The 71,898-nt window shown below is 41.7% G+C and overlaps 4 protein-coding genes across 5 annotated transcripts in view; 2 read left to right on the top strand and 2 right to left on the bottom strand.

Moving 5' to 3' along the window:
* The window catches only part of dtn (transmembrane protein 132C dtn), a 72,411-nt gene extending 32,591 nt beyond the window's left edge, over nt 1–39,820 (top strand). Inside the window, exons 2-14 of one of the 2 annotated variants that reach the window (XM_089595848.1) lie at nt 27,676–28,109; nt 30,366–30,692; nt 31,401–31,741; nt 32,640–32,783; nt 33,108–33,414; nt 33,857–34,000; nt 34,217–34,711; nt 34,807–35,250; nt 35,333–35,744; nt 36,085–36,425; nt 36,978–37,192; nt 37,285–37,657; nt 37,730–39,820. In XM_089595848.1, coding sequence (XP_089451974.1) covers nt 27,676–28,109; nt 30,366–30,692; nt 31,401–31,741; nt 32,640–32,783; nt 33,108–33,414; nt 33,857–34,000; nt 34,217–34,711; nt 34,807–35,250; nt 35,333–35,744; nt 36,085–36,425; nt 36,978–37,192; nt 37,285–37,657; nt 37,730–38,038 — 4,286 coding nt within the window. In that variant the 3' untranslated portion in view covers nt 38,039–39,820. Of the gene's footprint in view, nt 1–27,675; nt 28,110–30,365; nt 30,693–31,400; nt 31,742–32,639; nt 32,784–33,107; nt 33,415–33,856; nt 34,001–34,216; nt 34,712–34,806; nt 35,251–35,332; nt 35,745–36,084; nt 36,426–36,974; nt 37,193–37,284; nt 37,658–37,729 lie in introns of both variants that reach the window. The other variant, XM_023389775.2, reaches the window with a different exon arrangement.
* Nucleotides 39,821–45,206: 5,386 nt separating this feature from the next.
* Nucleotides 45,207–46,739, bottom strand: LOC106641761 (mitochondrial ribosomal protein L16). Its single transcript, XM_014356276.2, has 6 exons — nt 46,380–46,739; nt 46,217–46,297; nt 45,972–46,138; nt 45,748–45,876; nt 45,568–45,678; nt 45,207–45,472 (listed from the first exon to the last, which is right to left on the bottom strand). The coding sequence occupies exons 1-6, from the start codon at nt 46,417–46,419 to the stop codon at nt 45,257–45,259; spliced, it is 744 nt and encodes a 247-aa protein (XP_014211762.2). The 5' UTR covers nt 46,420–46,739; the 3' UTR covers nt 45,207–45,256.
* A 1,597-nt stretch (nt 46,740–48,336) lies between these two features.
* On the top strand, nt 48,337–50,319 carry LOC106641762 (rRNA methyltransferase 3, mitochondrial). Its single transcript, XM_014356277.2, has 4 exons — nt 48,337–49,073; nt 49,149–49,387; nt 49,473–49,622; nt 49,694–50,319. Exons 1-4 carry the CDS (start codon nt 48,772–48,774, stop codon nt 50,272–50,274), a joined length of 1,272 nt encoding a protein of 423 aa, XP_014211763.2. The 5' UTR covers nt 48,337–48,771; the 3' UTR covers nt 50,275–50,319.
* A 10,370-nt stretch (nt 50,320–60,689) lies between these two features.
* On the bottom strand, nt 60,690–61,214 carry LOC149373708 (uncharacterized). The gene has a single exon (XM_089596089.1). It carries the CDS (start codon nt 61,212–61,214, stop codon nt 60,690–60,692), a length of 525 nt encoding a protein of 174 aa, XP_089452215.1.
* Between the last annotated feature and the right edge of the window lie 10,684 nt (nt 61,215–71,898).

Genomic DNA, 71,898 nt, shown 5'->3' with positions numbered 1-71,898 from the left:
TATTATGGATATAGGTTTTGTGAAAAATTGCGGTAAAAAACACATTAATTTTGTTTGGCCTTACTTACTTTCTAGAACTTAATACTAGGTGGATCTTAAAAACTAGGTAACAAGATGTCTTACTGACTAACGTATTGCTGTTCCTGGTCACCATGCAAAATATGATAGGGTAGTTTGTGCTTGATTGTAAAAGGTGCATTTTCTTTATTATAAAAGCTAAAATCTGCGAGGGCATCTGCCTTTTTGAATTGATTTTGATAAAAGTGTCTGGTTTGGTTACACACTGTTTCTTTGAGTGTTTTTATTTGGAGTAAATTTCTGATTTTTCTGTTACTCATTCTGGGTTCTGCGTTAATTATTTTTCTTAACACTTTGATTTGGATTACTTCTAGTGCACTATAGTTACTTTGGCATGTATTGCTCCACACTGGTGAGGCGTATAATAGAATAGGACGTATGATCATTTTATATAGTAATAGTTTATTTTTGACTGTCATTTTGCTCTTTTTATTTAACAAGTTATGTAGGAGTGCTGATGCTGCTAGTCCTTTTTTGCGGATATATTTTGGATGTGTTTCGTGAACGCAGACCTTTGTCTAGTATCACCCCTAGGTATTTGGTTTGCGAGGTAGGTTGAACTTTTGTTTCGTTCATATCTATACACATACCTTTATCGCGTAGTTTGTCTTTGCGCTTGCTAAGTATGATTAGTTCAGTTTTATTTGCGTTGACTTAAATTTTCCATTTTTCGAAGTATTTACGCATAATGGTTATATGCCTTTGTAGATATTCAATTGCTTTCTTTTTTGACCAATAGGAGGCCAGGATCGCTGTGTCATCAGCAAACAAGGCTAATTTTGTATTTGCGTGTTTTGGTAAACTATTGATGTAATATAGAAAGAGAATTGGACCTAGTATAGACCCCTGTGGGACTCCTGCATGTATATTTTGTGTACTAGATTTAAAGTTTTTAATTGAGACTGTAAAAGTGCGTTTTTTAAGGTAGGAGTAAAGTATCTTTGTTATATATAATGGCAAGCCGATTTTATTGAGTTTAAATATTAAGCCTTCGTGCCAAACAGTATCAAAAGCTTTTTCAATGTCTAGGAGGATCATGGCGGTTGATCTATTTAAATTATATAGTTGACTGAGATTTCATTGGTGATTCTAGCAAGCTGTTGTACTGTACTGTGATGGTGTTTGAATCCGAATTGTTCTTTTATTAAAATTTCATTTCGTTTTTCAAAGCTCTGGATTCTATATAGAATTATTGTTTCAAAAACTTTGCTGGGAGTGCACAGGAGGCTAATAGGTCTGTAATTTCGGGGGTAAATTTTTTTATTCCGGTTTTAGGGAAGGCTAGTATTCGCGTTTTTCCAGGCTTTCGGAAAATATGACTGCTTAAGGCAGCTGTTGAATATATATATGAGGCATACGATTGCTTTTATTTACCGGATCTTTTTTTTCGTCGTAAATGGCACCTTGTGGGCGTACACCTAACACCGTTCGATGAGAGTCCACCGAAGTATCACAAGAGTCATAACTGTAGTTTTTCACGACAACCCACAGAGAGGGATGTGCTTATTTTATAAAGTCTACTTCACGAGTCACTTAAAAATGTATATGTTTTTATTGTTGCAAACTTTCACGCAGTTCCACCTGTTTTAATTTACGGGAAGCCGCACAATCGCGGTGATAATCGCGTGGAAAGCTTCATAACTCAGTCCTAAGCCACGCGGACGAGAGATGAATGTACCCATAGTTTGACAGGTTCATTGAAAAGCCAACGGACGCGGCGACGTACCGAATGTGTATAAATCTCGGTTCTACAATCACAATCCGCGGCGATGATAATTAATGCTCCAGAAACACGCGATACATGCTCTGGTATACGTGCGGTATTGATAGGACGCGTATTGGCTGTCGAATTTATCGCACTGTGTAACAGTCGAGTCGAAAACTGGATCCCATGCGTTACCGATCGCCTGATCAATCCACCCCTGCTCGGGTCTTGAATTTTCAATTTCAAGTATACATCATGCACCGCTACGCGAACTCTCGATTATTATTCCTACCTGCAAACGTGTATTTTGCCCTATATGCGATGAATTCACGATCAATAACTTTGACAGAAAACCATGAAATGCGCGCTCACCAAATAAACGATAAAACAGCTGCTGCAGAGCTTTCAAGAGTATCGAAATTAATTTTCTCGAACGGAGAGTGTACACGGAGTAGTGCGCTCGGTTGGCCGCGCGAAAATGAATCCGACGTAACCGAGAGGCCCTACAGAGACGTTGACCCCCGCGGAGCGCCTCTGCCGAGGGGACTCTACGTTTTAACGGTCTATGAAGCAACGTGCACCACCGCGGATTCCCTCGGACCCGCCTCGCGGGTATTCTTTGGACGGACGATTTTTCGGCTCGACGCCCAGTGGGTTTAAAAAGTATTGCTCCCTACCAGTTGTTTGCACTGCTCGGAGCGTATCGCGTGCGCGCGGGCCGATCAAAGTTTTTCACGAGGAGGAGGGTGGAGGAGCTCGTCGTTTGACAGGAGAGAATTTCGAGATGAGTTTTCGAAGAGCGAGCACAAAGAGGCGGTGAACGGGGGGAGCGGGAGGGGGAAAAAAGTTGAAAGTTTCGCGAAATTTAATTTCGCATCGGCAGCTTCTCGGCACTCGATAGATAGAGAGAGATCCATATTCCCCTCGGGGGGAGCAGAGAGAGGAGAGAAAGTTTCGCGCGGTCTCGAACTTGTGTGCATTACAATATGCATATATAACGAGTTTTAATTGAAAAAGCTCGGCTTCTCGACCTCTTTTACATCATGTACCTTTATAACCCGTTCCAGTGCATTAATCGATTGTTCGAGTGGATTATTTTCCGGCTCGAGGTACCTCTAGAGATGACAGCTCGCGATAATCGAAGTATGCCCTCCTTCCTCCTCGCCCTCGAAGTTTCTCTCGATAGACTGCACCAGATATACATGATTTCTGTGGGGGTCAATATTGTACTATAATCAAACTACTTTTCGTATTAGTTTAAAAATAAATAAATAAATATATATAAAGATTAAGACATTAAGATTTCAAGAATTTGTAATATCTGCTCGATTGACTAACAATTTTCTCGTCTCTTTTTCTGTTGCAGGTAAGCTCACAGTGTTTCCACCCGCTGCAAACAATTTATGTGAGTCCGTGTACATTTATATGTATCATATGTGTATGTATGTATGTATAATACAGCACACAAAGAAGTCGACGAACAAGAACTGCCAAGAAAGAGCGGCACGGTGTGTTTTTTTTTAATTAAAGAAAGATACACTCGCAACGAGATTTCAAGTTGCGAGCGCTTCCGCCTCAAACCGGGGGGTGGGAGGAGGGGATTCATTAGCTGTCCGATGTTTTAAGCAAGCTCGTCGCGAAACTGGGTCCCGGGTAATTTTCAATTTTACAGCAGCTACGGGGCAAGTATTCAAAAGCCCATCGTGCGATTGCAAGCGCATAGACGGAGGGAAAGACGTTTTCGGCAGTCCCGGCTGGAGGTGGAAAATATGATTTCGCGTAAACCTCGGATTAGTCGCGGGGGGGGGGGTGTTGAATTTATCTTTGTAACGTAGTGTCATTAGCGTGATTGAAAATTGCGTATGAAAACGCGCGACCAAATTAAAGCGAGCTTTTTTCCTGGGAAGAGGTGAAGGAGAGAGGAAGCGGCAATTGAACTTTGTGCAAATTAACGAGCAGGGAGGGCGAATGTAATCATCGCGCGCGACTAACGCAACGGAGCTCCGACTGTACGCGATTATGAAACAAAATGTTTTTCGCTCGCCCCTCTTTTCCCACTTTGCTTCGTTATTAGGTATACCCGTGCAATTGGGGAAGCGAACATAAAGTCACGTTGGTATAGCGACATTTTGCCCCGATATTCGAACCAGTGCTTGTTTTGTTGGAGTCGACCTAATGTTGTTTGGATATCTGATTATCAGGTGTGGAGTAATACATTGTTGTTATTAGACTGGAATTTTTCGTACAAAATTAATTGAAGAACCTTTATTGTACACTGTAAAGGGAAATAACTATTTGACAGGCTTGTACGCGTCCCATGATGAATTTAATTTCTCAGCTAACAAGTTTAAAATTAGAAAATTAAATTCAAACTGCTACTTTGATGAAACGCGAAATCAAATTACCCGCAATCTACTTTGAACGTAATTGTTAAAAGCTACACGTAAAGTCGAACGTTTTTTTTTTACTTATAAAACACAAAGTAGATAATAATTTTTTTTTCTAAACAATAAATGTGAACAAACCTTATAGAGTTGTTTCTGAAAGCCCTATGAATGGTATTGTTTAGATTTTAAATCTCGGAAAATGCAAAAACGAAAAAAAAAAAATATTAAACGGTCCTTTTCAGGGCCACCGAGCATTTTCGGTCGTTCTATAAACACCACAAAATCACACAGAAAAAACCATGTTCTCTCCCCTTCGCTGGTGGATCAACGACGTCTAACCAGGGCCGAGATATTTGCAAACTCGTCTCATAACCAGTTAACCCTAGCCAAATAGGCTTCGATCGATTCTTTAATTAAACCACGACTCCGTCCGCTCGCATACTCAGATCAGATTCCATAACCCAACGTGCCCTTTTCGAGACCGAGCATTACATGACGCAAGGCATTTAACTATTAAAACGAATACGTCGTGACCCTCAATGTAAATGTACCACGAAGCGAGATATCGATTCGAGCCTCGGTATTTTTTTTTATTAATATGCTTCTAACATTGATACTTCAGCTCGTTAACTCTAATTATGCTTTTCTTCTTTATTTTTCTTAGTAGTTATAGGCGATTCTATTGCACCGCCAATTTTGAAATATTTATTTTGGATTGGGTTATTTAGAAATAATTGATTGGACGAGTGTACTTAATTGATAGGCAAACACATGCGAGTATATTCGTAGAAAGTGTGGTTTTAGCTTATTTCAATGAAATATCCTCTTTATATATATCCAGCTCAACTAATTGATAATTTACACGTATTACTTTTGCACTTTAACTTGTAGCCTTTTTTTTCTCGTGTCGCTGCTCGTAATGATTTTAAGTCACTGGTACAATGCAGCAGCTTTGACGACTAAAACTCGCAATCACACACATATATGTAAACTTTGTTTATTTTATCTCTCCGGTAAGAGGAAGAGTGCGTGTGGGTGGAAGCACACGCTCTTACGCCAGGATATATGGACGAAAAAAAAAAAAAAAAAAAAAAAAATGAAAGAGAAAAGGTGTCGGAGGCCGGCGAGCGTCAGAATCTGGGTCGATGCTGAAAGATTAAATTCCAGCATCAGCAGCTCCACCGACGTTTTCCCCGGAATAGTCTGCCCGTTCCCTTCTCCTCCCCTGCAGCAAGGAAAATCCTCCTCCCACAGATGTGTGCTTGTTGGAGAGAGTACCTACCTATGAGAGCGTTCAGAAAAGAAAAGTCATTTTCGCCTACGAAACACGCCTTGGTTTCGCAGCCGCGGCACACGTGACGCCCGGATCCACGGTACTATATACGTGTACACACGCATCGCCAGGCTCTTCCACTACGTGCTCGCCTCATCTTCTCCGTTGTTTCCTCTCCTTCCCTCCAGTGCCCATCCTTCCTCTCCCCGATTTGTTTTCCACCAAAGGTACAACTAAGCGCGCACGATCGAAGGCCTCGTCGAAGGTGCGGCTTTTTTTTTCTCTCCTCGCGCGTGATTTCTACTCCGCTCTCTCGCGCACGTGCGCCCTTGTTTCTTCCTCCCCCCGATTTCTTGATTTTTCGTTTTTACTTCCCCGCCTCGTCCCCGTTTGTTATACAGCAAATGTGTGCACATACAGGGCTCACAAGCGCGTCCCACAACTTCCGTTAAAGTGAGCTTTCTTTTTTTTTACGAGCGAAGCTTCAGGGACCAAAAAAAGTGTGTATCCCTTTTGTTCACGCGGGCGCTGGATATATCTTTTTATCCTCTTTTTGGCGTTTTTCTCTGTGTACGTTCGCATCCCTCAAAGAGCTAATCCCCGTTAAATACGCGTGTCGCTTTCATTCCCTCTGGCTCGTCGCTGCGTATCTCTCCCTCTCTATGTGTCATCCACCATACCTTTGTCGCGCTCGACCCAGAGACCATCAGATTTCTTTTTCTCCGGAGAACACCACCATCACCTGGAGCATCCTCGTTAACTGTTCTTGCGCGAGTCAGTCGTTTGTTGGCGCTTGTTAGGTATTCGTCAACTTTGAGGGTTTGCAGGACTATTCTACGACGGTCCTTTTCAGGGCTAAGGTGATGATCTACCGTGGCTTTTGACTTCCATCTCGGGCGCAGCCACTCTCCCAGGGTTAGGGCCAACTTATCTACTGTACGCGACCAAGAAGGAACTGCAAACACCCAACGGGAGAATCCGAGGAGAGACAACTCGCCAGTCTTCAAAGTCAGGTGTTAACCACTGCAACCAAGCCCCATACTATAGTGTATACCCTTTGGCAAAGTCTCTTCCGACTTTCCTCTACGACGTCTCGCAAGATGAGCGGAAACGAGCCAAAGTATTGGCCTGATCTTCGACTTTTTGAGAGAATGTATCATCGTATTCTTTGATTACTCGTTAAAGTTTCAACGGACCCGTGTACGGCGCCGTGCACCGAATATACACAGAGAGACGCGAATCAAATAAGCTCCAAGATACGTTGCGCTGCTAGGCAACGACGACACAGATATTGAGTTTGCTTTTAATTTTCCGCAGCTCTCTCGCGAGCACAGCGTCGGCGGCAGCCTCTTTACGTACTCGCGTAAGCAACACAACAAGGGTAGCTTGTTAAATGGAAGCAGTATATACTCGGTGGATGAGAAATGCGGGGTTTGCTGTTACAGATTTGGTGAAAAAAAGTGTGCACGAATCCATCGGCCATTTTTTTTTTTTTTTAGTAATTTTCGTAAAGTCTGTCTCTTTTTGCGATGAAAATATGGACGTACAAAGACTCTATTACCGCGAAAATGAGGTTTCGAGAATGTGGGTTATTCGATTATCATCATGTTTCACGTCACATTTTACGCGGTGATGTGATAAATGAGATATTTTTTTTTTTATACGTTGTATTACCAATATGTATATTCACCGGGGAGTATTACGTTTTAAATGAACTCGTTTTGTCACACGATAACCAAGTCGGTTCCCTACACGCACTTTTGCGAATGAACCAAATGATTATGGATGAGGTATGGAAATCGCGAAATTATCGAAAATACCAGTACGCGCTTTGAATGTTACATGCACCGTAATGCGTAAATCTCCGATGTTAAACCGAGCGTGTTTCGTATAAATGGCTCTTGGTGCAGATGTAGCGATTCAATATTTCGCCAGCTCCCCGGTTCCGGGGACAAGTTTCGAATTGAAAACCATACCTCTTTCTCTTACCACCCGCTCTGTGCACTGGGGGTACACCAACCCCTCGGATTTTCTCCCAAATTCATGTAATCTCGCGTGCGATTATCTCGCGCGCGAAAACAATTTACAATATAAAAACTACCATTGCTTTCATCCCCAACATCCGTATACTATCAGATTAAAGGATGTACTCGTTTTTTTTTTTTTTTTTAGTTGAAAATGTTGCCCTCTGTATTTAATCTAATGAAAACAAAGCCACTTAAAGCTTTAGAAACGATTGAGCAGTGAACTTTTCACTCGATTAAATTGAGAGAGAACCCACGCGAGTGTGCACCGAAAACCGTTCCAAGGAAACAGGAAATTGAGAACGCAAATCTAAAAGACGAGGTGTCCAATAACCCATGGGCATTGGTCGAAAAAAAAAAGAAAAGAAAAAATCGACGACTCGCTCGGTGTCCCGAAAAATCTTGTCGACTCCGCCCATCGCCTATATACACACACGCAAGCGGGACAAAGGGTGTCGAGAGAGCGCGACCGTAGCCGCGTGAGAACTTTGTGCGCTCGTATAATCGTATGTACGCCTACTCCGCGAGAAGCGGAAGAGCAGAGAGTTGGTGCACGAGAGAGGAGGAGGTACAATATAGGTACAAAAGATCACCGGGACACAGAGAGAGGCGAACGAAATATCGCGCGCACCGGATACGGGTGGGTGGCTCGATGGCGCGCGAGTGTGTATGTGCTTGTAAAAAAAACGTTGGTGATCGGACGGGGGTTGCTGCCACATACGTAGATATATACCTACAGAGGAGATCGACGCGCGCGACGGACGATGACTGGCTCTTGATTCCCATCGAGGACGTCTGACTGCGGTGGGTGATGTGTGCTTCGATACGTATAGCATGCGATAGCGATCGCCGCGGTGGTAATCAATGCCGATGGCTACATAAATATACGTATGGATCGTTGGCTTTCAATGGCCACGACGCGTGTGCGTGCAGTTTGCGAACATGGATTGTGGGACGCCTGGGGTTGGCTTTGGCACTATGCTCTTCCGAGTGTCTGTTGGCGAGAGGTAAGTAGATAGCGGAGCCCCCGCGTATACTTTGCGGATGGAAATTCCTTACTCTCGCGCTCATTTGACGAGTTATAATTTGTGACTTTTGTCCGTCGTGTTTTTCAAACAAACTTAACGCGTGCGCTATACAAATCAGCTGCGCTCGATGATGATCGTGGATGGTATTTTCGACGGAATTAAAGAAGTTAGAATGATGAAAAATACAAAAAAAATAAAAACTCGTTTAAATTAAGTTTTGATCCTCCATTCGTCTCATCCACGAGTTATTCGCGGCACCACTATAATTTTAATCGAATCGCTTCGCCCGTAGACTTTGGCAATCGAATAAGTTTTCCTCCAATATACCTTACTTCTTACGGTCTTTTTTTTTTTTTTTTTTGTTTGATGGAGCGGGGAGGGGAAAATCTTCATAGACTTGTTACGGCTGAAGTTGAATAAAATATCCGTGAAAATTCTTTAACCAGAAAAATTTTTGAGCCCCCTTCGTTTTCTTCCAAACGCCCTTGTGGAGGGGGGAAAAATTTTGTAAAATTCATATTCAACCTGCAGTTCCGAAGGTAATGGAAATATTGCTTACTTTAACTAGAATGTTTTTTTCATTCACTTTGAACGCCAGAAAACTCGAAAATCTCGTCAGCCCCTCGAATGGGCTCTCGAAATTCCCTCGCCCTAAGTACTCGAAAGATACTTTGAAAGAAGAGCATGTCAAAGAGCTAATGATGCCCCTTCGTGATACAAAAGTACGTCGCGCCTAGACACGTACATGAGGAAGATTTTCTACATCAAAAAAGGAAAGAGACAAAAAAGTGCTCGTGGCACGGTACGCACCAAGCACGAGTATAAAATATTCGTGTCAAGGCAGGAGATTGGCTTTGGTATCGATTAACGAGTTAGAAAAAGTAAGGTACGGTAGTTAGTACCCACGTCGCGCGAGCAAGCACAAGAGGGGATCGTAGATATAAAGCTATACGTGGTGTATATCTGTACACACACAGAATATAGGCCCCAAGAGGGAGGGAAAGAGAGTAACGGTGGGTGGCAGTGTGGCATGGATGTACCCATACACACACAGATATAGTAAAAGAGGAGCAAAACATATGTATACATTTGTGCTAAGGTATAGTGGAGCAGCCACCGCTGTCGGGTAATCGATCCTGTTGCCACCGCCACCGCCACCACCGCTGCTACCCTTATATCACCCCGAAAAGGAGTGTACACCAGCTAGCCAGACGTTGTGTGTTTCCTCTTCCCTCCTCCTTAATACGGGCAAGCTTTTCCTCCTCTTGCGGCATTATCTTCCGGCACTCGGTTTTGATACTTTTCTTTTATAATACCTCTTCGGACGCAAGCTCTGAAAAAGAGAAGAATTTTTTCGAGCTGACCAAACAAGATTTTTTATGTTGTTCGTAGGTGCATAAGCACGCAGTGAAGACATTAAATGGACTAATGCATGAGATGGAACGTGAGGAATCGGCTCATTTCTTGCCTTTAAAGGAATTAATCATGGGTGTTTCCCATCGTTAGTTCAATACTTATTACACTATTAATCGCGCTTCAACATTTTGAAAGTTCGTTGTACTTGACTTCGAGATAAAAATAAAAGTTGAAGTATCAGTGACATTTAGCGTTCCTGATTTCAAACTAAAACGTAACGTTTTAGTTTAGGCTGAAATACAACGGTCACAATACCGCTTGCGCGTAACGGTGATACTAGTGACCGTAATTTTTTTGTCAAAATGACTTTTAATGAATAAAAATACCTTGACCAATGCGACTGAAAAAATTCCTCATCAATTTAATTTGTGAGATTAACACGTATATTGCATACAAAAGTGGGCATGCGTAAATATATTAAGCTCATCGAATGACATGTCATATAGGAAATATACAGTATAAGGCTTTAATCAAGGCTGATTGTCAAACGAAGCTGTGAAATTTACAAAAAATTGTTTATAACAGCATCCGAGGTGTATGCTGTTGACACAAACAATCGGCCCGTTTCAGGACCATCGTTATTACGTCATAAGTGGAGTACTTCGTATAATTAGATTAAACAATCTTACTTTGAATCATAGCTACTCCGAACCAATCGGAACTAAGCTCTTGTGTAAATAAGGAGAGGGGGGTAGAAAAACGACTCGCTTATAAAAAAATTATTCCCCCACCAACTGACCAAGCTACGCTCCGATTGGTTCGGAGTAGCTGTTAGCCATTTCACGTGATTGGCTGTTGAACTGCTACTCCGAGCCAATCGGAGCGTAGCTTGGTCAGTTGGTGGGAGAATAATTTTGTTTAAGCGAGTCGTTTTTTCTACCCCCCTCTCCTTATTATCACAACAACTTAATTCCGATTGGTTCGGAGTAGCCACGATTCACAGTAAGATTGTTTAATCTAATTGTACGAAATACTACATGACGTAATAACGTTGTTGATCCTGAAACGGGCCGATAGTTTGTGTCACCAGCAAATTATACGATCATTTCCGACTTTAATTAAATCGTAGCTACTCCGAACCAATCAGAGTTAAGCTGTCGTGTGAATGAGTAGAGGGGGCAAAAAGTAACGCGTTATTTTTTGCCCCCTCTACTCATTCACTGAACAGCTTAACTCTGATTGGTTACGGAGTAGCTACGATTGAATCTAAACCGGGAATCATCGTAAAATTTGCGAACCAAGAACTAGTCGAAAAATGACATTCACTAGGATCTCGGATCGGTATCGTGACCGTCGTGTTTCAGCCAAAGCTAAAATGTCACTTTTTTGTTAGAAATCAGGAACGCTAGATGGCGCTGATTGTCAGTTCGACAGAATAAAGACAAGTGTTCATCAAAAACACGTAACCCTATCCCTGGAAGAGGCTAGGCTAGAAGGGGCCTTAAAATTTTTTTTTTTTTTTCAAAGCTGGTCGAGCCATGTTGCTTACGTTTTGTCTTATGCGTTAGTCAAAATCTAGTCAATATTCAATAACACAAAGTTTGCTTGGTCAGCTGAAAAAAAATTGTTGAAGAAGCTTACAGTTACTTGTTTCAATTAATTGCTGTTTAGTATCAGAAACATGGGGTTTTTCCGAAGATGTGAGTTTTATTCCATCCTCAAACTTCAATTTCCTGAAGATGTCGCTCTCACACATGCAAAGTAGCACGGATATCGTGTTTACACTCCGAGGGCAAATTGTATTAGCACCTATATCCTACAAGCTACCGTAAGACTACCGCTGCGGCGGAAGAACGATAGCAGCCTTAGCTCAGCGGGTATGATGCTGGTGCAGTTTGCGACCAGTTACGTGAAACTCGGTTAAAGTTAAATTAGCACGCCGAGCTGTTCTTTCTCATTTTAAAATGGGTGGTTGGTCGGAAAGTCATTTGCAGCTTGGTTTTTCCTTTTTTTTCCCTTTCATTTTGTCGCACTGCATTTTAATGGAGTTATCTAGATTAGCTTGCTATTGGCGCTTCTTTACCAAGCGCAGTAGTAGTTTTTTTCTTTTTCTAGTATCATATACTGAACACATGTCTGATAAATGTGCGAGAGTCCGTAGTAGGGAAACGTAAACGGACGAGGATGTTATCGGTAGATGCTTTGACGATAAACCACAATTTTAACAAACATTGCGAAAACCGAGTTTTTAATTCTCTTGATGACAACTGATTAAATAGATCCACTCCCTTTTACGTAAAAATTCCCACATACTTTGCACCTCGCTAGCTAGGCCTATCCCTAAAGTGAAATTCTCCACCCAGTTTTCAGATGGAAATTGAACCATCCGGAGCATAAATCACGGACGAGCCCGTAACGTTAATGTCGGCAAACAGATGATATATCCGAGTTCTCGAGCGTTGGGCAAATTCAACGTGTAATCGGCTCCTCGACGTGGCCATTGAGTTTGTAAATCGAGCGTACAAGCTCCACCCGGAATTTCCAAGGCGAGCATCGGCTCTCGAGCACACAGCCCTTTCGAGAGGGCTCGTCTCTCCTCGTCTGGTTTATGGGGGAATTTTCGGGTCTAAATTCACGTAATAAACGAGGCCGCTGTCCCGTCCCTGCCCGGTGTATACCTTGTCCTCCTCATCCTCTTGCCGCTCGCGCGCTTGATAATAGTTCAACCGTGTGCGCGTTCGTACAGTGAACGTCGAAATTCGATGCTCGTGCTCACGTGAAAATCGATACTTTTCGCTGGCTCTCTTTCCTTTCCGGATACATTTTGCAATATAATATATCGTATATGTGTAAGGGATGTTGCTGTTGCGGATCGCAGAGGAAAAACAAGTGTAAACATCCATCCCTCGATGTGGATCGTAGTCGATATATGCACCCACTTTGTTCCATAATAGATTTATACACCTATTTCAGAGGCGCATAGATAACGATTCCATTTCAAAAGGAGAAAAAAAAGTAGGTACACAATGAAAGCCATTAACTTGCAGTAAAGGGTAATAACAATATAACAATACACGCGCGTCATCCGTCGTTCACCTATGCACATGAATGTACACGTTGCAGAGACTAGAGGCACGGAGAATGTCCTCCACTTGAGAATAAAATATTATCATTGCCCGACAGAGGGGCATTAGTCGCGTGGCGCAGTTTTATATACATTGCATGCCCGAGCCTTTACAAAAGAGGTCCAATAAATTTCAGCCCGATAACACACTGACCCCTACCCTCCCCCCGTGCGCCAGCATTTTTCTTTCCCTACCCGGCTGCTCTCTTTTCTTTTTTTTTTTTTTTTTTTTTTCTTTTTACCTTGCTCTATAATGGGCACCCGCATATAAGGACGCGAAAAATTTTATCACGTTTTCAATCTGGCCGAGCTCTCCTCTGTGTTTTTATAGCCCTCCCTCTGTCCCCGAAGAAGTACAGCTTCCCGAAGAAAAGAACGAGCGATCCTCCCTCTTTTCTTCCGAACGAAACCATCGTCGTCGAAATGCCTCTTCCGCGAAATAATTCCAACGAATGGTCCCATTCGTCGGTGCGTGAATCATCCACGTCGGGATGGTCAATCAGTCCGAACAATATATATATCCTTGATGCTCTTCCGTCATCCCCTCGCTGCAGATGATACTCATGTAGGCCAAATTAATACCAATGAGCGTCCTTGACTGTACATGCGTATACAGTGCTCGATGGAACTGAAGAATGTAGGCAAACAGCTGTGACCTCCCGGAGTAATTAATGAATTGGAACAATTGCTCCATAGAGGTGATGGCGTGACGGCCCGACGGGCGTTTGCTCCGCGAATGGGCCCACGCGTCCATCCCTCCCTATGTTACTACTTAGCGAGTTGGGCCATTTTTCGTGAGTATCGCGTTGCAAAGAACATTTTACCATATTTCGTGTCCAAAACAAAGTACACCCGTGTGCGCGTATGCGTGCAACAATAAACAGTAACAGCTGCCGCGGCGCTGATGAATAATTCAGCTGTACCAGTAACAACGACGACAACCAAGTCGTCGCCCGTGCGCTCGATGTAAATATTTCCGTGTGCAGTTTTCTTTTGTCCTAAAAGCCCTGCAAGCGGGCGCATCGGCTAATTGTTCGCGATAAACTCGCAATAAGCTCCTCAAATGGAGCAGAGAGAGAGAGAGAGAAAACGAGCACGAGATGAGTTCTCTTTTTTTCGCTCGAAAAACTGCGCGTCCCGCTCTTCCGGCGCTTCGACGACAATGGCATTGTCATCTTCGCTCCGGTGGACAAACTGGACGAGTGCTTTCACATATATACCGAGGACAACACGCCACATCGACTTGTCAAACTCTGTAGACTAATTATATTTATACACATATAGGTAAAATATACACTAATGCACATATAATTTAGGATCCTCTCTCTCTCGTATTATAATTATAATTCAAAGCGGCTAGACTGCAAGGGCTAGTACTGCATCGTGTGTTCAGCAGCAGTGGTGGTCGCTAGAGGTAATTAACTGTATTTGGCGATGGAGCGCGCAGGTTTGTTTGTGTGCGCGCTCGAGGGCGCATGGTTTTGATATTACGTTACGGATGCAGTGTTTATATTTTAGTTGGGCTAATTTATGCGGCAGAGCTACCGTACGCGCGTATCCATATATACATGTTACAGCACACGTGGAGCAGCTTTTGGTGGGATATGATCGAGTGCTGGCTGCAGTGGACACCGCCTCCCCAGCTCTCTTTGGGCTCGAATCCGCGGTCGAATTTCCGGGGGTATATATACGTGGAGCGTGTGTCTGTGTGCTCACGTGCGCGTGGAATTCCACTTGTTCCGAGTGGATTTTCCATTAATTTGCAGATAATGAAAATTTCGGGTTCTGCGGTCCGGCTGTTGTTGATGCTTGCGCTCAGGAACGGTTGCCGCCACCCTCGCTGTTGCGAACAACCGATGGAAATTTCGCTCTCGGTCGGGAATAGTTGTAACGATGGTTTTTACGCTTTGGATTTATCTGCTCGATTATGCAGTTGAACTCATTTGATTTCTCATTCGCCACTCCAGATAAAAAACAATTTTCTTTTCACTCGCCCCTAAGTGTATATTACAACTTTCCAAGTTGTTTCATCTGTGCTCCTACTTCGTTATAATTAATTGATAATAATCTCGGTGATTATCTTTTAATAAAGCTAAAAGCTCGGATGCTCTCCAAACCCCCATTCCAATTTTTTTTTTTTTTTTTTTCCCTTTTTGAAACGTGTACAGGAACTTAAAACTTTGTTTAACGATGTTACTTTTGCGATAAAATCGGATGAAATCACCTAAAAGCTCTAATGCGATTGGCTTAGGAAATTTTACACCTTCAACACAATATTTGCTATGATTTTTCCTTAATTTTTAATGTTGATAAAGAGCAGCTGGAATCTTCAACCGACAACGGAAAGGAATTTAATATTTTTTCCTAGATAAGAAGCAGGAAAAAGTTTTTTCTCAAATAAACTCCGCATTAGCACTACAGAAGATTATATGTAGAGTTTCTGGTATTACGAATTACTACGTTATAAAAACCACTCATCTAAAAGTCTAGAATTCACCAAAAGTTATTTACAGAGATACGTTTTCAAATTAAAACGTTTGTTATGCGTCAAAAGCATTTTTAAAAGGACTCGAGTTGCGCATTTCCGTTTACTGTGTCATTAATTTCGAGTAACTGGTACCTCTGATAAAAGTACCTGTGCTATTTTCCCCACCGTATAAATACACGGCCAAGTGCTCATAAGGTCTAATGAATAATGAAAAAAGACAGGGAACCCCCACGAGTAACCTCTGTTTGTACAATAAAAAAAAAAAAAAAACTTTAGTTGCTCTATTTTCAAGTTAAAACTACTTTTATCGTAAACCATTTCCATCCAACTAGGCGTTTTTCGCCTGGTGTATACATAATGTAAACCCTAAACTGCTTTGGCACTAAAAGTAAGTACACAAGTTCCTAGTTCCCTTTAGCATAAATATTGACTATGCGTAAACTCATTCGCACGAGCTCCCGATGAAATAATTTTACGCCGTACATAATATAGCCTCTCTGCCAATTTGCCGCATCGCGACATAGCGCGGGAATTTTGGCTTTCACGTATAAGGAGTTCTAATTACCCTTCTCGACTCTCTCGAAAAGCGTGTCGAGTTTCAGTGCTGACTTTGACGCTTCTCCCTTGCTTTTACGCGCTGTTTTAGCCCTTGGTCGTCGAGAACTCGAGACTTTACGCAACGTTACACTGAAACCCTTACTCTTTCTCTATACTTATTAACCAAACAATTGTCTACTCAATGTACCGCTAATTTTTTCAAGATCTTTAATGAACCAAACAATTGAGTTCAATTTAAAATTGAGAAGAAAAAAAAAAAAATAAAATAATAAAGTATAAAAACTTGTTTAGCAAGTGCACAGAGGAAATGTTCAAGCTTGCAATTGCAGTTATGCGCATAAATATGCATACACGAGATGTGTACACAAGTGCTGAATTTCGCACGTATGGTCAAGTGTAATGGCTTGAGAACACAGAAGCTCTCGAGCAAACGACACTCGAAACTTGCTCTTTGTGTTCTTTTTCTCTTACTATGCAGCGGCAGCTGCAGTGGGAGGTCGACCCGGCAGCACTCGACGGGGAACGGGCGCAGTCGAATTACTCAACAGAAAAAGAAAAAAAAAAAAGTGCAAATCTCATTTTGCTTATCACTCGCCGACTGTACTTACTTAAGAAAAAAAAATGTTTGGTTTATCGAAGGAAAAAAAAAACCCTTCGAGTGGCGTGCCGATGAGGATTCTCCTCGAATATAATGCGATAACGAGCATGTGTATCGAATACTTTCAAGGCAGCATCACTCCAACGGTACAGTTGCAAAAAATAAACCAAAGCACGAATCCCGACCTGGAAAAGCTCCACATATATACGCGACTCCCAAGCCCGCGGCTTTTTCCCGTCTCGCTCCTTATTGCTTCGCTCTCGGAGCCTCTGACGCGTAATTTTTTCCCACAGCCATCAGAGCCGCTCGAAAACCGCATTAACTCGGAGTAGGTGTAGTACGGACCCGCCAAAAGCACTTCTCCCGCCCTGATGGCACACTCCTGCGTACACAACACCCGGGCGTGTATACACCTACCTATACCTGTCCTTTTGACGTGTTACATCCACCCGAGCAAACGGAACATGGTGCAATCATCGTCGCCCTCGTCACGCCAACGTCACCATCAGCAGCACAACCCCCCCTTCCTCTCGACCGAGATCCTTCACTGAGTGGGTGAGTGTCTGTTCCTTCCTTCCACGCTCGAATGGATCCGAAAAGTCTCGTATGATACGTTCAGGTAGGCGTGGAATATATATATACATAAGAAGCTCTAATGATGTACTCTGCACGAATACATGTAATGTAGGGTACAAATATACTTACACCCGCGCTCAAGCCCCGCCCGGAATAATCCTCTCACGTTCTTGTATAGGTGCTCTACTGTTCCTTTTTTTTTCTTCATTTCCTTCGCCTCCTTTGTGCTGCTGTGGCTGATTTTTTCTCGGACCGCTACCTCCTCTTTGAGACGTTTTTTTTCTCTCTCCCTCACTCGGAAAGATCAAGAGTAACAAAGTCCCTCGTTCGTCCCGTGGTTGCTACCGCGGCTGTCGCTTCGTCGAGGAAGACGTGCCCGCGTAGCTCGATCGCGGCTTTGACTATACTTTTATGCAATACTGCATAGCTTTTACAATATATACCAACGCGAGAGTTATGAAGGGCTGTTTTGTACTGACGCAGGGACTTTTTTTTTTCTTTTTAATCGATGATTAGTGTTTTACATGATTTGGGAAAGCCCACATCCGAGTGATATGTACATATTATATACGTGATGATTTTTCGTGTATCTTTCGGGAAACTTTTTCATTTAACCGAGTTATGCAAATGACTTGTTTTTCGGTAGTAATTGATGGATCACTTGAACGTTAGTGCTCCATTGGGTGTGTGATACATTATAAGCAGTTGTGAAAGTTGTTTTTTTTTTTCTTCTCACCTTGCAATCAACTACTTAAATCCGGGTGGAAGTGAGATCAACTCGAAATTCCACTCGATAACGTTACCTGTTGAGAAAATAAGTAAAACTATTTACTGCGCTTGAAACCTGATGTAGTACAATATTATGCACATTGTGTATCATTATTCGAGAGTCACGAGAGTGTGTGGCTCATTTTTCCGAAAAACCTTTTATTTGTTTAATCAATGAAAAATTAATTTTGTAGCTCTGTACCGCTAAAAAGCCTTTCGTTCATCCATTTTTGGATCAAACGTTGCACTTTGGTGCTCAAAAGCTCGTCTTGCTAAACGATTGTTCTTCCGCAATTTGTTGTAGCGAAAAAAGAAAACTTCGAAACTCGGCAGACACTTTTATTACACTACGCAAAACGTGTATGCAGGATGGAAATCATCACCAGGCTTCGCGGTCGGCAAACCTCTTTCGCGCGATTAACCCGCGGTAGTCTCAATTTTTCGTCCTTTTTTGGCCCAGGTACGTGACTCGGAACTGTTTTACAGTTAACTCATTTTAGTACGGAACTCCGTGGGGGGCTCTTCTCGCGTGTCTCCAAGTGTTATTAGATCCACTATCAGCATATGGCTCGTTGGACAATATCGCCGATATGCTTCGATTTTATTTAGGGTAATGTGAAAACGATACTTTGAAAATTGATTCCACGAGATAAATTGAATTAGTAAAACAAAAAAGTATTTCGAACTACACCACCCCAGTTTCAATAACATCGTTTGCATAGAACTGTAATTTGCATTTTTTTTCTCTTTCGGGATATGCTATTATAAACTGTTTTCGCCGGAACAGCTGAAACGTGTTTACAGTACTTTGCATTTAAAATAGTTCAAAAGCCACGTTGATGATTTGTTCATTGAAAATGTGTTTGACCTCGCGTTTTTCATGCTAACAGAGCATAAGCTCCTTTTCATCGTTTCTTTTTATTTTTAAAATATTTTCAGGTCATAGACGGCCAACGAGCTATTTTTCCATCTTATTTTTCAATTCTCTTTTTGGTCAAAGAAAATAACAATATAATAATAAAAAGTTTATCATTCCATCGCTTCTTCTTCTACTGCCCATACTAATGCTCTCCGTTTTATGCGTGTCCTTTTAGCATACATTGGTGCTCTTCGTTTTTTCGTGGTACAAAAATATTAACGCAAAAAAAGCTCTTTTCACAAATAATAGTAATAAAAAGAAATTTAATCAGTTGTTAGCTAATCATACAATTCTTTTCCCATACGTCAACCCAAATGTAGGTACATCCAACATATCTCTCGAATCATGATACATCACCGGCCGAATCCTTATACATGCGTGCAAATACGGTAAAACCATTTAGCAGTCATAGCACGTAGACGTAGGCATCCTGCAAGTAGGTAAATCAACACCAAAGCCCAGCAGAATCCTCGCGAAAGCTTTAATCTCAACTAGCGCCAACAAACTCTCCGTCTCCCGCAAATCCTAATCCTCCCGAGCCATATTAAAATCATAGCTCTGCCGGTGTGTCGCGTGCCAGCACCTCCGTATATACCACCCCCCTCCCCCTTAATCCCCGCACCCCTTTGCCATTTCACACGTCCACTGCGAGGTTTCCCTATATACTTAAAGGTATGGGTGCGATGCACATAGAGAGTGAGCCTCGATTTGAAAATTGAGTCGCGGACTTGGCGTGACGTATGGGAGTAACTTGTTATTACATTGCCTTGAAAAGCTAATCGGAGAAGCTTCGCGAACCCTATGTTATGTGTTATATATTCCCACGGGCACATCCCTGGTAGAAACGTTACTATGCATAAACTGGCTAGAAACTCGTCAATGCACATACGTAAATGGGCTTATAATATGTTGACGAGTTTCTAGCCAGTTTATGTAGTAACGTTTCTACCAGGGATGTTTCACCTGTGCGTATAACGCGCCGACCTTTGGGAACAAGACTCATCCATTCCGATGGGAGAGCTGCTGGCTCCTTGTTTTGTTTCGTTTCGTTACACAGGCACCGATACGCCTGCTCTTTGGAGTCGGCTGTTGTTTTCCAGAACGAATACAAATGCACTCCCCCTTTCCCTGTCTGAGTTTGCACAAATAAATCATTGATTTTCGACCCATATTTATCGGGACTCCTTCGAACGAGGGGGTATAGGTAACAGTTGGAGAGGTCCGTAAGTACATTGGTTTCGAGGATCGCGTAAATCACCGGTCCCGAGTCGCGGAGACGATAGCGTAGCTTGTAGGTATACGTATACATACAGGTCGGACAAGCTGATCAGCGAGAGATATAATTCAGCCTGGCGATCGTCTCCCGGGCTCTGATTTACATTTTGATCACTCGCGAGAGGAGCAAGGGGATGATGTTCGACCCCGAGCGCGCGTTCACGCGGACAGATTTGATCAGCCGATCGGCGGGGGGGTGATGATGAATTCTGTAGTGTTGACGAGGGGGACTGTGGACTTTGACTAAGCGTAGTATACGGCAAAATATGGTCGCGTTTATGGTGAGTCGGCTTCGATGGAAAAGGAAGTCAATATGGTTTAAAACTGTAAAATATTGATGCTTGCGCCTATCTAGTGTTCCATTAAGTGATATTTACATCTGTGCATCGAGTAGGGGAAATCGTGTAGTGTCAGCCGTATACAGTTTGTGCATTCACATGCACGTAAACGCGTTACTGCTGCCTTGTAAAACGCTACGAAAGTGCATTTGACACACATCGGATTAAAAAATAAAAATGAAACTCCGTGTTGATTTTAACGCTTACCTACACGTATGCACGTCACATAATATATATTTGCGTTGAAGCGATGTAGTGTTTTTTTTTTAATACAAAATAGTAAATCTATTTGCTTGATGCAAATGTTATTATAAGCTGTGCAATGTAAATTGCAATATAGCCGAGTGTATGACGTGCACACGGGGAAAAAGCTCGATGGAGCGTTCATCGGTTATTTTATACGTCGGTATATTTTAAGAATTTTTCGTACCTACCGTAATTTTTATCCTCGGCTTTGGTTATATGCTGTAAATAAAAAAACCCTGTTGCTTTCTTGGATCGACGATACAACTCCCTCCAAGCTTATTGTCACCCTTTTTTATGTTCGATAATATTTTTGGAACAACCCCGTACATTGTATTTTTTTTTTTTTTTCTTCTTCATCGAACAAATATTTCACCACCAAGGCAGCCTCACAGAGTTGCACCGTGTAGTAGCGGGCGCTTGGGTTTTTTGTCTACTCGGCTGAAATTATATATCGCACCGGAAGCCGATGGCGGAGAAGAATCCTCAGGCACGTTCTCGCCGAGCAGCTTAAAAGATTCTCGATGAGCACCGATAATCCTATTATAAAAGGGCGTCTTGCCCCCTCACCCCCCCCCCTCGTTTTTTTCACGGAATATATTAAACTTTGCTGACTACGCCGAGGGCAACTCCATCGAGGGGGTACGGTATAATGGAATCATGCCTCCTTTGAACTTTTTAACGTCGTTATCGAGCCACTGTATGTGTGTCAATTTGGGAACATAGTTTTATTTGTATCGAGCAATTTTTTACGCGAAATTTTTGTTCGACCGATAAAAAACAGAAAGGGTTATTGGCTTGATTTGTTTTATCCTCGAAAAAACGCGTCTTATATACCTACGTTTTGAGCTAGCAGAGGAAAAATGAAATTCCCTGAGTTCCACTGCGATTCTTTTTTATGTTAGCTCCCAACAACAAATAACCTCTCTACCTTCATCGAGTCAATAAAATTGATGTGTTTTCCTTTTTTGTTTGTTATAACCTTCCATGTGAGCGCAGATGGTTGAAAATATAACGTTATTTTTCCTGTGAAAAGCTAACTCGTGTTGCGTTTTTTTTTTCTCTCCAACGTCACTCAAAGATACCAGTTCCGTACCCCGAAACTTCGAAATTTCATGCGCAAACAAGCCAATTGAAATTGAAAACTCCACCACCCCCTGAGGACTGATTCAAAGTTAAAAATATTGAATGTCGATACATCTGGAAAAAAAAAAAAAAAAAAAAAAAAAAAACTTCTCTCTCGCACACACGTATCATTTTCCAATCCACTCAAAGAACGAAACGAAAGGGGAGAAAAAAAAATCCCAACAATCAACCCGAGTCCGTACGTATAGAGCGCATTCGAGAGCCGCTAAATTGCAAGCCACTCGTCGTATAATACACTACAGCTGAAAAATCTCTCTACGGCATAGCAATCCGGTCCCCGGTGTCGCGTATCAGCCGCAACAATGGTTGAAAAAACAAAGGAGACGCAAAAAAAGAGAGAGAGAGCTGGTATCTATGATACACACGATAAATACACACGCGCTCCTCCCCGTCCGCATATGCTTGGGTGTGCAGCAGATGCACCGACGAAATTCCAGCAGCTCTGGTTCTCCGCCAACTCCACCGTCGTCGAGCTCTCGGTGGTGACCACGTGTGCGTTGCACTCCCTCCTCGTGGGAGAGAGAAAAGCGTGAGAAAGTGGAGCAGGCTTCGGGGGAAACAAAGCTGCATCCGACGGCAGGTCAAGATCAGCTGATGCTCTGACGCCAACGGGTATACCGAAAGGGGATATCCCTCAGGGCTGAGAGCTTCGAGGCGGTGATTCCCTCCCGAGAGAGGCGCCCGCACGGAAAAGATGGGGAAAAAAAAAAAAAAAGAAAAAAGAAAAGAGCGCATCATCTCAGAGAGCAGAGGCTTTTCCTCCGGCAGCTGCCGGGCCAACGCTCTGATACCCGGTCTCTTTTTTCCTCTCTCGGCCACTGTAGATGTAGGTGGAGGGATCCCACTTGCCGAGGCGTTAATTCCGTCGACCAAGGCCCTACGGCCACTTGAAAGGATATCACCACAGCGCGAACCAGCTCTCCTCGACTGCTTTTAATACCTCCCTCTCCGTCCTGTAGTTCTGCCTACAGCGAGTACATTATTATATACGCTACCACCTCCTTCTTTGACTCGAGCCGCACACAAGTGCAGTTTTTTTTTTTTCTTTTTTCTTGGTACATACGTATTTCTCCATCTTTTTATTTTGTTTCGCGAGTATACTTACGCGGCAGCTGTCGTCTGTCGACTAATTGTCGCAACGACAGCCGCGTTTTTTGTGCGCCTCTCGTGTATACTTACAGTGTAACATACATACATACATACATATGTATACCGTTGAACCGGAGAAAAAGAAGAGAGCTATCTCTCTCTTTTGCGGTGGGCCCAAGTGTCTGGTTGGGCTCTCTGGGTTTTGTAAGCCCGCAGCACAAGTGACGACGACCACTGATGGGCTCTCGTGATACACGTGGTGTGTGTATACCTATGGGCATGTTATTATGCGGGATGACGATGGCGAGAGTGTGCCCCGCCTCTTGCGTGTCGTCCACTCAATTTGCACCGAGAGATACCTTGTCTTGCTCGCTTTGACGCTAGAGTTGGGACTTTTTTTGAAAAAAGTGTTTCTCTCTCTCTTATCTTCCCGTCACTCCGAATCAACGTCGTCCACTGGGTTAGCGAGGGAACATAAACTTTCGGCCTGCGTGTTTGAGCTTTGCCTCGTGCACAGGCTCAATTTTTTGAAGCACATGTGTTTATTTAACTCAATGGACAGAACGGTACTACCATTGAATTTTATCGATTATTCGTGAAATGCGATATTTTTGATATTGTGTACGGAAGAATTGTCGCAATTACGTTTGATTAATCTCATTGGTATTGGAAATTCAACGATGAACCCCTCAAACGTATATATATATATACACCTGCCCTATCGATTAATTATTTTACACAAATCTCCAGCAAATCTCTTGATTCCGAATAATTGATTTGTGTGAATGTATGCAAATGAACGATTTATCGATTGTATTTACTACAATATGTACAATAATGTATTTTTCACAAAAAAAAAAAAAAAAAAAAAAAAAAAAAAAATAACTTCATCGTACGATGCTTGCACGAAACCAGGGTAATTATTTCAATTTAGTCAACAAAATAATTTACAAGTGCAATTTCGATTTATTTTAAATCCATATTCGTTGATTGTGTATCCAAACACATTAGCCATTTCAATATTATGATGACGTATTGGGTAGTCGGGCGATCAATCTAATGGTCCTTAAAGTGCTCTCCAGGCTGATTTTGGGGTAAATGTTGTCATTGCGAATTTTCCAACGACAAACAACCTTTTCACAATTTTTATTTATTTTGTTTTTTTCTTATTTCAATTTAGTTAATAAAATAATTTACAAGTGCAATTTCGATTTATTTTATATCCATATTCGTTGATTGTGTATCCAAATACATTAGCCATTTCAATATTATGATGACGTATCGGGTAGTCGGGCGATCAATCTAATGGTCCTTAAAGTGCTCTCCAGGCTGATTTTGGGGTAAATGTTGTCATTGCGAATTTTCCAACGACAAACAACCTTTTCACAATTTTTATTTATTTTGTTTTTTTCTTATTTCAATTTAGTTAACAAAATAATTTACAAGTGCAATTTCGATTTATTTTATATCCATATTCGTTGATTGTGTATCCAAATACATTAGCCATTTCAATATTATGATGACGTATCGGGTAGTCGGGCGATCAATCTAATGGTCCTTAAAGTGCTCTCCAGGCTGATTTTGGGGTAAATGTTGTCATTGCGAATTTTCCAACGACAAACAACCTTTTCACAATTTTTATTTATTTTGTTTTTTTCTTATTTCAATTTAGTTAACAAAATAATTTACAAGTGCAATTTCGATTTATTTTATATCCATATTCGTTGATTGTGTATCCAAATACATTAGCCATTTCAATATTATGATGACGTATCGGGTAGTCGGGCGATCAATCTAATGGTCCTTAAAGTGCTCTCCAGGCTGATTTTGGGGTAAATGTTGTCATTGCGAATTTTCCAACGACAAACAACCTTTTCACAATTTTTATTTATTTTGTTTTTTTCTTACATCAACTCCACTATTTTTTGCCTCTTTTCAACAAGACCAAAAAGAGAAAAAAACCATCATTAATCCCACTGCATGCAGTACAAATTATCCATTCTTCTGTACGAACCCAGAAAGGCTCCATTCCTTCATTCGCCAATAAATCAAGCAGTTGCCAGAAAAATATGAGACGACAGAAAAAAAAAACAAAAAGAAAATTTGTATCGTCCTAATTTACCCAAGAAACGTAATCCCCCCTATCCACCGAGCCCCTCTTTCCTGCATTATACTTATACATTTTCCCATCGCCGACTGGCACGCCACCTCATTAGGGAGCCCATCCAGCGTGATTCGAGCTCGGATTGTTCGGCCATTTTCCGGGCAAGCGTCCAAAGCACTGCCATTCCTCTTTTGCCTCCCTTGAAAAACAAAATCCCTGGCGGATCAGCGCCCTCGTCCTCTTCATTTCCAACCTTTTTTTTCTATACATCCATCAACCTCCTTCCGCTGTACAACGCATGTACACCCAAAGAGCAGAACTACGACTATATAGGTATACCCATAAGAGAGTTCGTCGAGCCTTCCGGGTGCATCTTTTTTTTTTTTTTTTTTTTTTTTTTGTCTTACAACCACGATTTTTCCCTCTCCCTCGGCTCAACCCCGTTCTGCACTTGCACCGCGGGTACGTATACATATACCGCTCGACGAGAGTGCTCCTGCATCTCGAGTGGTTCTCGAGAGAAAAGGGGTGGGCTGTGGTGGTCTGGGGTGCAAGGGAACGAGGGATAGGGTAGTTGGTCGCGACGAGGGAAGAAACTTGCCCTACGCCCTATACACGAACGAGAGCGGGTGCACTGGTCCTGGGGCCCTTCTTGCTTCTTCTTGCCTCGGGCACATACGCGACACGCGCATTAGGGAACGCGCTAGACTAACAGTGTCCACATATACATATATACCTGTGTAGAGCGTCGAGCTCCTCGAAAGCTTGACCTCTCTCTACTTAACAGTCGAGATTCCGGTGACTCCGTTCTAGTGCACCGATGTTACGCTTCATGTAGATACATTGATACTGGGTGATGGGGTTGAAATGCAATTTATCGAAGGATTTTACGTATAACAGGGCTATGGCCGAACTTTGCTCGCTACCGTCTCATATGGGCTCTCGAAAGTTGTGCTTAAAAATCATGACTTCTCGACCGTTCGTTTGTTGTTAACACGTCGACCCCGAACCGAAGCTAAAAGTCAGTCTACGATTCCGTTGGATGCACCTCGCATACCTACTTTTACGAACAAACAAATTCCTCGTGTCCGAGAGTAGCGAGTGACGTGCAAATAAAATATAGTTTTTCCGACTGCGCGCCCGTAAATTTCATAACTGCGACGAATTGGATCCTCGTGTTGTTTTACCACCCGCGCACGAGCCATGTAGCGGAGGATACCGGGCATTTTTACCTCTCGACGGTGGCCGTAGCAGTTTGTCTTTGGCAAACGGCGGCTCGTACTGCAGGTACCATGGTACTCTCGGTCGTAATACGTACCTCTCACCGGTGCACGGGGTCAGCTCGTTCCTTATCCTTTTCTTTTTTCTCTCTTTCAATTTCATTTTATCACGAGCATTAGAGTCAATGCTCCGCTGAGAACCACGCGAGAGTCATTCGTTCACCCCGAAACGATGTGTCTTTCGAAAAAGAAGGAGAGCACATAATACCTGCGAGACGATCGAGTCGCTGAGAGAGGGAAAACGCATTCCCTTTAAACGTAGCGAGTTCCTCGGTTCCTTGCACTACTTACTTCTGTATGTACCCTCCGCTTGGAAGCCTTTTCCCGAAAAGTATTATTGAAGTCTCGGGTCTTTTGATCTCTCTCTCTCTCTCTCTCTCTAGCGTCCCTTTCCGAAGCCGTACAAGTCTGGCGTGAACAGTAGAAATGGCCCTCCTCCTCCTCTCTCTATTTACATATAGTCCCCGAAAGAGAGAGGCTGGCTCCGTACGAGCCCCGAATACCCTGCTCTTTCTCTCCGAGGCGTTTCAACCCTTGTGCGATTCGGTGGTGAGGTTTCGGTGCTCCTGTGCGTTTATATGCGAATGACATTTTGTGCACAGCCAAAGCCGGAAGTACAAAAGCATCACCGAGTGTACACAAATATAAGGCTTTGTAACTGTAGATATTCGTGCCCGCGCGGGTGAGCTTTCGGTTTTAATACGGTACAGGTTAACTGATGGGGAGTAGAGGTATTTGTTGACGTGGGTCTACATTACTTGTATTATCTCTCTGCTACCGAGATTTTTTTAACATGGTACGAAGGTTGAGACTTTAAGGCGCTTGAGTGATCGGTCCTTTTCAGGGCAACTGTTTTACTGTTATGATTGCTGTACAATACTTGATTTTGCAAAGTATTTCAGTTGATGGCATTTTAAGTAAGGTAATACCAAGTCAATTAAAAGTCAAAACATTAAATGTTTTTTTTTTTTTTTTTTTTCGTTGCAAAAAACACGAAAATTCCATATGCGCTTATGGAAAAATAAGTATTACTGTTGATAGTCGCGCATAGAAAAAAAAAAAAAAAAAACATTTGTTGTTTTGACTTTTAATTGAATTGGTTTTACCTTAATTAAAATACCATCAGCTGAAAGACGTTGCAAAATCAAGTATTGTATAGCAATCACAACAGTAAAACAGTTGCCCTGAAAAGGACCGGTCACTCAAATTTTCTAAAAGTAATACATTTGTCCTGCAAGATGTTCTTGTATATATTAAATGTACATCGACTGAAACAAAATCACCAAAAGTAAATCTTCCCTCCCGTTTATCGTTGCAGATGTGGCGGCGTCGGTCGAGGTGCACTTCGAGAGCAAGGAAGGTGGCTTCTTCCTGAAACAAGTACCCCGGCAGTTCTACATGTCGGGGGTGTCTCGCATGGACCTGGCTCCAAGCGGAGGTGCCACCACCTCGTCGTCCGCGTCGTCCTCGGCCTCCTCGTCGTCATCGGCCTCGTCCCAGGGCTCGTCGACGCTGTCGGTCGACAAGTTCACCGTCTTCCAGACGAGCGAGCCCGTCTCGGTGCGAGCGACTTACGGGCCCTTCAGCACCAAACAGACCGTGCCCGCGAGGTACATCGTGCCCGATCCCCTGGACGTGCTCCCCGTGCCCGACTTGGATCCCAAGAAGAACAACGCCAGCGGACTCGCCAACTCGGCCCTGCTCGAGGTCCAGGAGCTCGGCGCTCGGCACCTCGACATGTCGGCGCACATCGTGAGTTTACTCTTTTTTTTTTATTTTTATCATCGATACGACTCACGAAATTATAGAAAATGTTACTATCGATTCCTCTTTTTCGGAGCATATTACATTATTCTTCCCCCGAACGAGAGCGTTTTATCACGTACATTATCAAAAAACTCCCCGGTACAATATTACATTTTCCCTTTGAACTCTGCTCGCAACGTCATTTTTGAAATACGTTTTTGCTCGCGAAAGCGTTGCCCGTCATCTTTATTGGCAATAAAATTGACTCGACGTTAAATTAAGATTGATAATGTCACAGTGAATATTGATTAATTTTTTTTTTTTTTTTTTCACCCCTCAACAAAAAGAGTCTACATATTTCACTCAATTGAGTTTCCTCCACTGGTATATTTATAGCGATGATTAAAACTGATGCACGACCGCGCACAAGTTAAATTGACATCGACTCGCGTCCTACTTTTCCTCTCGGCGTTTCAATTTTATATTTTTGCCATCTTGGAATTGAGTCGAAATGTGGAGAAAAAAAACCTACTTTTGAAATTTCAAGGAATTTCCGTTACAGGGTTTTCTAAAAGCCCAATTGGACGGAAACAGTTTCAAAGCAACGCGAGCACATACTTACGCGTATTTCATCAAATGGAATTTCATAAAAAGGAGCGTTGACTCTTCGACATACTTTCCTGAATGTAAAAAGACGGAGCGCTCCCCGGGAGACGTACACCCATCGACGTAGCGTACAGCGACTTTTAGTTCAAAAGAGAGAACGTGTTTACGCACATTGAAATCCCATTTCGATCATCGTCGTATTGTACGAGCTTTTGTGCAAACGCGATTGGATATTTCGAAAAGCTCTTGAGTTCCCCGTTACGGTGCTCCAGTATTCGGAATCCAACGGTTGAGAGGTAGGACACGTCAAAGTACACGCGTGAATTAAAACTTTCATATCCCAGAAAATAACGAGGACGTCCTCCTCCCTTGGCTCGCAAACGCGCGGAGATTAAAATTCCAGCTCGAAAACCCGTAGTTGGTTCATTGAAAACGTGAAAAATTACTGGTGCTTAAACTTTTTTTTTACCTCCCAACTGCCGTCCGAGTGTCACCCCCAAGAGTAAGCTGCTCCAGGATATATCGGAAGACGTAATATGTCCCACCCGCCGGGGCACTGTAATTTCATAAGCGCTCCCGCGAGCTGGCAAAGAGTATACCCGACGAAAGATCAGCAGTAAAAGGCACGTTTGTCCGGAGGAAAAAAAAAATTCAACTGCCGGAGCTGTGCGGATGGGAACATTGGGTAAAAAAAAGAGGCCGTAACTTTTAATCGAAAGGCTTTCCTCTATATTCGAGTGAAAACTTTGGCAGGGCCATTTTTCAAAAAGGCTCTCCCTGGCAAACAAATTTCCTCCTCCCGTCCCAAACTCTCGATGATTTTTTTTCTTCTCACTCATTCAAAAGTCCCCTGCGTGAGCGACGCGAGAGAAAAAAAAAAAAATCATCCCAGAGCGAGAAAAAACTCGGCTCCCTCCGGAGACTCTTATTTAACGCGCGGCTCGCTCTCCCTTTCGCTTTACGCGTCCGAGCGACAGAGGACCACCTATACCTATACTTTGTTCGAGTGGCAATTTCATTCCCTGGTAATTTCGCGAGTGAGAGAGAGGGAGGAGGGGGCAATCTTGCTTTATGTAACTTTTAAGAGTGTCCGTAAACATTGTACAAAGTTGTATTTCACGTTAGGACGACGGTAGCTTAATCAGCCTCTTGCAGTACAGGGAGAAGGTGTATGTAGAGAAAAAGGAGAACATCGTCACGCTCGAGTGTACGCAAACAAATGTTAAATCTTAATTATACAGAGAATAAGGAAAAAGTAAACGTGTCACCCGATGTATACGCAAGTGGGGCGTTTGTTGCCGTCCCACGCAATAACCATAACGGAGCTGTATCCTTACTTTTTTGGGCCATTCTCATCGTCCGCGTGTACGTGTACGTATACCCATACTTCGTGCACACGTCGCAGTATAAGTTCACCTCCGTCGTTTTCCCACGTTCAATTTAAAGTTCGCGCACAGGAGAGTCATTAATCGCGAAAAGCCTCGGGGCCATACACGAGCCGGCCATGCTCTATACCCTTGACTAATATATACTTTTCGGTCCACAAGGCCGCGCGGTATCGCGTCCCTCTGGTGTCCCTGAAAAAGACTACTGGGAGCGAAAAAAAAAAAAAAAAAAAAAAAAATACGCTCATTCCCCTTGGTGTCCATGTTGCAGGTGAGCTCGGTGATAGCCCGCGACTCTCCGGTCCTACGAGTGTTGTTCCACGCGGGCAGCGAAGCCACGGGTCGCCGTCAACTGCTGCTCGGCCGTCACCAGCGAGTCTGCGTTCTGCTCCACGCGACCCCGACGCCCCAGCCGAGCAGCACCGGCAGCAGTCGGGCCACCGACCACGCGGACAATCTCCAGCAGGCCGGGCCCCTCACCGCCGCCTGCAGCCCCGACGGCCAGGATGGCGTCTGCCTCGCCCAGATCACCGTGCCGGCCAACTGGTGGCCGCCCCTGCCGCCCCCGGATTCAGCCGGTCGCGTCAAACCGGCCAAGGTGCGTATATAAATATACAATTAAAAACTAGGATCATTACAATTGTTATTTCTTCCAAGCGCGCTCCGTGCGGTGTTACACACGCTGTATAGTTTTGGGGTACTCGACCTTCTTATTTCCCGTCAAGCGCCAACTTTGCGGGATTCCATTTGGCGCGCTCGGTAATTAGGTCTCCGCTGCCGGCTCCTCCTCGGCTAGAATTTCAATTGACTTTGAGCGCGGGTTCCACCAGCCGCGATGTACACGCAGTGTAGGTATACTTGTGAGCGCTTGCAAGGAAATGTCATCGGTTGGCACGGACATTTTTTTAATGGCACAATCAACCGGAGCACAACCGCGAACGCTAAACTAAAAGATACGTAAAGGTATAGTTGCCGCTTGAAAAATGCACGGGTCGAATCGATACCCGCACCCGCGGAATATTTGTAGACCACAGGGGAATAGTACTATATGTAATGCGTTCATGCGTGCACCGCCGGCGGCTATATTTTCTGTCTCTCTATGTTTGCCTCTGATAAATTAAGCCGTACGGACGCGCTACCGAGACATTTTTCAAAAAAATTCACATTGGACATCCCCCATGGGATATCCGATGTGTATACCGGGGAACGAAGCTAGCATCGATGGCGCGCTTGGTTTTTGTATAATGATGATGATGATAAAAAAAAAAAAAAAAAAAAAAAAAAAACACCAACCATCGCTTTTCAGACTCTTCCGCGGGTCGTGCAGCTGGCGTACTCGGTGTTGGAGCCGCGTAGCGCCGACGAGGCCGGGCAGCAACAACAACCGGGGCACGGGGTACCGCTGGACTCGGCCTCGTACTGCCAGCCCAAGGTGCAGATCCAGCCGGTGACGCCCCTCGGCCAGGTGACCCTAGGCCCGAACCGCGCCACCTACAAGGAGCTCAAGACCGACGAGTACCTCACCCTCCTGGTGCCCCACGGGCCGCTCTACCCTCGCTCACGGCTCCACATACCTGTTTTCCTGCAGTCCCACTCGTCCAAGCAGTCCGGCCAGGGAAGGCCCCCCGTGGCCGCGGTCGTCCTCAGGTTAGTCGTTATACAACCTACCTTTTTTTCCTCTTCATTTTGCGCTGAGCGTTTACTTGCTTGGTTGGGAAAACGGGGTGACCTACTTTCAGACCCGACAGTGGAGGTCGCGCCGATAAGTTTAGGGAGGGAGGCTGTCGGGTCAAGGTGACAAAAGGACCAAGTCGAGCGTGAGATATGCGCCGGTTATTTGTTTCGTTTTACTTTGAAACGAAAGGCACGTGTTTGATTGACAAGTTAACAAGCGTTTGATGAAACGATTCGAGTCTTTCAGAGATAATTGAGTTTGAAATATAGAGTGCACGATATGTGGATGATGATAAAATGGGCTTTACCCTTTGAAAGAAGAGGATTATGCGTCAATTTGACAAATGGCACTTGATCCGTATCCGGGAAAAAACAACTCCTCTCTGACGCGACATACTTTTGCTAAAAAAAGCTCGCGATTCTTTTTTTTTTTTTTTCTACGCGCGTCCCGCTGATTTTCACCCGCGCTTGAATCGATTTGCTCCCCTTGATCGCATGTAAATTGCACACCGTAACTTCACGCGTGTGCGCGTAAATTAAGCTCGCATTGTACGTACGGCGCGTATACGAGTATACGTGAAAAAAACGGGCCGATAAAAATTCCGGAATTCCAAATTATCAATTAAAATCCGCGGCGCGTTTCCCGCCGTCATTTTTCCGTGCTCGAGGGCATCGGGGTGAAAATTACGCGGCCGCAGCGTTATTTGATTACGAGGGCCACGTTTTAATGGACTCGGGGGCTAATTTCCGTAAAAGCAGCTTACCCCCGAGAATATTGAAGCTGACCTCTTTTTTTCCGGGGGTAAGTATACATAATAGTAGTAGCTTTTGAAGAGCGATTATACAGCGATGATTTTTTTTTAAATCCAAGGGCCAAGTTCAAGGCGGGAGTGAAGATCCTGGACGCCTCGTCGAGCAGCCCCGACTGGACGGTCGAGACGGACATAAAGACGAAAAACACCGCGGCCACCTTCACCGCACGGAGAAAGGAAAACGTGTCCCGGCTGCCCAACGCGTGAGTACACAACCTCGTACACAACCGCATCTTCCACCCTCGTCCCCTCCCGTATATATGCCAAGTAAATTTTCATTTGGAGCGCGAAAGCTTGGCAAATCATTCTTTGGTAAGTTTTAATTACATTTTGTTACCTCAAAACGTACCTGCTTTAAGGGAAAAAAAAAGGTTGCTTGAATATAGTCAACAAAATGTACAATTTTCCGCGCTCAATACCACGTTTGTCCAAAAGACAACGACGAAGCGTACTGTTACACCCGTTCCCACCCTCGTTCGAAAAAACAAAAGATTACAAGGTAGGGAAAAAAAAACGAAATTCCACAGCTCCGCCGAGGAGATAATGACGATGCTGCTCGAGGCGAGTGACGAGAGCGCCGAGAGCAAGGAGCACGGGGGCAGCCGTATCGTGTGGAGCGTGCGGTACGCGTTGGAGGGCGAGGAGGACAACGTCTCGCTCGCGGGGCCCTTCCAGTCCCAACAGACCCACCACCACCATCACCACCAGCAGCAGCAACCGCAACAGCAACAGTCGCACTATCATCACCACAACAGCGGCGCCGAGCGCAAAAAGCTACAGGCCCATCTCGAGATACAGAAGGACGACATACAGGCTGTGCTGCCCATCTCCAAGGTGGGTTTACTCTCTTTTTACCCCTTTGTTTTTCTCGTTTTCGTAATCCACTGGCGCCAACGCCGCGGTCTCTTTCTTTTTCCCGCTCTTAGAGCGTTACATGGTAATAATAAGCCAATCAACTGCTCGTTTTTTTTTTTTTTTTTTATTACTTTCTTACCCTCTATGCGTTGAACTTACGTACAAATTATTTTTAGAACTATAATTATTATACGTATAGCGAGTTGCAGCCGCGTCTTGAAACTGATGACGAACATTATTCTATACGAGCGCGACGCAAAAATTGATGGTAAACATCCCGAGAATATATTATAATACCAACACCTCCGTTCGTTGTGAACAATAGCCCGCGCACTTATAATGTGCTAAATACATGAGCGACGAGGCAACTCGAGCTCAAACAGCGGATAAGTACACGGGAACAATGTGTTAATTTTTCCAGAACTGGGAGGTGATGAACACGGCGGTGCTCACGGGAAAGCAAATTTCTCAGGCGATGAAGGTGTTTATCGTCAGCCAGGCGGGCACGGTGGCCGACGTCACGCTCCAATCCTCCTGCCACTCCGACGACGAGAGCGTACTCAAGGTAATTTATTGTTCCCCCGTTATTTATGCTCATCGTAGACGGGGCCAAAAGTAATTCGCAGATAACTGCTGCCTGAAGCGGGGGAAATAAATCATAAAATTCCTATTCGCTGTTCGCGCGATCCATTCGTCACTGCGAGGATAAAAAGAAAAAAAAAAAGAACATCCCCGTGCGATATTAAAATACCTCTGACCCATCGTTTTTGGTCCGTCGCAGGTCTCGTCTTCGTGCAGCAGCGTGTACGTGGACGGCTCCGAGATCCGGGGCTCGAGCAACGCCTCGGTCGTCGTCAAGTACGGGACCTACACGGGCCTGGCGCGCTTCACCGTCTGGATGCCCGAGTTCCCGCTCGAGGTGTCGGTGCCGGACTCCCGGCTCAACCAGATCAAGGCGTGGAAGGTGCCCGACGAGCCCAACCTCGCCAAGAACAAGCGCAGCTTGAACGACAGCCGTCCCGGCCAGGCGAGCAAGAGGAGCCTCGACGCCGCCACTGCTCCTGCCAAGGAACGAGAGGACGACTACGACGACGAGGAAGACGAGGAGGAGGAGGAGGAGGAGACTGCGGGTGTTGAGGGCGAAGAGGACACCGAGGACATTGACGGAGGGAAGATGAGGTTCCGCAGTGGCGAGAAATGGGACGAGATCAACTCCATCGACCGGACGCCCGGCGCGGCCAACTGCCGGCTCAGGTTCCAGCAGAGTCCCGTCGAGGTGACGTTTCCACCCAACTTAACGATTCCATAATTATTGTACAAACATATATGTAGGTGGGTGGATGAAAAAGAAAAAAAATTGGATCTGTACAGGTGCACGCGCGCTTCCTCGCCGTGGACCACGACTCGGGCCGGGTCTCGTACTTTGTGAACCGGCGCACCTGGCTGCGCATCACCGATCTCGTGGGTAGTCTGCTCCGCGTCTCGGACCCGAGAATCGCCGCCCTCATCCAGGGTCGGATCGTCCAGGGACGGGGTATAGGGCGCACGGAGGTGCAGGTGCTGTCGCCCATCACGGGCCGCGTGATCGGCGCCAAGGAGGTCAGGGTTGGCAACGACCGCGTTTCCATATCCCAGCTGTCGGTCAAGGTCGTCTCGGGACTCCAGCTGACCATCAACCCGGATAACGCCATCGAGAACGGTTACGTCGCCGAGACGTCCGTCACGCGAAAGCTGACGGCTCAGTACCAGGAGGGCCTGCTCGACATAGACCTCGAATTCTCGGACGGCTCGAGGACGCCGCTCCGAGAGATAGCCGTGAGTCTCGACTACACTTGAGTTTTTTTTGTCCACTCTTTTCCTCTCTCTCTGCATCGATGTTTTATCGTGCGTGTCACAGGTGAGCGACTACAAGTTGGTCGTTGAGGACCTGGACCCGGACATCGTGGCGTTCGCCCCCATGGTGGCCTCGCACCATCCCCGTGTGATCGCGGTGGGTGAGGGCAGCGGTGACCTACTGCGCGTCAGTATCCAGTTGGCCGACGCGTGTCGCCTTCAAACCGGACGCCGAGGTTCCAAGTCACAGGTGGCCCGGGGCGCAGGTGTCTCGGTTGCCTCGCAGACGCCGGCCCTGCCCCTCGCCACAGCCACTGCCAGCGTCGAGGTGGACTTTGCGTCGAGCGAACTCTCCAGTCGGCCCGAGTTCGTGCAGAACGACGGGGGTGGCGCAGGTGGCCTCGGACTCAGCGCCCACCACCGCGAGCGCAAGAACGGCCGCGACATGGCGCCCGATCTCCACGACATTTTGATCGGTAAGAAACGCTTTTCGCCCAACATGTGCTCATTGCGTGTATGTATGTGTAAGTACATGCCAATGTCCGCGACAGCTTTGGTAATTACCTCCTTCGGCATTGCATCTCCTTGTATGTGTTATCATAATGAATGCCGTTACGCACGAGCTAAAGGTGACATGCACGCAGTTTCCTTATACTTATGTAATGTGTACATTGCACAACGTCGACGGCACCGCTCTTACTGTTTGTTATCAACGATGTATCCATACATGATTCACGAAAACACCAAATCATTCGTTCGTTCATTCGTTCATTAATCAGTGCGTAAAAATCGGGTTGATAGCCGCGAAACTTGCAGGAGGTATCGGCGGCGTGGGTATCCGGCACAGCAACGCGGCCCGCATCTCGCCCCTCGAGATCGGCATGTACGTCCTGCTGGTGGCCTTTTGCCTGGCTATCGTCGTCTTTGTGATCTCGTGCGTCGTCTTTTCCGGGAAGTTCAAGCCCCTGCCCGGACTGGAATCGACCTCGACAACTTCGGGCCTTGGCGCTGGTCTCCCGGTACTCGGGGCCGCCCGAGCTGCCGCTAGTCAATTCGGACAGAACAGGAACAGGCCCAGGGAATCGACGACCAACGCTCACGACTGGGTGTGGCTCGGGAGGGCCACTCTCGAGCGCGCCGCCTGCGCGCCTCAGCAGGTACGCTGGTTTTTCTTTTTTTAAACTCAAAGTCGCTTATTATTTTATCGCCTGTTGATGGATTTGAATTCCGGCATTGTCCAATTTTTTTTTTTTTTTTTTAATTAAAAGCAACAATGAACTTCAAACAATTTGCCGGGAGCTGTTAAAACGTATTTTCACCGAAGCGGAAAATTATTATGGATAAACGTTATCACAAAGGATATACCAAAAGCCGAGAATTTTCAATTTCTACCGATCAATTTATTAATTTATATAATGTGGGAACAGCGGGAATTCCGAGGGTAAAAGTTATAAGCTTCGGACGAAAGTTTGTAATAGTTTCGCGTCTCGTTATTAAACATTTTAACGGATCAAACTTGTTGGAGGGGTTTTAATCGTCGCGCACTGAAAATTTCTAACGAAGGGGGGAGGCTATGTTATGGTTAATCCCTTTTTCGATCAAACCACAATCACCCGGCCAAGCCTCCAACTTTGGCCTGTGAAACGGTTGCGCGGGTACATGAAAAGGGAAAAGAAAAAGAAAAATCCTCGGATAATCTGTTGAAGAAGGTCCGCGTGACGAGCAACCCGCTGGCAGTGGAGGCCGAGGACGAGACGCTAGATCTCGGCACGAGCTTCGACAACCCGAACCACTTGGAGCTGCCGTCGACGGGCCGAGCCTTGGGAGCATCGTCGCAGTCCGGGGCCATAGACACCACGACCTACTGCAAGCGTGACCGCACGCCCAGGAGTTTCAACAAACCCTCGGCTCACCAACGGAACGAGTGAGTGTGGCCGCAAATCAGCTTGTTACCTCCCTTCCTCCCTCTCTTCGTACCAGTGTCGTAAGTTAACTAAAATTCAACGCCGTGTATAGCAACGAGAAATCACCGGGGCACAAGGTACCCCTGATGTCGAGCGTCGACAACGGGAACGAGGACTACAAGCCACCGGTGCCGCCCCACCGCAGCACAGCGGCCCTGGGCATCACTCGGTTGCCGGACACACCAAGGCGACGCCACCATCACCAGCGAACCAACAGCAGCGGCGAGCACGCGGGCAGACGAGTGCACGAAGCGGCCGCTGCGTCCGGTAGCAAACACCACCATCACCACAGACCGAGCAAGTCGAGCCGGTCCAGGAGCAGCAACAGCAACGCCTCGCCGCTGATGCACAGCAAACCCGAACCGGTCAAGGAAGCCACTGCTGCTGCTGCGGCCGCCAACAGCTCGGATCTCGCGTTTGTCGAGGTGAGTTGCAACCAAACGATTTTCCATCCCAAATACATAAATTAGACCGTGTTAACACGTGTTTCACGACAGGTGCGGAGCAGGGATCCAGAAGCGGCGCGTAGCCGAAGGGCCCGCTCGCGGGAGATTAAGCGTGCGACGGTAGTCGGTAATCCGATGTTCTCATCCTCGTCGTCGTCCAATTCTTCGGGCTCGCCGACCCACGGCGAGCAACTCCAGCAGCTGCTGGACGAGCCCCCGCACAGCAATCACCAGGTGCCGACAGTAGCGGCAACGGCCTCCTCCTCCTCGGCCACTGCCGGTCTCGACGACTTGAACCTCGGCATGGACTACAACCAGATCATGCAGTACTTTGACAATTTGAAGGAGTCGAACGCCTAGGAGTGGGCCGATTGCCGCCGCTACCGTCGCAAGCGCAGCAAGTTGCGCTTGAACATCGGTAGCAGCGGCAGCAGCAGTGCCAGCAACGCAAGTCACAGCAGCAGCAACAGCAACAACAACAACAACAACGGTGGTGGCGGCACTTCGATAATGGTGATCCTCTAAGGAGGCTTTTCCGTGATACACGGTGCATGGCAATATTTTGGCGAGACCGCAGTTGCGTATAGACTCGTTGGGCACGCCGTCAGTTGTATACTCTGGAGTTTTCGTCCTTTGGTTCGACTGAGCTATTCACCTATAATTAGTATAGCTTTTCGATGAATATGGCAAATCTATAATATATACACGCATGTACTACGATGTTACGGCCGCTTGAATGGTATAATGTGAAAAAAAATTTTCTATAAACCTGAAGCACTCGTCTGTTGGCTCGTGTATACAGTTTTCCTGGGACAAGGAACGACGATTTTCTTGCGGATTCGCAACTGCAGTAGAGAGTGCCGGCCACAAAATGACGACGAACGTGAGAGCAATAAAAAAAAAAATGTCAAAGAGGTCCAAGCGAGTCTGTATAAGTATATATGAGTGCGTTTGTTGCGGCGGTGTGTTATTATTATTATTATTATTATTATTATTAATATTCTAGTCAGCTTCACTAGCGCAAAACAAGTTATACTTATGAGGATAAGGGGGAAAAAAAATGAAGTTTCAAACGATTATACTACGCACATGTGCTATAATAAATAATATATTCACGTGCTCGCACACATTGACAATGTGGGCGGAAAAAGTATACATATAAATAAATATATATTTACGTATAAGAGAAGAGTTTTGGTGACGACTGAGCAAGTGTAGAATTAATGTAGTACGGCTTTGTTTTTGCAAAGCGAATAATATACGGTTCTGGTTTCTTTGATGATCCGCATGTGTATGTGTCTATATGTATCGTAGCTCTGTATTAACTTTTACATGTGTTATAGGCGGGGACAACTTTTTTGTCAAGTGAACGTGTCGCGAGTCAGCACAAAAGCCTCTTTCATCATTATTTTACTTATTCTTCGGAATCTATCGCGTGTTGTTGTTGCATAATGTTTTAAAAGCCCGGTATACATTTATAAAGCTATGCATATATATATAACTTTGTGCGTGCATGTATTTATGACGCGATCGCGCATATGGACGCTTGAAACTTTTATTTATTTATTAGTGTACATTATTCTCTAAATGCGTGAAAAGGTCGCCGATTAAACCACTACGTTATAGATATCATGTAAACGAATTGACACATAGCTTTGATTGCAAATGATCGGTCTATCGACAAATAAGAACGAGAATGACACGAGATATTAATGTATATACTAGAGCATGTATAACAATTGTACGATGAACGTGCGCGTACAACATATAGATGAAATATTGAAATCGTCGTTAACAAGCGCGCACAACGTAATTTTGCCAGTGTTTTTAGATAAAATCCAGATGATGATGAAAACGAGAGCGTAATATTATAACGTATTTAATAACAATACGAACTGCATAATGTTTAAGTACCGCGGCGAGTGGCGCTGATTGCCTTCGCCTCGGATTTAGTATGGAAGAGAAAAAACAAGGTTTACAACATGTAAATTCAACATTTTTACGGATGTAATCAGTATCTGCTTTAAGTATTTCTAAACAATATAAATAATAATAATAATAACAATGATAAAATTCATAATCGTGTTACTGGATAAAACTTCATTTCACGTTGTAAATTTATCACGTATTGGAAAAAATCACACACACACACACACAGTCATTGTTCGAGAAATACGTATATACTTTTTTGTCTGGTTTTAAGGTTCTCTCGAATTTTTTTATACACATATACTTTGCGCGTCACATTGTCATATTATAACGATAAGATAACATTGCAGTATTAAAGAAGGTTTTTCATTGCATCATATTGCCGCGAGCAGTAAGACACAGATAAAAATAAAGACTCGCGAGTTTTACGACGCGCAATATAACTTCTCGCTTAACAGAAATAAAATACTAAGGAGTAGACACGCGCCCGCGAGCACATTGTTTATCTTACTCGAAAGCCATGATATAATAATCGGCATAAAAAGAAAGAGGAGGTTTTCAATCTCCAAAGCCATAGAATCTTCTTAGCCCATGGGTGCTGGACACCTCGAGGATTATTTTGCGCGCGGCTTGATGTAACACATAAGTTATTATTGTACATGTTCGTAAGTTTGTATTATTTATTCAATAAGAGTGCCATATATGTACGTACCTACCTTTAGATTATGATTTCATTGAGTTGTGTAATAATTATTGTTTAATTTTATTTCGTCGAGTCATTAAATTACATTACGTTCCGACAAGTTTAACTTGTCACCCATTATTTTACTTTATTTGTAATTATTTACGAAAACTTTTATACTTTGATATGAAAAACTGTATCATTGGAAGATGAATTTTTTTTTCCTTAAAAAAAAAAAATTATACATTATTTTATACACACTATGTTTCTTTTTATTTTTGTTTATCCCTACAGAGGCTTTGAAGAAACACAAAGATGCAAACGAAAGTTATCAAAGTTTGTGAAGACTGTAACGGGTGCAAAATGAAAACTCGTAACGCGTAGGCATCGGCTGATCATTCGAATTAAAAAACTTTTTTTATACTGATTATAACTAAACTGCACTGCCTGTTTTATCCAACGTAAAATAAAGCACAAATCAAACGATGACTAAGAACTTTGAGATAAAAGTCGTTATGTTTGACATCAAAATTTTACTTCGATTAAAAGCCGTCGAATGCCCGACTTTTACACACTTTGTTCGATTTTTTTACAATCAGCAGTAATTATACTTGCCGTGCATTGTGATGCATACATGTAAACACTTTGCTTTTACAAGACTGTGTATAAATATTACATGTACCTACGTAAACAAATACACACATAATATTATCATTAAAGAGACGGTGGAAAAAAAAAAACAAAGGCAAGGACGCGTCTTATACATTAACACGAGACTGCAATTACAAAATATATAGTCGAAAAGTTTGCTTTACCAATGTATACGCAAAATCTAAAGCCTCGCGTTGGAATTCCTCACAAACAGATATCAGAGTATAATACGTGTGCAAAGATAAAAATACTCTTTTTTTCAGCCATCAAAAAAAAAAAAAAAAAAAAAAAACTATGGTTAAATTTTCTCTTTAATTTCGAGAGAATAGCGCAAGTTGGAGGTACAACCAGCTTTGTGTTGTAGTCGTTTGCGCGCGAGATAAAGCGAAATAAATCCACACAATACCTGAGTCAATGACCACTGTAGCACGTTAAAGAAAAACAAAGAAAAAAAGAGTAAAAAAAAAAAAAAAAAAAAAAAAGAAAAAAAAAGATCTATATCCCTCTTAGATAGTTGTTGAAAGTTTGTCTTCCGCACCAGATGACGATCGGAACATCTCCCCCGAGATTTTCGTCCGATTCATGTCAAATATGTATGATATACTTGTGGCTTATCATTGTATCCCCTTATACGTAAAAACACATCGTGTACGCCATGAATACATTACGCGTCCCTTTACATGTGTCTCGCAAAACAAACATGTCACGTACTCGTTGTTGAGTCTCTTTGGAATCATCTGCATATCTTGAGTCTGTTTGAAAATTTTGTTCTCATACAATTATACGGTCAAGAGATATAGCCAACAACAGAGACGCTTCATGATGTAAGGAAGAAAGCACCAGTGACGAGTAGTCAAAGATATATTATTATATTATTATATCTAGTATGTAAACTTTTAAAATACATTGAAAAATAAAGCCAACAATATTCGTTGACGCGAATCACAATAATTTTGTAAAATTCATATCGGCTTTGCCAAGCGGTTCAAATCTAATGTTGAATAATTGTAGACGGTGAACAATAATATCGATCGAAATAGTAGCTTGATAATTATAACGAGATACATATATATATTGTATTTTCCTCCGCCACATCCTCTTCCAGAATCAATTATTTTTGCGTAAGTAACGTGGAATGTATGGAACAATCAAATAGTTTTGCTTTTCTCTTGCGATTGTGAAAAAAACTGTCTTTTCTTTATTTTTAACGACAATTTCACTCTAATGTGCACACTTGCGTTAAAAGCAATTGTAAAAATTAATGTGAAATCAGACAACTTGAGCTTTGAAATGTAAAATGAATTTTTTTGTTATTTAATATTTATGAACGACCAACGGTCATTAAAAAAATAAGCATTCTAACGAGTTGTCAAAAAAGGGTGTCCCTCTTTACTTGAAAGTTCTTTAAAAAGCATTATCATAAAGCGTACGAGCGTATACTGTAAATTGTCCAAGTTCTTTTCGCCAAACGATTAAAATAAAAGGTACAAAGAGCACGATCGTTATGTAGACCGAGTCGCGCATCACATTTGCATACTTCGTTTCGCACCCGATCGCCAGTATTCATATCAAATCGTCACGTTTCAGCCGCACCTTGTATGCAATCTATAGGAGTCTTAGCGAATCGAGTTGGCGGAGGAAAAAGAGATTGAAACGTGTGCAGGTGCATCTCGAGCCATATCGAACTGCTTCGGTAAATATACGCGAATTGATAGGTAGTACGGCTATAGTTCTGTGGTACGGGGAAAGAGAAAGTCGTCGAAACAAACGCGATTCCGACTTCTGGATTAGCGTAAAATAGGTAATGAAAAAAAAAAAAAAGACCCACGCATCGCTTACTCGAACAAATTCCACAATGAGACAAATAAAAAAAAATAAATAAACGCGTTTCTATGACATACGTACACATATAAATATATTAAACAAAACAAAGTATATGATATATAAATATATATTCTATACACATTACACACGAGACCCTCTAGTCCTACAAAATATAATATATACATATAATAAACATATAATTATTGTGTGACGCATGTATGACCGTCCGCCTGTATCGCGTGATTTCAAATAAGGTATACACGTATTATTATGCAAAAAGAAAAAATGGTAAATGCCACTCGGATGTGAGAGAATAACAAATAAAATGTTAGATGCAGTGTCGTTGTGTTTAGCAAAGTTTTATATTTATTTATTTTTTTCAATGCTTTTGCTGCAGTGAAGATTGAAAAAAAAAAAAAAGTAATAACAAATATATACGTATAACCGTGTACGACAACACTTGTTCTATATAACTGTACGTAAGCGAGATGATGGTGATGATTTGGTTATTTGCGTAATTTTCTTATTGTACGTACCGCGACCTTTGTCTGTAATTATACACCTACATCTTCGATTTGCTTTGATAGATATAATACATATGGATGTGAGTAATTTTTTGTTTGTTTATTGATAAACACTCCAGGAGATACGGTTTCAGGGCTTACACCGTATAGTGAAATGTTTCTAAACTTGACATTTTGTATAATTTTTTCTTTATTCAATAGAAATCATTGTTATCTGTAAATTAAGTTATGTTAATTAAGTGTATTTTTGTAAAAAGTGAAAAAATTTAATCCCTATATGAATTGTAAATATACGTTTACGTTAGGAAATAAAAGCCAATGATTCAAACTGTTGTGTACAAAAAAAATGGAGTATGTGAGCGAAAAATTACAATTGAACTGAAATTTCATTCTACGGTACGATCCTTGAAGGTAAATGTGTTTTTGCGCTTTGATCATGCATAATATGTGTATAATGTATTGGAAGAAATTATAAGGGAAACAAAAGATACAAATTGTAGAAACTGCGCATCGAGAGCCTTTAAGATATCCCAACGATGCTGCGAACAACAAAAAAAAAGACATATCGTTACAATGAATTTAAAGTAGCGACGAGGTAATAAACACACGTGTGATTTTTATTTTTTAACGACGCTAAGGCAGGCACAAAAGTTGTTTGTATTGAGAAAAAAACAAAAGTAACATAGCTCAAAGTACCCTTGTGAAAAAGAGTCGATTTCCGTGAAATCGTTATCCGCTGCGATTCTGCTTCTGTAGGGATTGATAGAACAAGTATTGGAACTGTATAGCTTTCCGAGGGAGGGATAAAAAATATACTCACGAGACGTTGCTGCTTTTCGTAATGTTATCCTTAGGCGCGATAATGATATCAAACATATAACGATCTCACCGAATCGATTCCGATTTAAGAAATGAGAAGCAGTTTCGAAAGGTCGCGTACGGATTTTTCCACAGCTTCCACAAGTCCTTGCATCGAAGCTCGATTCTTTGACGGAAAATGAAAACCAATAACACACGACACACACGTTAACAGGTAAAAATATAATTACAATTATGTTAAAAGAAGCTTGAACGAGCATATCGAGGGATGGAACTCGAAATCGGGACGATAATAGTAATTAAAGTAATAATAACGAAATAAAGAAAAGACTAATTTAACCATTCCTTCGATCAGATTTTCTGTCGCGTTATTAGTAATACCTAATAAATGAAACGAAAAATAAATAAGCCAGATTACATGTGTTTAACGCAGTTGATCGAAAAAAAAAAAAAAAAAAAACAGCAGCTATCGGTATGCTATAATAATTAGTAACAATGCGCCAGACGAATATTGTCGAAAGATCAGTGACGACGACATTCCACTACCACCATTCAACACTACCCTCGAGGCGTTTTACTCCAATCTTCTTTTATCATAATTCTTCGTTAACGGGGTAAAGCTCCAATTAATCTTATTAACATATACTCATGGATGTTTCATCGCTGTCGTCACGCGCCACATTTATATAAATAAATATGTACGTATGTATATGTGAAATGATGTATCTTCAGCAAACTATCGCTTCTATGCGTAAAAAAATGATATTAAACTAAAGAAAAAAAAAAATCGCGGAAAGTCGTCGTCGCTGAAATCGTCACTAATTACTAAGATACGACTATTGCCTACTCAATGTAATGTACAATATGTAGTAATTACCTGTTGTTACCACCGAACCGTCGTCAAAGATATATAAAATATTGTCATTGTATCATAAGTGTTTTTTATATTTATTTATCTGTTTCTTACCTTCCTCCTTTATAAATTTTTATTTTCTAATTTTAAGTTGCAGAAAGTTTCGTTTCAAATACTTGTATTCGTTATGTTAATATATATAATTTTTATTAATAATCTTGTTATAATAAAAATAATAATAATAATAATAATAATAAGAATAATACAAAACAGAATATGAAAAATTTCACAACATTTTATCTGTGTTTTCCAAACCAAAATTTATCAGTAGGAGATATCCATTTGTGACAACCTCCAAAATTATTTTGTATAATATACTTCATAGTGTAAGGATTTTCATTATTTTCTTCCAGATATTTTTCATCCTCAGCCATTATGTCCAAAACCTTTTGACTCACAGCTTTTGCTTTAAATGGCATCCTGAGTGCTACTTCACATAAAGCTTCTTTCACCTAATAATGCAGCGAATAGATTGTGTAAAATTTAAAAAAAAGAAAAGTAATAATTCAAATACCAATAATGCGACAGTATGGTCAAACAAGATTACCTCTGGCCATTCGACTGGACCGCCGACTTCGATAATAACTCTTCCAGCTTTCACTGGTGTTACATAATGATCAATTGCACCTTTTCCTCCTCCCATACGCTGTCCTTGGCCCTTAAAAAAAACACAATTTGTTAAGCATTATTTTAAAAATAGTTAAAAAGTGTATTCTGTATGTAGTACCTTTTTAGTAACAGGTTGCCAGGGAGCATCAATGCGATACAATGCAAAAGCTTTATTAGGTAATTTTCTATTTAACGTGTTACGTATTACCTCAAAATGATTATATTTCAATCTTCCTCCAATAAGAGCCTATGCACACAGATAAATTTAAAAAACGTTGATATTTATGTGTACGACGTATTAATACACATTCAAATGTATTGGAAAAAAACAATGATACATACTATAACACCATACTGTTTGTGTAAAAGTTCATTGTGTACTAGTTCAGGACCTCTCATCAGTCGAAGCTTTTTCTGCATTTTGAATGGTCTCATGGGAGCCAAAAACACTGGTGCTTTTGGCATTATTGGCAACTTTTTTCCTCGAGAATCAGGTGGGACTTCCACGTCTAAGAAAATTATTTAACAATTTGAAATATGAACTGGGCAAAAAACGTTCATTGAGAATGTAAGAAAAAAAAACAAACCCCATTTCTTTGGTGGAGGAAAATACTTGAGACCAGCTCTTTGTACAGTATTGCCGAGAACATCTCTAGGAATCGTCAAGCCTTTTAAAATTAAAAAGGAGGTAAAAACTATGAAATAAATCTTTGAAAATTTTGAAAACGTAAATATCAAACTTTCAATTACCTGCAAGGCGACAGTTGCCCAAAATAAAATGTATAATCATTTTTGGAGTTGTAAATAGCTTCAAATTTTTTTTACAAAATCACACCGACCACCGAAATCGCGTAAAATTTCGGAACATAAACAATACAGGAGGTTATGTCATATATTGTTTACGATCCATCCATGCACGATATACCTACAATTCGTTTCCGCATTTACAAATCCATTACATATTACATTCGCTTAGGTGTACTAGCGCTGTATAGCGTTGATATTATCGCAGTCTGCTCGGCTTTTTATTGCGAAAAGTTGTCAAGTCGGCTTTTTAAATGAAGTTGTGTAGTAACATAGTAATCACAATCACTACCAAGCAGCAGTATAAGTGGTACTAGTGGTAGTGATCGATTTTATTAAACCATACAAGTAGAATATCTATACTTTTGGAGGTCAATTTTTGGGTAAAAGATAAATTGTGAACTTGCCGCAAACAGCATCGTTGAAGTAACCTTTTTATTTTCTAAGTGGTAATTTAGTTGCGGCTGGTTTATAATTGATAAAATGGCTCTCCTGTTAGTATAGTTGTGTGGTAGTGATTGTTTGGATCAGCGCCATCTAGCGTTACGGATTTCTGAACTAAAAAGTGGCCCTAAACTTTTGAACCAGAGCTTTAGGGCTTACAGATACTTAGCTTATTATAAACCAGCCGCAACTTATCTTGAAGCTATAAAATAAAAAAATAATTGTACATGTGTTTTTGGCGGCAAGTTAACAATCTATTTTCTACCAAAAATTTGACCTCCTATGTGTTAAACTTTTGAAGATGAATTTTCGAGTAAAAAATAGATTGTTAACTTGCCGCCAAAAACACATGTATAATTATTTTTTTTATTTTATAGCTGTAAAGTAAGCTGCGGCTGGTTTATGATAGGCTAAGTGTCTCAAAGCGCTAAAGCTCTCCTTCAGAATTCTAGGGCCACTTTTTAGTTCAGAAATCCGCAACGCTAGATGGCGCTGATCAAAAAAATTATTGCTACTTATTACAGGAGTGTCATTTAATTAATTATAAACCAGCCGCAAATGATTTTGTTAGTGTAAAATAAAAAGATGACGATATTTGTCTTGTTTGCGGCAAGTTTGTAATTTATTTTTTATTCGAAAGTATAAATATGTAGGAGGTCGATATTTAGGTTAAAAAAAATAACAAACTTGCCGCAAGTAGCATAAAAAATGTCAACTATTTGTCGTTTATTCATAAAATTATTTGCGGCTGGTTTATAATTATCAAAGTGACTTTGCTGTAAGTAGCAATAATTATTTTGGATCAGCGCCATCTAGCGGTCTTTATTTTTTGGCCAAAAGTGGCTCCTAAAATTCTCAATCAGAGCATTCAGGATTAGAGCCATTTAGTCAATAATAAACCAGCCGCAACTCATTTTGTAGCTATAAAATAAAAAAATTACGATACGTGTGTTTTTGGCGGCAAGTTAACAATCTATCTTATGCTTAAAAATTTATCTTCAAAAGTATAAACACATACGAGGTCGATTCTTTGGTATAAAATAGATTGTTAACTTGCCGCCAAAAACACATGTATCGTAATTTTTTTATTTTATAGCTTTATTATGAGTTGCGGCTGGTTTATAACTGACTAAATGGCTCTACGCGCTAAAGCTCTGGTTCAAAAGTTTAGGGCCACTTTTTAGTTCAGAAATCCGCAACGCTAGATGGCGCTGATTCAAACAATCACTACTACTCACAGGAGAGCCATTTTATCAATTATAAACCAGCCGCCACTAATTTTACAGATAGAAAATGTAAAGTTGACATTGTTTATGCTATTTGCGGCAAGTCAATTTTTTATATATTTCAAATATGTGTATATACATATACTTTACTGTGATTAACGCGCGCATATCAAAAGTTTTTCAAAACGTTATTTACATAACTAACTCACCGGTCTCACAATAAGTAACCATAAGCAACGATAATAAAATGAATAAAGTAATATTCTTATTTGTGATGAGTTCAAGTTGCCAAGTATAATCAGTTACAGATTTATTTTCAAGTCAAACATCATTCGTGCACTTAAGCGCGATCGTGCGAATAGCACACGAACTTGTGTTGTTCTGTGTTGATATTATCCGGAACTCATCGCGTGTACCCATAGGAATTGCAATGTCTTTTTTACAAGTATATATAGACTAAAACAACTGTAAGTTTTTTGTTAAAAATACCTAAGCTGTCAATGATCAACAGTAATTATGAATATTGTTGTTTGAAGTTGCGTTGACAGTGAACGATGAACAGTGTACGGTATCCTAACCTATGATCAGAACAATGTTTTTTAACATTCTTTTTGTGCAATAAGAACGATTATTAAGCAATTCAAGCCAAATCAATACAAGCTTTCAAAATGTTGCTCAAAACATTTCAATTGACTTCGAGGAATTTCCGGAACGTTGCTCGTTTGCTGGCTGTTGAATCTGGTGTAATTGTTCCTGCACAGAATTATGCTAGACTAGTTTCAAGGAAGGGAAAAATTGTCAATGAGGACGAACTTTTTGATGTTAGCATTGACTCACCGAATCCAACGCCTCCCACAGTAAAACCTAAGCGTAAGTTCACGAAATCCAAAGCTAAAGATACAAGAGAGTGCAACGAGTCAATGAGCAAACAGCTTCATACAAAGCTGTACCAGAATGATAAAGTAGTTTCGTGAGTATATTTTCAAGAAGACGTGCATATAATTTTTGCAAACAAAGAGAATGTTAATGCATTTTTTGTTAATAGATCAATAATGATGAGCCTTTTGTCAAAAAAGCAAAGGAAAAAGAGTGACCAGATAGTCCTAGAAGGCAAACGTTTGATCCAAGAGGCTCTTGAAGCTAAAATCAAATTAGAAACCTTGCTTTTCAGTAGACACGAAGATGTTAAGGATTGGGCAATTCCAAAGACGGCCAAGATGTATAAGGTACCTTACAGAACCATACAGCTTTGGTCAACTTTGACAACGTCCCCTGGTGTTATGGGTAATGCAGCACATTTTAAATAAATACCATCTGATGTTAATTACTTGAAATAGCTTAAAGTTTAATATATTATTCTTTTCTTTAGGAGTTTTTCAAAAACCAGGTCCATTGAAGCTTGCAAAAAATTCATTGCCAATAACTGTGGTGTGTGATAATGTGAGAGATCCAGGAAACATGGGCTCAATTTTGAGAGCGGCCGCTGGAGTTGGCGTTGAAAAAGTTATTTTGACAAAAGGTTTGCTTAGTACTTTTTATGAAAATCATTGATTTTGAGATAATACTTATAATACTTACACACATTTTTAGGCTGTGTTGATTTTTGGGATCCCAAAGTGTTGAGAAGTGCCGCGGGTGCACATTTCCAGATTACAGTTTATAGTTCTATAGACTGGGTAGACATTGAATCATTTTTTAATGATAATGCACAAGCTTATGTAGCAGACAATAATACTAGTGTTTTTGAAGAAGACGTTGAAACTTGTGTGAATGAAGAAGAAACAAATAAAGCTGACCAAATAGAAGAGGATGATGAAGAAGAAGAGGATGCCAAAGTATCCGAGACAAATAAAAAATCGAAAAAAAATTATTACCAACAAAAATATAAACTTGATGTACTCGGGAAATTGAATAATATACCTCTCGTACCTTATTATTCTGTAGATTATACAAGTAATCAGGCAATCTTAATTGTCGGTGGTGAAACAGAAGGCGTGAGTCATCATTCCATCAAACTGCTACAATCAAGACAAGGATTAAGAGTCAATATTCCTTTGGAAAATAATGTAAATAGTTTGAATTCAGCAATGGCTTTGGGTATCATTGCCTTTGAGATGAAACGACAATATTTGGGCGTTCAAAGTAAATTAAAACAAAAGCAGGTTCAATAATCGATAAGTACTGTATTCATAATTTGTAGATAAATTTCACTTGTTAGCGTGTACATTATTCAAATGTATTATAACTAGTTATTTTTTAACTTTAATAAATAAATTTTAACAAGTTAAAGCATTATCATTCCCGAAAACGATAACGTAAGCGCAAAATAAGTTGGTATAAGAAGCGCGTAAGTTTTAGAATGAATAAAACTTCCAATTTGGAACCTTTTTTTTTTAACAATTAAAAAAATTATAAACAATGATTGTCAAACTCAGTCTTGCTGCAAGTCTTTCAGTAAGGAAAAAAAATGCAAGGCGTCTACTTGACAAAGACAAGAAACACGAGAAGCAGAATGAAATCCAAAGTCCCTCAAAATTACGGACCAAAGGTGGTTTTTACGTCTCATCTAAAGCATAGGAGCACAGAAGACACGCTCGAAAGACATGTACATGTAATTCAGTAACTCAGGAAGTTCTGAACGCGAGACGACATTTTTTTTCTTTTTTTTTTACGAAGTACGTACACCTCTACAACTTCACGCAGGAAAAAGTAAAAGGAAACCACAGCAGCTTTGATTATTACGTTGAAAGAAGGTGACAAAGCGAAGAAGCTTTTGTGCGTCGCTATTGATTCCCAGCCAGGGCTGACAGACCGCACCCTTCGACTTGTGTCTCTTTTTTTCCTCCCCCATTTCAGCCTCTGTCGCGCCCTTCACTCCTTCTCTCTCTACAGAGCTTCTACCATCTACATGTTTTGTTTACACTTATTCATTTATTTTTTTCAATGCTTGGAAAAAATGGATTTTTACATGATGTTGTTTATTTATTTTGGCAAGTACATTGTTTCACTTGGCTTTCCCAAGAGTGCGATTTTTAATCAAATTATCGCCTGTACCTCCGAGGTACAAAAATAAACATGAAAACAAGTGATGATTGTTTGTTTGCAATATTACGTGAAGATAAAAATAACATTTTAACATTTCCGTGTTTATGCATTTCGTAGCTTGCAATGAAATTGTAAGAAAAGCTCGTGTAATATGGAAAAATCGTAGATATCCAATGTTTTAAAAAAGTCGAAAGCTCCCAAAACCTTTCCAACCATCTCCGTTCGAGCGCTTGCAAGCTCATTGGCGGCCGGCAGGGTTGTACGCATTCGTACGAGGACTTGCGGGATAAAGCACCGCCCCTTTGGCGCGGATCGCAGCATCCCCGACTCTCCGCCCCCTGCCGCTGGACCGACATGTCTAAACAAGGAGGAAATGGCGGAACTCGCTGGCATCGACGTCACCAGTTTTTTTTAATAAAACTTTCACCCAATTTTTCAAGGAACTCCACCGTGCGAGCGAGAACATTTTTTTTCTTCTTTCGAGGAATCCTGACTCGACTCTTATCTTATCTCTTATTCATACACCTCGTCCTATCGCTTGGCTGCGGCCCAGGACATGTTTGATTATGTACGCCCGGCCGTCTTTATCATCGTCGAGATTTCCTAGCTCGATAAATAAGCGTGTGAAGTGGTATTTATTTTCTTTTTTTTTTTTTTTTTTTTTTTTTTTTTTTTTTTTTTTTTTTTTTTTTTTTTTTTTTTTTTTTTTTTTTTTTTTTCACGCGCACGTTTGACATGTAGGTAACAAGAGCCAGGTAATCTAGAAACGTGGCTTGGAAAACCAGAGGAGAAGAAAAAGTATCACTATGTAAAAACACTTTAGCAAAGTAATTTCTATTGTACAAACAGTACAAATCACTGTACTCTTAATAAAAATATTTGCCAAACAGTAAAAAGTCTCTAGATGACGAAATATGATCAGATTACCATTCCAGGATGGTAATTTTTATGTCGTATAATTTTTTTCTCTCAGTAACGCGTTGTCTCGAACCATCAGGATGCCATTAATTTTGTGAAAATCAGTCATTGAAAATACGTTTCCCCGTTCAAACACCAAACCAAAAGGTCATCACCTTTTATACTTTCCAAATGCATACACATACAGTTGTAACTGGTCACGTAATTCAAGCCAAACGTCTAACGCGATAACGGCCCTGGCGAGAGACAGTAATCAGTTGGTCTCGAAAATACGGAACCAAAAAAAAAAAAAAAAAAAGAGAGAGGGGAATAAAAATAAAGAAATTAATAATAATACTCCCAAGAAGAAGCGTGTATACATACTATACATCCTTATCCAAAGCTCAAATCTACGAGCTCCCCTCAACTCTGCATCGCCCGCGTACGTATGATACATCATTATCTCGAAAACCCACGCTCAGCTAACTTGCCCTCGGTCCTCTCGTTGCGTAAAAGCAAGGTCGGTTCTCTCTATCGAGGTGGCGTTAATTTTACTCGCGAGTGTTTGTCCAGGGGAGGGAAAAGAAAAGAAAAGAAAAAAAAAAAAAAAAAAAAGAGCGAGATAAGCGTACGGAGAGGCCTGTTTACGCGCTCGAGCAGTCGGTGACCCGCGACGAGTACCCCCCGAGCCGATAACCCCGAGCTCGGCTACATGGACAGTTTTTGCGATTGCAACCCGCCGATTTTTAATTTTTTCTTTCGGCCGGGGAGGACCGGGATATAATATACACTATGCGATAAAAATGTAAAAATACACTCTGCCACTGGATTTTGAAAGTTCTGGAAAAATTATAGCCGCTATTGCGTGTTTTATCCTTACACTTACGCGGATGATGCGAGTTTCGCAAAGGTCGATACAGGTATATATAGACACGTATACTCGAGGAGGGATTACCCAACAAGTATAGGTATATACTTATATGGGCGTGTAGAAGCAAACGAGCCGGTGCAACTTGGCGAATAATTAAACGCAAGGTATTGTCACTTGTTGCACACTAGCGTGTAAAATAGCGCATCGAAGCGTTGATTGATCCATCACCCCCGAGAGAACAAAGGTATATATATACCATCGACTCGACTGTACCGTTACTTCCATCAGGCTAATCGATGCTTAATTCATTAAACAAAGGTGCAGTTGTGACTTATTTATCTCCCTTTGGGCGTATTAATCATCAGCTGAGTATAATATATAGCCGTTGCACGTGTTAATACACGAGATACCTATATACTCTAAGAAAAAGGGGTGTAAAAGGGGGGAGCCTAGTTACGTAGAGATGGATTAGAAAAAGCTCCGTGAGCTTTTGTCGTTGGGTGCGTGCGAGTTGAGTTATTCATTGCGTATGATATATGTACTTACCTCCACTTACCGTGTGTATCTCTAAACGCGTGTTCTTACCTGTATATACGACGATGTGTGTGAAACGTGGGCGCATCATGACACGATGAGACAAACACGACAAAGCAACGTCGCGAGTTGCTGTGGAGAGACGGGACGAGACGAGAATATCGACCTCTGCGCCGTGCGAGCAGGGGAGCTGTGTCCTCTTTCCTTCTTTTTTTTTTTTTTTTGTTGTTTTTTTCTGCGTATATATATATATACCCGTATCATGTGCCGTGTGTGTGAGACATCGTGTGACCACTTACTTCGGTTTCTCTTGGGGTATCCTTTTTTTTTTTTTTCGTGTACCAACTCGGTGAAACAACTCATATACGAGAAGAAAAGCTCGAAGAAATTCAGGGCGTCGATGTTTTTTTGGGAAAGCTGAGAGGAACATCTCGAAGATTTATAAGTTCGGGGTCAAATGTTAAAATTTTGAGATGACGTGATCTGAATAACGTTTTTTGTTTTGTTTCAGCAAATGTTACGGTTAACGTTTGATGTACGATGTGTAAGGTTGAAAGAAAAAAATGATAATGATTTACCTTGAAAAGCTCCTCTCATCACCAAACGTACACTGCAAGGTTTGCGTAACACTCAATTTATATTCATACGGGACTGTATAGGTGCATGTTAATGCTATATACTTTGATCCTTGTGATCCCTGTAATACATGTAATTGTAATTAAATAAGTATTGAGTTTCAGAAGTCTAACAAAAAAAAAAAAAAAAAAAAAAAAAAAAAAAAACGAAGCAACAGCGAAGCTCTCGCGGTAAAGGCTCAATCAAGATCGTCAGTAAGTCTGTCTTCCCGGAGCTTTACAGCAAATACTTACCGATGGGTGCCTGCACGAGTGAAACGCAAATTATCCATACATAAGTGAACTACTGGTAAACCCTTGAAATGGATTTTAATCCTTGGTATTATCACTAGGAAGGCTACTTGACTCTTTTTCGGAGCTTGCACCGGAGCTTTACGCTTTTAAAATCATTAGCCATACCACTTGCAATTTTGAGTACACGCGAATGTAAATTTAAAGTTTAAAAGTCAAGGTCTCCTCTCATGGCGGAAATATATTACCTCACGTAATGATGCTTGAGGCCAGTAGACGTAACTTTTTGCCTCGTTTCATTACACGATAAAACCACGGTCCAAGTCCATTTGGTAATTATTTCGCTCAGATTGTTCGTATGAAATAAATTTTTTAAAAAACCTGCATTTTCACGGCTAAAATCGACCACAATTGAAGAGGACAGTTCAACCAAAGTAGGAAAAAGAGAGAGAGATGAAACGAAGGGGCAACAAAATCGGTGGACATGTAGCAACCAGCCCAGCCCTAAGGTTCCGTGAGCCGGGTAGGTATCACATAATGTACACGCATATACACACGTTCTTGGTCGTCGACAAAGATGGAGTAAGAAACGCGGTAGGTATATACGTACAGGTAGCTGTACGAGAAAAAGAGCAAAAAACCACGAACCAGGAGGAGGAGGAGGAGGAGGAGGGAAGAAGCCGGGGTGCGTTCGTTCGCGTCGTCGCAGTCAACGAACTCGCGGGCACACATGTACACACGTGACACTGACCCCTCTCTCTCGTTTACCTATACACTCTTTGAAGGGTGAACGTACCGCCACGCACCTGATTAATTTGCAAGCGAGCGCCCCACCCCCTACCCTTGTTTTAATACGAGTGGCTTGGCAATTTGCTCTCGTACTTTTTTTTTTTTTTTTTTTTTTTTTTTTTTTTTTTTTTTTTCCAACGAGTGTAAAAATATCCTCCTGACACTCGAGTTTTAAGATGAACGCGGGGGTCGTACGAAGAGATAAGGGTTTTCTTGGGAAGTGAGTACATTTTACCATGTGCTTGAAAAAAAAAAAAAAAAAAAAAAGTAGTTGGTACTGCAAACACTTTGAGTACGAGTAGTACCTTTTTATTGTCGATCTAGATGGTTATTGCTCTCGTACCGCACACAGCCATCAACACAAAGTTGGGCCGAAGCAGCAATAAGAAAATTAACGTATGTTCACTCCAAGTAAAAAGATTTATTTTTTTTTTTTATTATACAATTTTTTAAGGAAAATCGTATTTGATCGGACCGAGTTTCCAACATAGTGGTGTTTTCGATGTCATGTTAACCAAAAAACCGACATGTATATCCACTCCTCGGGTTATATAAGTGTATCGGTGGTATTTCAAGCGATGCGTCACCCGCGCGATGCGTTGACTTTGTGAAATCGTGTGACACCATCGAGTTGTCCGTCTCTTGCTCAATCGACTTATAAATAATTAATGAAAGAAAATATTACCAAGTCCCCGATACATGCATCATAAAACAGACGTGGGCACTTACTTACCAAAATGTTACTCAGAACCTATATTATTAAAAATTTCGAAAAACTTAAAACCCTTTCTATAAAATGTAAAGGATACAAAAGTAATGTGATTGAGCGTGTTAAATACTATTGGAAACTGTGCTCGCGTAGTCTTTTGGCTTTCGCGGTCTTTCATTTTTTCGAATATTTGTAATTACTTTAAGGACGCATTAAGAGACAAAAAAAAAAAAAAAAAAAAACTCGAAAACTGAGACGATGCTTATACTTTCCCGTTCCAATGAGTCAAGCCGTTATACGGCGATGCTCCGATGAAAAGTTGGCATTAGCAAGTTAAAGATAGCGCCGAGTCACGATCGTATAAGCAAAATTATGCACGCCGTGAGCGTCTTCATTTCCTTTTATTGCGGTGTGTGTGCATTGGGTACATGTATATACGAGACCCGTAGATACATTTACGATGTACAGTGTAGCTCTGCACTTTTAATTAACCTTTTCTCTCTTTCTTTTTCTGTTTTACTTATGCCTACCTAATTTATACCGCTGGATCGTTTTGCGCCACTACAATTCACCTGATTACATGCGTTACAGCAACGATGAATCGTCACAAGCGACCAACGATGCACTTTTGCACGAGGTTTTTTTTTGTTTTGTTTTCAACTTCAAGTAATTAACGTTTGACCTGCTTGAAGTATACACTTTTACGTTTTCTGTATATATAGTATTAGTTGAAAAAATAAAAAAATAAAATAAAAAAAACTTGAAAATTTATTCAAAGTGATTTATCGTTTGGTGGTTTCGCTGTACGTAATGCTCTTGGAGTAATTAAGCGCGCCATTGTAAGTAGCGCTAATTGCGCCACGAGAGAGTACACGGTCAATCATCGGGATTATAATCTCCTCGGGTGTGCTTGGTACACCTGATGATGCATTAAAATCCCTCCCCATCGATACTATACTATACAAATAGCTCGTGTCGTTAAGTATGAAATCAGCTAAATTCCATACGCGCGCTCTAGCTGTTATACGCTAATCGAGTCCATTGAAATCCCCAACACCCTACGCTCAAACGCTTGAGCTTTTTTTTTTTTTTTTTTTTTTTCATCACCTATACGTGATTAGATCCGGTGAAGAAGAGGACTCGAGTGTTTAGTTTGAGTGTATACCTACTTACCGGGTATCGCGACTAGCGTGAACTCGTACACGAGAGCTGCACGTGCGTATATCATTATTATAATCTCTCGCATTAAATTAGAGGTGTCGATCACACGCTCTCCTTCTCTTTCTCGGACTATACATACATCTATACACGTACGTAAGGATATAAGGTACAAACTGCAGCAAAACAACCCGCCCACTTACTCGGCAAAGAGGCAGATGTAGCGGATAACCGAGGGTGTTGTGTGCGCACACATGCACATAACTCGTTGCCAGTAATTATCTCGCCCGAAGGTTAAAGAGAGCGAGAGAGGAACACTCGAGGTGCAAAGTCCTTTTTGGTGTATACATACAATATATACAGGGAAGCGAAGCGAGATTAAAGTTTCGACAGTTGCGTATACGCGTGGCGAGGAGGATTTATTTGTAACTCCATAAGGTTCCTTGTAACAAGAGGAGGAAAATCCAGTCGCTCGTTTGACGATTCTTTTCTTTTTTTTTTTTTTTTTCTACTCTTTTCTTTTCTTTTCGCATTGTTTGTAATTTACGTCGATAGATTTTGGATTTTAACGGTAACATCCTCTTCAATCTGACGAAAGTGCGAAACGTGGTGTAATTGACATTTCCCTGCAGCTTTTCTCTTAAAACCCGATCGTTTACCGTAGCAACAAAACGAGGCCCGTCGCCTCTTGTAAATCTCCAGAAAAAAAAAAAAAAAAAGACTCGCTCGAGCCACCTTGGGGTCTAAAAAAAAACCAGTGAAAAAACAAAGCTGCGCGACGATCGCGGGTGCCATCGGCTATAAATAAAATCGGGACCGCGTAGAAGCTCGGCTCTCGGTCGGGTAGCGAGGAGGAGGAGAAAAAACCCACGCGTACCGTATGCACGCCCATATGTATACCGTCATATATATATATATATATTTGTAATTGCCGCGATATGATGCGCCCGTTCTCGCTTCTAACGGAGCGTTAGGTGATGATTGCCGCCTCGAGTATACGGAACTGCTCGCGAGCGATTGAGAGAGATCTCGCTGCCGATTCGATCGCGGCCGAGTGCGACGGAGCTCGGAGACGCTGACGATTGACACCATATGCACTTGCGGGAGTGCCTTCCTTCTCTTTCTCGCGTTATGTCTTATACATACGTGTGCTTGGGTTATTTTTGGAATATATGAATTACCCAAAGAACCCAACTCGCTGTGTACACACGAGATTGATTTCCATTAGAAAAAAAAAATAATAATAATAATAATAATACACCAATACAGAGGTCAGAGGCAAACGATGGTTGGAAGTATAAAAAAAAAGGTCGTCAGATCGAGCGATAAAGGTGTCCGGTCGATCGTACATCGCGAGGGAATTTTTCCGTAAGCCCAAACCCGATGCTAATGCGCCAGCCATAACTTTGCTTTCTTATATGTGGAGAAAGAGCTTCGTGACACGGCAAAGGAAAAACTACGCTTCTAATCGTCAACGGCGACGCGTACTAACGGTATACATTTGCATTTAGCACGAGTAGCTTTGTAATAATACTAAATATTCCCTTTATTATTGTACAATTAACATACGTGTACGCAGAGCAGGATAATCTCAACTCCCCTTGGTTTGCATATACTTTTACATGCTAATAGATGGAGTGAAGAAAAAAAAAAAATCCTCAAGATGCATCATCGTTACGTTTTGGAGTTGCGCTCGAACCGACAAGGGGCGCTCGAACTTCATTAATTATCCATCGGGAAAAGCAATCCGTCGCATGGACGTTGTATTGCAAAAGCCCGGAGAACTGTCGAGAGAGGGAGAGAGAAAGGCAGAAACAAAACACCTCCAACGGAGAGACTTGGCACAAAGGCCTTTATGAATAAATATTCAATTTGTCAGACGGCCCTTCCACCACCCGCGTACACGTATGGGTGTACCGCATCTCATCCACCTCCTCGCTTCTTTTTTTTTTTTTTTCCAACTTCGTAATCTACCGTGTATGAGTATATATACTCGCATAAAGAGGGGTTGTTGGCCAGCACGAGTGCGAGAGAGATAAAGCAACTGTATATACCAACTCGGTTATATATTCATGCATACACGTATATGTAAAAATGGTGCACTCCTTGGGATGCAGCCATCACGTAAGGGGTGGGGTAAATACCTACCATTGTTACGATGTGTATAAACCCAGGCAATGGCCACTGCTCGCGGAAGCGCATAATTGAGTTTGGAGGATCGAAAAATTTGTCGCAGTGGCTATTTTTTTTTCTTCTTCTTTTCTATTTTTTTCCACCGTCAGTCGATGACAGCTCTTAAACTATCAGACAAAGTGTATTTTTTTTTTTTTTTTTTTTTTCGATCGTAACTCTTTAATCCCAAAGTACGTAATAAATAGGCTTTTTGAAATTCTACGGGGATCGAGACTCGCTTGAAATTGCGTATAACGGAGCAATGCCCGCTTGCTAGGTATGTTTACCTGTGCGCAATGTATATTTATCGTCATTGCTGTAATTCTCATTAAGCGAAACCAAGAGATGCTCCCGAGTTGTTGAAAAAATCCATACACGTTGCTTTCGGAGATAACTGCATTGACGTAATAATACTTAACGAAAAGAACCACAAAATCGGAAACAAGAACGGAAAATCGCAAAACAGTGTATACAGAATGATATTAAAGTCCAAAGATACGCGTGTCCTGCGATGAATTTCCCAAAAGAGCGCGCGCTCATACCCACCCCCACTATATTTAGACTTTGCATCTACATGGACACTTTAGCGTCGGAGGAAAGACGCGCGCGTTCTCCCGGCGGAGATTTGGGATGGTAAATTCACGATAATGAGTCGGAGGATATTTTACAATTTGCACTTTGGTTGAACTTTGTTCGAAAAACCAAAACAAAAAAATAAAACAGAGCCCAGAAAATTCACAACAAGCTGGGGATTACCAATAAATGGGTTTATTTCTTACAAGATAAAATAAAGACATATTACATTGCTTGTACACACATATTTGTATGTACGATAAAGTGGATTACCGCGCCTGTGAGTGATCGACAGGTGAGGTGATGTATTTAAAAGGCGTACGTATAGGGTCAGTCACACGTGTGTTGTGCGATCGGCAACGCCCCAGCCCTTCCCATTGTTTCTATGTATACTTGCCCGCCTCGGTAATTCGCTGTGCAATGCAAACAAACGATCCATACACGAGAGATAGAGAAAGAAAAAACTAATAGCTCGATGACTTGAGAGAGTGAAAAAAAAAGAAAAAAAGAAGGTCCCTTCGTTAAATGCGCATCTGTTGCCCTCCCGTCTCGAAAAGTCAAACAGAAGTTAAAAGAGTTGTTTGGGGGAACGGGGGAGGAGGCTCGCTCGACATCTAAAAATACCCAGCTCCGAGCACTTAGGGCTGCTGAACTCGGAAATCTATCCTCTCTTAGCTCTCTGTGACGATAACATATACCTACGTGTGCACCATCAGCTATAATCATATACACTGTCTATCCTACCGCTGCACGCGTCACGGAAGGCTAAAGTGATGATTTGATCTCCCTCGCAATATAACGTATACCATATATATTTGATTGCGTAAACGAATGTGAATCTGTAGGTGAATGATGATACGGTTTGCTTTTCTTTACTAGAAAAATATAATAAAGTGCCGATTCGGTGCGCTAGTCCGAGATAACGATGCCTAAAAATTACGCAAACTAAACACGCCTGACAAACAGTGTAATTTACAAATCGGCCCGACCGGCTCGAAAAATGTGTCTGATCAACCTCGGCATCGCCGTACTTTTCCCGCTCGTCACGCCCAACTTGTCGTACTTGACGTCAACCGAGTGCCCGTGGTTAATTTTCACTGCCATCATTATTCCCTCGATGCGCCTGTTTAGGTCGCTCGCGCGCGAAAAATTCGTCTCCAAGGCCTCCCACTTGCCGGCCAATGTACCGTTACCACCGTCCACCTCGTCCTGCTCCCTCAACGCCCTCATTTCCATCGCCTTCTCCATCCTCCTCTCGATACGGCCCAGCCGCTGCATGAGCTCGCCTTTGACCTTCTCCTCCTCCTCCAGTTTTCTCACTCTGCTCTCCATTTCCGTCTTCTCGATTTTCCACAGCTCCTGGAACTTTTTCAGCTCCCCCCTCACTTCGCACACCTCTTCCCTCACCTGCTTCTGGGACTGCGAGATTCTTTTCATGTCTTTGATTATCTTGCCCAACGCTACTCGGATCTCCTTCAATTCGCTGTTTATCTTCATATTTTTGTGTACACCCTCGATTACTATATTATTATTATTATTATTATTATTATTATCTGGTTCTTTCAAATCATACCTGCAAAGCACGATTACGTAACAACTAATAGTATATACTTTGGGTAAAAGTTTAAATTGTAAGGGTATATACGACAAAACAACACCGAGTCGTCGGCAATGTTCATACCGCTCGTCAATGAATTATTGGTGTGTGTGCCAATGTAAAAACTTACCTATATAGAAGGGGAGCGTCGAGTGTAGCAGCTTGTAGGTGAGTATATACTGCGAAAACACTATAGAGCCTGGACTGTTGAAGGCGCAGGCGTGTCCAGGATCCCCCCGACTTTTCGAGAAATCAAGGGTAACAGCACCTAAACAGCTACAACGAATAAGAAGAAAGAAATCCGGAGCTTTCAACATATATACCCGCGAAACAAGAGGGAAGCAGAAGCCTGCGTATGTGGGTATAATAAACATGTACCATGTAGGTACCCTGTAATCTCTTTTCCGCGAGGCGAGTCGGCTGGACTCTGTGTATATGGTTCTATGTGCTCGCCGACACTGCTGTTGCCATGGGACGCGCCCAGTACGCCCGTATATATATACCCTTTCTTTTTCTCCTCGTCCTCCCGCGGCCTGCACGTGCAACGCTGGTAATTGATTGAGCCGCGCCCTGTGGCCTCCTACGAGGGACTCCCCCCCTCGTGGCAGGGGGTGGCGTGGGGTATGTGTGTCGCCACCGCCCTCTCGCATCGCTCTCCCTCCTTTCATTCTTCGCCGCGAGCTTGTCTGCCATTGGTCGAAAAAAGCTCGAGCTCCGTTTTGCCCTGCTTATGAAAGCTCGAGTCCTATTTTATCCCCATTTTCGATCCCCTCGGACTTTTACGGGTAGAATGAACTTTTTATCGCTCATTGTCATTTGACTCAACTAATGCGTCATTACGTCTATTTTTATTCTTTACTTCATTTTAGTCATTGAAGCACAGTTTTATGATTTTATGAACATTTTTTTCATCAATTTGATAGAATAATGAGTCTCGTTTAATATTTTTGGGGTCCTGAAAAGGACCGATTGTTTTTATTACGTTATAATATTGATGGATTTCTTCTTGTCTTCATTGGCCATGGAATCCTTGATTTGGCAGCCGGTGACCGACACTTACAGATGGACGTCTCAGGGTTGGTTGATGGTCCGTATCGTCCATATAGCTCTTAAAAGAGCTGGTAGTTTTTACGTTTTAAAAAAATAGAGTAAAGTCCTAGAAAGATGGGGATAGTTTATATTGATGAAATTTTCAACTGAAGTCGAAGATGTTGGGTGAGGCAGATTCGTAGATGATGGTGACTTCAGTTGTCGAGGTCCAACGATGAAATTCATTTCGCATAGCTCTTAAAAGAGCTGATAGTTCTTACGTTTTATATCCTTAAAGGATAATATTTATTTGATATTGATGGAATTTTTTCAGCTTCAGATGGAGATTTGAAGTGGCTGCTCATCGGTGAATTTCCAGGCGATGGTGATTTCGGTAGTCCAGGTCCAACGATGAAATTCGTTTCCGTATAGCTCTCAAAAGAGCTGATAGTTCTTACGTTTTATATCCTTAAAGGATAATATTTATTTGATATTGATGGAATTTTCAGCTTCAGATGGAGATTTGAAGTGGCTGCTCATCGGTGAATTTCCAGGCGATGGTGATTTCAGTAGTCCAGGTCCAACGATGAAATTCATTTCGCATAGCTCTTAAAAGAGCTGATAGTTCTTACGTTTTATATCCTTAAAGGATAATATTTATTTGATATTGATGGAATTTTCAGCTTCAGATGGAGATTTGAAGTGGCTGCTCATCGGTGAATTTCCAGGCGATGGTGATTTCAGTAGTCCAGGTCCAACGATGAAATTCATTTCGCATAGCTCTTAAAAGAGCTGATAGTTCTTACGTTTTATATCCTTAAAGGATAATATTTATTTGATATTGATGGAATTTTCAGCTTCAGATGAAGATTTGAAGTAGCTGCTCATCGGTGTATTTTCAGGCGATGGTGATTTCAGTAGTCCAGGTCCAACGATGAAATTCATTTCGCATAGCTCTTAAAAGAGCTGATAGTTCTTACGTTTTATATCCTTAAAGGATAATATTTATTTGATATTAATGGAATTTTCAGCTTCAGATGGAGATTTGAAGTGGCTGCTCATCGGTGAATTTCCAGGCGATGGTGATTTCAGTAATCCAGGTCCAACGATGAAATTCATTTTGTATAGCTCTCAAAAGAGTTGGTAGTTCTTACGTTTTATATCCCTAAGGGATAATATTTCTTTGATATTGATGGAATTTCAGGTTTCGGTTGGAAATTTCAAGTGGCATCTCATCCGTGGTTTCAGACTGCTATTTATAAAAAATCCGATGAAGTGGTCCAGCAGGTGGAGGGAACGTCCAGCGTGATCCGAGTTCCATGATAAAATTAGCCGTATCCATCCCCAACCCTTCTTTAAAAACAAAGCGCGAACCTTAACGAAAGACCCCACCCCTGTCGTCTTATCACTGATAGGGCGATAAGAGGTGCGATAAGAGTAGCGCGGACCTCCAAGAGAGCCCCACTTCCTTAAATCCTATCTTTGATAAGCCCATAAGAGGAGCGCGGACCTCCAAGAGAGCCCCACCTCTTTAAATCCTATCTTTGATAAGCTGATAAGAGTAGTGTGGAGCGCTAAAAGAGCCCCACTACCTGTACCTAATCAAATTATTGATAAACCGATAAGAGATTTACTAATAATAAAATGCGCACACTCACGCGTCAACCTCAATATCCAAAAAACTGACGTGCGTATGGGTATGTGATGACGCGCATGCACCTACAGCCTCGAGAATGTGTTTACTTGAGCAAACAGAGCACGGCCCCGAGTGCCGCGGCAAGAATTTTTGCTTATACCCACAAAGCGAGGCTAATTATACACATTACATCACGCCTACTTGAGCAAATTATGTCAATAAATGTCGATTTTTCCCCTCTCATTTATTTTCGTTAGTGTAGCAAACAATATTTTCGCATTAATATTTCTTGACCTTCCTTGATCCACGAAATTGTGATGGTTTGTGATGTAAATGATTGTCATGTGCTTTATTTCGTATGGAAAAGTCCGACTAAAAACTGGTGAGTGGAAAATCAATAGCTGTCAAATATAGAATTAGTAATTATCATCTTACAACGAGGGCCAGAACTGAGGCTGTCAATAAGAAAAAAGCAAATTAAATGCTGTCTATTTAATTAAGTTACATACGCACCCACGCACGTATAACTCCAACATGTCTGCTCTTTCGCAGTTGACCCACAACCTTTGATGAAACGATCGTCGATAGCCGAACATCGTTCCCTTTTTTTACATGTATCAACGTCATTGTGAAGTTTGGCCACAACAGCTTGTGGTTTCAGGGGGTCGTCAAAGGGAGAAAGGAAAAAAAGTCCAAGTCACGCCACGTGGTGTGATCGAGAAGCATTAGAGCGACGCGTCAACCCCCACGAGCACCGCAAGGGTTGCCGAACTCGATTCCATCGGTACAGAAGTTAGACAAGAAAGAAGAGACTATTTCCTCCCTATACAGGCGTGTGTCCACTGCTACTCAATTAATAGACGCCAACCCACCCCTAATTGAGTCTCTCCTCGCTGATCTTTCCTGCCTTTCCCAGTGGATGAGGTATCGACAATAATCCACCAATTGTGACTTTCAAAGGTTTGGTATCAGTTAATAAAGAAAAAAAAAACGTACATGTTCATAATTTTCATGAAAAAAAAAAAAAAGTTGATTTCAAAAACTCATGGAAGTAGGTGTATCCGCGTAGACGCCGATAGTTGTCGAAACACACGCGAACCCACCATATGATGGTCGCGAGATGAGGAATCGAATGAAGATCCAACGGCAGCGAAGAAGATGAGCAGAGGAAAAAAAAAAAAAAAAAAAAAAAGGAAAAAAGTCTCCGGAGCCGGTTTTTGGGACTCTGATGTATGCACACACGTACGGTGCAGGTATCCTCGATTCGAGCGAGTCTCTGCTTTCGGGGAGGCGCTGGAGGAGGAGACTCGAGTCGCCCCGGGGCTTGGCAGCGAAGGAGATCGAGCCTCGCCGTTCGATACCCGAGGGTCGTCGACCCCACAAGGAGAGAAATGATTTCGCGCTAAAAAGCGTCGTGTTACTGTGGCCGCCAAATTGGGACATTTTTGATGCACTCGAATCACGATTTTTGGGTTGTGTTTCACGGAAATGAGTCAAAAAACGGCCCAAGTGAACGGGAACGTGGAATTTGGCTCGGTCGAGCGGGTATAGAGAACAAGTGAGTCTAGACATTGATGGAGGAGAAGAAGAAGAAAGAACGAGCATCATAGGTATATACTAGGTTCAAGGTCATCGTGTGCGGCGCTCGGCGATCGGCACGATTATTTCCATCCGCCATGGTTTACCGCTGCTAATAATTTATTTCGCTTTTTACATACTTGTAATTGTAAATCGTGATGATGTAGCACGTATGGTAATAGGTGTAAGGCCATACTGTTCAATCAAGATTCTTAATATGAAAATTACTGATAGTGCATATGACTTTAATAAATAAATAAATTATCATTTTAATTTTGAGGAAAAATTATCGTTTGGATGATTGTATTTTTTTTTTGTGTTCTTAGCGTACTCTTTTTTTTTTCAGTCAAGTGAAACACACACGTTAGTAAAGTAATAAAGTTGCTCTTACATTGCTCTTTTGAATATAGATGAACCAACAGGATGTGCATAAGCTTATATTGATTTTATTATCTTGTTAGTTGGCGTTTAAGATCAAGTCACAGGAGCTGGTTACATTTCACATTGAATTTAATAGCAAAACAATGAAAATGAAAAATATTTGCGTACAAATTAATAACGACATCAAAATATCTGCATACTGAAGAGGTAAGGCATCTGAAAGCGAACAAAATTGTAATTAACCTAGTCCCGAGCATATCGCGTTAAATAAATCATACTTTGATGAAATCCCGTATTTTTCGAATGTACGTGTATATGTACTGTATACACAGATATACGACTAATTAAATGAGGAAGCAAAATATATCGAGTATAAAAAAAATCAAACCAACGTTACGTACCGCTACGAAAGCGGTCGCTCGATGAGTCCGTGTATGATCAAGTCGTACTCGACACATACACCTGCAGGCAAACATTCACGCACGCACGCATACATAATTATAGTCCCCCTTCACGGCGAATCGAAAGCTGAGTATATCCAATTTTTCAAGCAACTCTACCATGTATACATACGTGCACATATTATACACACGAGCATCTGCATCCCGTCAATTTGAAAAAACTTTCACGCGCCTTCATACATGTATTAGAGACAGCTGTATACAAATGACTGTTTTGCATTTTTATAAATAGAGACAGAGCCTCTGCTGTTGACGCGTCCTTCTTTTTAATGGTAAAATTATTGCTGTAGCTTCGTCGCGTCATCAACAAGTTTTATGGATAAAAGCTAGGTATGCTTCAAATGGTGTAGGTAATCTGCGAGAGTAAAAAAAATATACATAATAATTTAGGTACAGAATCTTATGTGGACGGATAACCATTGTGTTATCCGATATTGCCAAATCAGGGTTTCGTACACAAGAAATTTACTGACTTTTAAACGTTGAGGTATGTCCACTTGTAATAGTAGAATTTACCAGTCATCGTGATAACCATCGGTATAAGAAAAAGTGCCTCGTAAGTTGGTCGAACAAGAGACATTTTATTTACTTTAGGATGAATTGTGTTTAATTTGATTTTAAATAGACTTCGTGCGATATTAGCTAGTGACATTTCACTTGTGTGCATCGACCGATCGAACCTCCTCGTCGTATACACCAAGAAAACGAAAAAAGTAATAGAAGGGGATTCCAGAAAATTGTCATTCCTCGTAGATACACCAGCAAGACGGGAAACTGGCAGCTTGCAAAGAGAATTTCGGAAGAGTCGAAATTAGCAGATGGCCAAAAGAATAAGAAGAAGGAGGGAAAAGAACGAGGAGCAGCCACGAGCTCTCGGGATACGGTTGTACAATACAGGTATATTGTACACTTCGGAAACGGCACTCGAGGGGGAGAGGAAGGAACGTACCAGGCTCTCTCTCGCTCTCCTCAGCCATGCCCCCGGAGTTGTTTGACCAGCTGCCGCCGTTTGCAGCCTGCGGAGTTTGCCCTGCGCACTGTTTATCCCGTGTGCCTATTATACGCGAGCTCCCGCGTGCTGTGCACAACAGAAGATACCTGCGCGTATATAGGCGAAATCGTCCATGTACCCATATACCTACCTTATCTCCACGAGGTACCACAGCCGCATGTTCTCTCACATACCATTTGCGTTTTTCTCGTTTCGTCTGTATACCTACTTACAATGTGGTACTTACCATTCACCTTACACTTTTCGTCCGAGGTAAAATATACACACGCGTTCTCGTAATATACAACACGACGCGCGTATAAGTATACCCAAAAAAAGTGTTGAGTGCAAATCGACATCGATGTATATACTTATCCTGGCGCCTGATGCCTTCAATTATCCACTGTCTCCGTTCCTGTACCTACTTACCTCTCGTTTATTCGTTCACCTCTCTTTTGCATCGAACCCTCATGATTGCCATTATTTTTCGGTTCTTTGGCAAATGTCTCTGTTTAGCTTGAAAAAAAAAAAGGTGGAAAGGAGAGTGGCCATCGCTTGATCTCCGTGTACCGTTTTTTCCGCTCCTCTCCGACATCCCTCGAGTCCTTCCCCCCGGCCTTTGGAGAGCCAATGGCCTCTTTTAAGTAAATGGCGTGCGAACATCCCGAAAAAAAAAAAAAAAATCATAACGCGTCAACTTACTCGATGCTCATAAAGTCATTTGATTTTCCACGCATTTCGTAAAACAAAAAAAAAGCTCGTCGACCCCCAGAATAGTGGGAATAACTCTCCGTCTCGCTCGTCTTTCACATGTACTTATATGTATGTGATATGTTCCGAAGAAAAAAAAACAAACGCCGAAATAAATCTCGGTAACTATTGCACGCGCACAATATATTTATACCGCGATTCTGATAAAATCCGCAAGGATCTCCCATACATCAGTCCCCTCGCGCGCGCACACGATACGACCGATTGTTCGAGTTCTACATGCGCGTAGCTGCTTATAATATATACTTATCGTAAGATTTTTCGCGAGCAAATTGCTCCCTCGTCGTTGTTTTACATAACAGCTTATATTATACGTATACTTGCACAGAGGAGGACATATAATAGGACATACGCGGGTATTATAAGGAACACAATGAGCTGTTATTGTCGTGTCTCGCGCGCGTCTATTTCCTCTCCCTATATACCTACTTACTTCTTGCTCCGCGGAGAGCGCACGTATAATATACCGTATACACAAGGAGATCGGTGTATCTCTCGCGCTTCGTGTGTATACGCGCGTACGTCTGTATACTCTCGATGATTTTTCAATTGTGTCGAGGGTATATAGTATATACATACAGGTTTGGCGCGCCATGCGAGCTTTTACCCACATGGACCAAGTGAACCGGTATATCCGCATATATTATATGCGTGTTACATGGCGCGCTATACACGCATACATGTACGTTCCATCAGATTGATATTGTGCCCGTTAGTTAATGAGAGTACTTTTATGCTGTGTGTATACACATATGCTCTCTAGTTTTCATGAAAGCACAAACTTGCGTGTGTTTATGTATACCTATGTATGTATACGATACGATAATAGGTACACGTATGATAATGAAATACGCACACGTGCGCGCGCGCGTGGGGAGATGACAATATGTCCATTATGAAACTATTTGGAATATTCTCAAATAGTATACAATGTATGTTACGTGTTTCCTTTTGATCGGGCATTTTGTGGCTCCGTTTATACGAGGTATATTCGTAAAATGCGTCCCGACCATTCGCTCCGAAAGCTTCTGTGACCAAGTATCGAATGGTATTACCAATACTCGAAGGTCCACCGAAAAAAAAAAAAAAAAAGAAAAAAGAAAGAAATTACATCAAACCCTAAAAGAGCGTGTGTGTGTGTGTGTGTGTCGCATGCCTCTCATAACCGGCATCAGCCGCAGAAGTGGAGCTGCAGAGGAAAAAAAAAAAAAAAAAAAAAAAAAAACGTTACAAGTAGCGTGGTCTCGTGTATACTTGCATATATATGTATACATTGGTGTTGAGCAAGTTAAGTATATATACTGCTGTTGCCATGCGGAGTCGCGCCCGAAAACGAGACGCAGAGAAAAGACGAAAGGAGAGAGAGAGAGAGAGAGAACGAGCCGTGTATATATATTTTACACACGCACACGTGTGTAATATATTACAAGTGGATGAGCGATACGACACTCTATCTGCTGTTGGGCTGGTTTTTTTTTTTCTCCAATTTTCACTCTGTATTTTGTTCCCTTGAGTCTATACTTATGTAATACCATCTATACAATGCAAGTTTGTTTAACCACGTTTGAAATACAAATTCCCCCCCCCCCCAAATTTTATTCTCAAACCACAGATGATTACACGCCGTGCACGTGCCTCAATTATTGCTATTGGGATAAAAAAAAAAAAAAAAAAAAAAAAACTCTTATCGAGAGACGATAAGAGTGGCTGTATGGACATTTGGTAGCTGTAAAGTAGTCTAATATGCGTGCACAGCGTAATGACGCTCCTGATGCTTGTGTGGATCTAATAACGATTCAGAAAACAAATGTACGTACACACACCTATAAATCTTAACGGTAAAAATGAAAAGTAAATCAACTTGACAACGCACACTTGTGTTGGATCAGCGGACAGGTGATAGAGAAGAGTTTAAGTAGATCCTTCCTCTCTGTATATTACTGGTAATCCCACGCGTAGGTATATAATATTACCTGCACGTGCATTGTATGCTTTCTATACTCTCTCTCTATCTCGCTCTCTTGACGAACACGTGGTAAATGAATTATTTTTTTTCAATTTAATTTTTTTTTTGTTTTTTTTCCTTCAAGAGAGCGACTCTTCATTGTGGTCGAGTTGCAGAAAGCACAATATACGAGAATAATTGCGATACGAATGCTATTTTTAGTATTTACGCTCCCACACGTATACTTATATGTATGTACGCGCCAACAGGATGCTCACCTTCTGATAAACACTTTTTTCCCCGATCGTATGTGCGTGAGACTTACTGTCTTGTGGTATATGCAGTTTTTTTTTTTTTTTTCGTCGTATTTTGAACTTATTTATTAATTATTTAATTGTCTCAGAAACACTGTGTTGTTCCATAAACACTCGAAAACTTTGACGTTGAATTCCGGTCAAGTTTCATTCATGATGGAAATGTATATTCAACGAACGCGTCATTCGTAGGTATTTTTCGGTTTTTTTGAAATGATGCATACACTGATTAAAAATTTTTCTATGGCCTTGCGAAGCAAAAAATTCTGTCGGCGTGTGAGTCACTTTCAGATCTCATGCAGCGCTTGGAAAATTATTTGGATATTATTAAAAAAAAAAAAAAAAAAAAAAAAAAGAAGGGACTTTCGCATGAGTAATACTTTTAAATTTATGTATGCATACGTGTATATGGTTTATACATATATAGGTACTGCATAAGAGACCCGTTGTTACAAATATGCGTGGATGTGGCAAAGTTATAAAATATATTACGTTTATAATAATTTATCGAGGAAATGGTGACGAATACGCCTAATCAATGCCATAAATCCCAGTGTCTCGTGTAGTTTGGTAAAAATATTCTGTGGGACTATTTTGATAAAAATCAACACGAATTTTTGCATCGACGAGCTTAAAAATTACACGATGTCTATATTTTTCGCACCTTCGATCGTAAAAATAATAAATTACTCGATGAAAAACGAGTGGTCGTTCTGCTCCTATGCGAAGAAGTAAAAAGTAAGCTAGTGTTGTCACACCGCAATATAATATACATATTTTTTTTTTTTTTTTTTATATTTTTATAATATACATATAACCAAAAATGATCTAAGCTCTAGGCCCATGCCTCGATAACATATACTATATATTTGTACATTCGAGGAGAGCTAGGAAAAGTTGGGCTTCTGGAAGCGTTCGGCACACCGAAATCTTTTTTTTTCCATATCTAGATATACTTTATTTTTCCGTATATGTACGGACGCTTGCCACCTTTTTTTTCTGTTTCCTCTCCCGCACATTAAGTAATTGGCCTCCCGACTCTCGTGATTATCTCGCCACGCTCTTTGGATTTGATAGCAAGACGCTCGCTTTTTCCATTTTTTTTTTTTTTTTTTTTTTCTTGCTCAATGCTCCACGCTACTTTCCTCTTATCTCTAGGCTTAATTTCGGCTGTGGTTGAGATAACTTTGTTCAAACAACGATTCTTCATTGCATAAATTACAAAAAAAAAAAAAAAAAAAAAAAAAAAAAAAAAAAAAAGTTTATTTATCAGTACTTGAAATCTTTGTCTCTTTTATTTCATCTTAAATTTTCTCTCGATGTATCATACGCATTTGTATATTTTCGGAGGAAATTTGGAGGAGAAGCGAGACATTCCACGTCCACACATTATACACATTATGGGAGCACGGGTTCTATAATTAGCCATACCAAAGCTGTTTGGTGGAAACACACACACACACACATAACGGTTCATC

This window comes from Copidosoma floridanum, unplaced genomic scaffold, assembly GCF_036245765.1.
Source record: "Copidosoma floridanum isolate Cflo_tuat_1 unplaced genomic scaffold, Cflo_Japanese_pri ptg000029l, whole genome shotgun sequence".
NCBI lineage: Eukaryota > Metazoa > Arthropoda > Insecta > Hymenoptera > Encyrtidae > Copidosoma > Copidosoma floridanum.
This window is presented reverse-complemented; position numbering and strand designations above follow the sequence as displayed.

What these genes read in the sequence shown, in the direction of transcription:
- LOC106641761 (XM_014356276.2), bottom strand. Translation starts at nt 46,419, where the DNA reads ATGATTATACATTTTATTTTGGGCAACTGTCGCCTTGCAG. An exon ending in TCCTCCACCAAAGAAATGGG is followed by an intron (nt 46,139 to 46,216) that starts GTTTGTTTTTTT and finishes TAATTTTCTTAG; the next exon opens with ACGTGGAAGTCCCACCTGAT. An exon ending in ACAAACAGTATGGTGTTATA is followed by an intron (nt 45,877 to 45,971) that starts GTATGTATCATT and finishes CTGTGTGCATAG; the next exon opens with GCTCTTATTGGAGGAAGATT.
- LOC106641762 (XM_014356277.2), top strand. Translation starts at nt 48,772, where the DNA reads ATGTTGCTCAAAACATTTCAATTGACTTCGAGGAATTTCCGGAACGTT. An exon ending in CAGAATGATAAAGTAGTTTC is followed by an intron (nt 49,074 to 49,148) that starts GTGAGTATATTT and finishes TTTTGTTAATAG; the next exon opens with ATCAATAATGATGAGCCTTT. An exon ending in AAAAGTTATTTTGACAAAAG is followed by an intron (nt 49,623 to 49,693) that starts GTTTGCTTAGTA and finishes ACACATTTTTAG; the next exon opens with GCTGTGTTGATTTTTGGGAT.
- LOC149373708 (XM_089596089.1), bottom strand. Translation starts at nt 61,214, where the DNA reads ATGAAGATAAACAGCGAATTGAAGGAGATCCGAGTAGCGTTGGGCAAG.